Here is a 72,089-nt window from a genome sequence, read left to right as displayed (position 1 = left end):
CGTTCTCATTTTTTTTCAGTCGCTTTTGCTATTCTCATTCTTACTGATCTTCCGATTTTACGAGTTCGTGGTTATTAGAATATTCAGTTTCAATTTCGCGCCTTTTTTGTTATTAAGCGATGCCGCTATGTGGCGCTATAATAGGTTAAGTTTTTTTATTTCTTTTTTTGTGTATGTGCTTCTTTTCTTGTTTGATGGGTTTTGCTGCTCTGCTGAGTTGGAGGTTTTGATATCTGTACGAAATAAAGTTTAATTATCAAACAGTGGTATTAATACATTGTCCATGATAATTATTGCAAACATCACAAATTTTTTAAATAGTGTAAGAATTCGAAACAAGAAATTTGACTTTTTAATAAAACTTTTAATCCCAAACTATTGTTCTATAATAATTATCGTAAATTTTGATTTGTGCTAAGAATCAATTTGATCTGACGATATTGGAATTTTTATGTTTAATGACGTTTTCATGAAAATCACTGACCAGGTCGATTAAGGGGGCAAACCACTGTGATGGCTAAAAATAAAGGTAATTTTCAAGAATATTTTGGGCGTAATTATGAAACTTTTTCTGATAAATGCTTAATGTTTTCGAAAGTACATTTCTTGAACTACTTTTTGTAAAAATTTCGTATAAAAATATTAATTATTATAGCCATAATAGAAACCAGCGTGAGAGGCTTCCAAAAATTTGTTAGAAATGGGTGTACGTGTAATTTTTCACTGCAAGTTGTGGAACAAGGAATCAAGCAATTTTCTTAAACTATAAGACAATAGCTTCAGTTGTACGTACGGATGTAAAAAAAATAATTATTTATTCTAAAATGGTGAAACTTTGAAAGAAAAATCTCAAAAATCTGTGAGAAAATCAACATTTCTTTTAACACCACGTCGAAACTAATTATTCGATCAAAAATTGCGTTCGTACTACTAAAGAGAATAGTATTAAGAACCACCGTACAAAATTTTAAGTAAATCGGATGTAAATTGATTGAGTTACTCAGTCGCCCATTTTGAAAAATGTGGTTTTGAGAAAACCGCGTTTTTAAACTTACTAACATCCACTTCTGGACCCTAAAACGTACCCTCTGTAGAAAGATCATCGTCATCTTCTTCATTTATATCTCCTTTCTCCTTCGATCAAACGTCATGCGTCGCTGTTTTGTGTTTTCGCTCAAGAAAAGCGAAGTGTGTCCTGTTTGTGTTGATATGCGTCTGCCTGTGGTCCAATTTTAATATCGAGAGCTTTCATTGTTTGTAATAATTCTGAATAGCCATCGTTAAGGGGTAAGACCACTGTAAAAACCTGAAATAAAGCGTTTTTTTGCAATTTTTTTTGAATGGATGAAAAAGTAAGAGGATAATAATATTCAAGAATGTTATTAACCATGTCGTTAAGTGTTAAAAAAAATATGTATTCAAAAATAGTGCAAAATGACGAAGCTAAAGCCATTCTCACGAGGCGTATTTTGTCTCCTACGTATTTCTCTAGTTATACTCATGTAGATTAAGAGAAAATGATTTGTTTTTTCCAAATACGAGTCAGTTAGTTACACTGCGTGCCGCAGAGCGCCTCAAATTCAAAACACGCATCGCGAGAATGGCTCCAGCGTCGTCATTTTGCACTATTTTTGAATACATATTTTTTTTAACACTTAACGACATGGTTAATAACATTCTTGAATATTATTATCCTCTTACTTTTTCCATCTATAAAAAAAAAAACGATTTATTTCAGGTTTTTACAGTTGCCTAACCCCTTAAATTGGTAAATAAGTTGTCAGTTGGAGCACTTTAATCGTGTATCGGTACATTTCATTCACACTAGAAAGAATAAAAGAATTTCAAATGAAGTGAAGAGCAGTTAGTTTCAAGCGTTATGCATAATACATTTTCTACATCCAATATATCTTCTGTGACTTTGTCATTTTTGCGAATTTTACTTTAATATTTTAGGGGATCATTTTTAAAACCCTACGCATCGAAAAGAGATAAAAAAAATTCGATTTTTTCAATCCGTCACAGTGGCATCCTTCCTTAATCGCACGTTACAAATCATATTGCAGCAAATAATACAATGTTCAGATTTTACAGGATGTAAAAAATTTATTTCATGAGTCATTCGAACATGTTATGGTTGAAAATTGGAAAGAAATGCGTTGAAGATATTGTTTAAATTATTGAACGCAAATTTTGGCAATTGGACCGTTATATTGTCATTGCTGAATCATTATAATTAATTTAAATTCTGACAGTTCAAATACAAAATCAACATAAGTTCTTGATAGTAATAAATAGATAAATTAAATGTTGAAATATAGCTTTCCATACTTTAATTTGTATTTTCATTTGTCTCCTTATTTATATTACTATGTAGTAATATTAATATTGAGAATGAGTACTTTTTGTTAAAAAAATTAGCTTCTTTTCAACTGTTTAGGGATCTTGTCATTACGTTTCGATCCTGGTGCAATTGTTTATATACCATTTTTGCCAATTCTCGTTGAACAGGGTATAGTTCGATCATTCGAAGAAGTCGAAAAAGACATTATTGACTATGTTGACGTAACACTGCCATTTTTTTTTTTTAAACAGAGTATGTCAGCTGTTTGAGAATTGACAGAAATGTATAGATTTTAATGGAGATTATTTGAATACTTAAAATCTACTTTGACTATTTATTAGTATAAGATTTCCATAAAAAGGCTAAAAATTAATTGGTAGATCTAATACAGATTTCGAAATTTGTTGAGTTCAATTCGGTTAAAACTTCCACTAGTGTTTAAATTCCTAATATTTTCATTATATTTTCAATTCTCTTGCTCTGTTGTAAGTTTCATAACAGGTAAAAAGTTTAAATAAATCGTATAGCAGATATTTGAAGGTATTATTACCATTTTATTACATGAAGTTGCATAAAATAGAATGAGATTTGAAAAAGAAAATCATTGAATGTCTAAAGTATGATTTCACCCAAATAACAAATAACGTACTTTTCAAAAAAATAAATGTAGTTCACCGTTGCACGCAAAAAAAAAAAATTAGACCATAAAAAGATAAAATCTGCACCCTTTTATGTCATTCAATTTTCTCTGCGCAATTTTGTTGGACGTTTTTAATGTTTCAAAATGCAACTAACGCGTATTGTAGTGAAGAGTATGTAGAAATGCTAATAATATTGAAAAAGTTGTTCTTTGACCCCGTAAACTGAGAAAAGCCCCATAAAAATGGTCCAATTTTCAAACGACCATAACTCCTAGAATAGTGAATATATTTCAATAAAATTTTGTTCTCAAATAGAGTTCATGGATACCTACAAAAAAGTATTAGACCAAATTTCCGTACGGCGTCAAACAAATTGATTCAAAATAAAAAGCGAATTTTTAAGAAAAATCGGCAGAGGTGCCTTTTCTCGGCGAAAAAAAAAGTTTCGAATCGTTCTAAAAAAATTATTTCTGGGTTCTGGGGTCAAATACAACCATTTTTCACAAATACACATACCCCCGGATCCTACGCACTATCGAGAAAAAAATTCAGGAAGGGAGGCAAATTTTTCGACGAAAAAAAAATTCAAATCGTTTTGGAAAAATTATTTTCGGATGAAGGTGTTAATTACAATAATTTTTGGTGAATAGACATACCCCCGAAATCCTGCGCATTTTTGAGAAAAAAATTCAGAACTGGCGGAACTTTAAATGTTAATAAAATTATAAAAAAGTCTCCATCAACAAATTGGTATTCTTGATTTTCGTCTTATTTTGGCCTCTAGAATCTTCCATTAAAATTTTTCCCAGAGATGGCCGAACATCCTGTATATTGTAAAATAGATGTGTGATCCTCACAGAATAAACCATTTCTTATTTATTAATATAGAAAGTTTTACTGAAATCATGAAATACCCTAGCGTGCCATTCCAAGGTTAAACAGCACTGTGGGAGCTGGTTGAGGAGATTGACAGTGTTGAGTGTTTCCCAGTCTCCTTAAAACTTCAGGGTTAACAGGGTGTACAGACTTCAGTTCTCCAACCGAACGATGAGGTCGGACCGTCATGCTGACAGTGGTTGCCCGTATCGCGGTGTAGTGCTTCGGCTTGTTGAGTGAATTGCGGTTAATTAACTCGCGTACCGTTCTGCAAAAACACTAGAGGTTTGGAAAGGCTTTGCTGCAACCAATGTGGATATACGAGGTGTATAGCACGATATCGTATTTGAAATTAGTTCTGCGAAAGTGAAATCGCTAATTGTGTGTATCCTAATTTCATTGTGAAAAGAGCAGGATTACGTTAGTATAGACCTCGGGTCTGGGTATAATAGACTCACCTTAGACTCGCCAGAATTGAGTAACTTTTATTCACGAATGATGAATCAAAATTGTAGATTTATTCGTAAACTCATTCGTTTAAAAATTTCATTAATAAATTCTAATTAGTGAATAATAGACGCATAATTGGTGTTGTTTTGAAGCTAGTTTCAGAGTTTTTAACAGAAATTGCATACGTTGATAATGAAGCACATGTATCTATGTGTGTCTTTCAACTGGGCACAATAACTTAATACTTTACTCTAATTGAACCATTAATAATTCATTTCACATTGGATTGATTATGGATTGAACCATATCCAGCTACTGTAATGTAAGTTTACATAATATTGGAATAAACAAACGTTGATCATTTCGCTCACCCTCCGTGTTTCCTACATTCGCCTCACGATGAAGCCTAACGGAGGCAACAATCGACAAATTCATAGTACCTCCCTCGATAATTAACGAGGAAACACTGTACAAGGTGTCTCAAATTTAAATAGCCAGATTTTAAATATGAATATATAATCATAAAATTGCACTTTACTTTGGAAGTATAGTCGCAAACTCCTCGTTTAAAGCGATATTGTTGTCTAGACGGCCATTTTTTCGGTCTTTTTTGTGATTTTGTTTTTAATGATAAGTAGACTGTTTTGTACTAAGATTTTGCGGATATATTTATTCGTCTTATAGGTACGTACAATATTTTTTTTATAAAAAAATATTAAAAATTATGGGAGTTATAACTTGTTGTATAAATGCGTTTTTTTAAACCGGCTTCCATGATATTTCAAGATCCAGTAGACAAAATTTTTCAAATCGTTCTGAAAAAATTATTTTCGGTTGCTGGGGTCGATTACAATAATTTTTGGTCATGACAGACACCCTCGAAATCCTACGCATTTTCGAGAAAAAAATTCTTTTTCGAAAATATAATGTGAGGTTAGAATATAATAGAGGTAGAGTACGCATTTCATGCGTACGTTTAAAATATCATAACTTCTAAACGAGGTGGAGGATTTTAATGTTTCAAAATGCAAACAACGCGTATTTTGGTCAAGAATATTTAAAAATTCCATGAATCTTCGAAAAGTTATCCCATATCTCCGTAAAGTGAAAAAACCCCCATAAAAATAGTTTATTTTTCAAACGACCATATCTCCTACAATAGTGAATATATTTCAATGAAATTTTGGGGGGAAGTAGAGCTCATCGATACCTACAAAAAAGTATTAGACAACATTTCCGTACAGCGTCAAACAAATTTATTGCAAAACCAAAAACGAATTTTTAAGAAAAATCAAGAGGGGTGTCTAAATTCAACGAAAAAAGAAATTTCAAATCATTCCGAAAAAATTATTTTTGGTTGCGGGGGTCAATTACAATTATTTTTGGTGAATACACATACACCCGAAATCCTACGTACTTTCGAGAAAAAAATTCGAGTAGGTAGACAAATTTTATTAATAATTGTTAACAATAATTTTGTGAATAACTTTTTAACGAAGTCTCAATCAACAAATTGGTATTTTCGATTTTCGTTTTATTTTAGCCTCTAGAATCTCTCATTAAAATTTTTCCCAGGTGTGACCGATACCCTGTATACTATAAAGATAAATGTTAAATAAAACTTAAACCTGTAATTATGACGCTACAGTAATTAAATTTCATTGATAATCATTTTCATCATCTGTCCTCTTACTTCTGTCCTCAACTGTATGTACCTCTGTTTTTACAATAACTGGTAGCCCGATACATCTCTGGTCGAATTGAGTCGGATGTCGAGATTGTCAAGATGTAACGGGCTCCGTGTAAATCCGTCGCTTTCTTATCGGTTCGAACTCGAGTTTCGAGCTGTCCGTACCATCAATGGAAGAAGACATTATTAAGATACGTGCAGTTGTATAGAGTTTGCGGTTCGATCACCCGCTGTTCCGGTTATATTTCGTCGACTCAACGGTTTTGGCCGGTCACAAAACAGCACAGGTCACTCTCGTCTTTGCTACTGAACCACACGTTTTTGCTATCACGTTTCTGCTACTGCGCCATATGTTCTTTCTACCGGCGTCACACGTGACTGCAAAAGCCAGTTTTCTATTGTACTTTCGCAAGTCACGTTTTTCGTCACACAATATCGCTTCTTCCGCCCAGAACTTCCGTCATTTGTCACCCTGGGCACAAACATTGTTGGTATTTTCGATGTTTTGAAACGGAAACGTGTTAAAATAGAAGGATTAATTACGAAGCATCCACAATGTTCCCTAGATAACGTTCGCGGACCCTGAGCTAGCAAACGTTAACGGGGGAGACACTATTCTGGGAATTGCTAACTGTTATTTGTATCTGTTTATTCTACAGATTCTAAATTCATCCAGAAATCAAAGTACATACTAATTGCATGATCTTCGTGTGGTAGTTCAATTAAAAAATAGTGAAAGTTGATTTGTTTATAACACAATCACCAGCAATCTATTTTCTATCGCATTTTGAATTGCTTCATGTTTGATAATTATACTTTATTTCGTACAGATATCAAAACCTCCAACTCAGCCGAATAGCAAACCCCATTAAACAGTAAAAGAACCACCCAGAAAAAACAAAAACGAAAGAAGGAAGAAAAAAAACTTAACCTATTACGGCGCCACCTAGCGGCATTACTTAATAACAAAAAGAAAGGCGCGAAATTGAAACTGAATATTCTAACATTTCGCATATTTTTAACGAGTTCAACATTCGGTCTTTATGTATTTCTTCTTATTATTAAATTTCGTTTTTCACGTTTTCAAAGAAGCATGGTTATTTTTATTTATGAACACTTAAGGACTAGGCTTGCAAGGTTCACCTCGTCGATGCAGTTCCAGAAATTGATGAGGACAACTTCGCGAACAATATCGAGGGGAAAAGCAGCGCATTATAACGAGAGGCTACTGTACTATATCTATCGTGATGTTTTTATTGAGACTGAACAGGGATAAAGGCGTGAACAACGACAATAATATACGATATATAGCGTCACGCGCTTTATACCTCTGCAGGAGTTCTCGCTGTTAGGCAGGCGATTATATACCTAACAAGTTTCGATTCGCTATGTGAGTTGTGGTTAATCAACGCGCGTTTAGAAAGGCTTTGCATCAACTAGTGTATACACGACACTGATAATTCGCAACATGTATGAACACGCTGATTAGGCTAACCTCAGTTCCAAAACCATATCTGTCGTACCATCAAGCCGGAAGCAGGATAAGTTAAATAATAAATCTTACTTGAATTGTAAAAGTGTAAAAGTAGCACCCTGGCAATTTAAATAAAAATTTAGCAGGATAAGTTAAATAATAAATCTTATTTGAACTGTAAAAGTATAAAAGTAGAACCTTGGCAATTTAAATAAAAATTTAGCATTTTTTAACTTTCCGTCATATTTATATTTTTAACAATCAGTCATATGGCTAAAATGTCTGAAAGGATTTATAAACATGTATTCAGTAGGGTAGAATACCCCTGACTTTTTTATAAATTAATAGTGTCGTTTTTTATTATACAGAATGATTTGAAAACTAAATCTACTTTTGGTGATACCTTTCATTATCATCAACACAAACGTTTTCAAAATCAAAGATGTATTGCATGTTGATCATCAGACTAACAAACATTTATTTTATATTCATGAAGTTTCTTCTTCAATCGTTTCTTTTCTTTCGATGTTTCAGAAAATAACTACAATTAAAAGTTAATGGAGACAAAACATTTTATATTTTTTATCTCTAGATTAATATATTTTTGAATACTATTTAGTTCAAATAAACGGTTACAAGTTATTTTCTCAAAAACCAATAAAGATATTGACTTTATTTGTTTAAAATTAAATAGTCTAATGGGGCTAAACTTTCCATGTGTAACAAGTTCTTTTGGGACGATTATTAGGTAAGAAGTGGTGGCTTCCCAAATCTTTTTAAATGATACGTAACATCATTCTTTTGTTATTTGTTACAAATCTGAGAACCAGGCTTTTAAACTAAATTAAAGAACTTTACTCGCGGATTACTCTAAAAATATTGGGTTTCTGATCCTATCATATCTTCATAATTAGGAAGATTCAATTTTTCCAATGTACAAAATTTCATTAAAATCAGTGATCTGAAGTTCTTGCGTTCGCTTTGTAAGATTTAAGATTTTTAAATGTTTTGTTAGCCCCTTCTTCAAGCTGTTATAATAAGTATAATATTAGTTTGGCTATTATACAGGGTGTTCGGCCACCCCTAGGAAAAATTGTAATGTGAGACTCTAGAGGCCAAAATAGGACGAAAATCAAGAATGCCAATTTGTTGATGGAGGCTTCGGTAAAAAGTTATTAACGTTTAAACTTTCGCACATACTGAATTTTTTTCTCGAAAATGTGCAGGATTTCGGGGGTATGTCTAGTCACCAAACATGATTGTAATTGAGCCTTGCAGCCGAAAATAATTTTTCCAGAACGATTTGAAATTTTTATTTTCGCCGAAGAATTTAAGCACTCTATTTTTCTTAAAAATTAGTTCTTGATTTTTAATAAATTTGGTTCGCGCTGTACAGAAAAGTTGTTTAATAATTTTTTGTAGGTATCTATGAGCTCTACTGCCCTACTAAATTTCAATGAGATACGTTCACTATTGTAGGAGTTATGGTCGTTTGAAAATTGGACCATTTTTATGAGGTTTTTTTTACATTACGGGGTTAAGGAACAAGTTTTCGAACATCTTTGGAATTGCTACATATTCTTCACCAAAATACGAGTTGTTCGCCTTTTGAAACATTAAAATCCTCCAATCCGTTCAGAAGGTATGATGTTTTAAACATAAGTATGAAATTTCAGGGCAACATTTCTAACCTCACATTATATTTTCGGAAAAGAATTTTTTTCTCGAAAATGCGAAAAATTTCGAGGGTATGTGTATTGACTAAAAATGATTGTAATTGACCCCTGCAACCAAAAATAATTTTTTTATAACGATTTGAAATTTTTTAATTTTGCCGAAGCAGCACCTACTCGAATTTTTTTCTAGAAAGTGGGTAGGATTTTGGGGGTGTGTCTATTTATCAAAAATGATTGTAATTGACCCCCGCAACTGAAAATAATTTTTCCCAGGAGTGGCTGAACATCCTGTATGATTGTGGAATTTAGTAGAATTGTTAGGTACTTGTATCTATTCAAAATGTCAAACCCATATTGTTGTCTGATAGTTAGTACCTTAATTGTCATTCAGAAAAGACATTGTATCGATCGATTGTATAGTTCCTTTTTTGGCGTTGAACAATGGAAATTCAAAACGAGCATTTTCATTATATTTTCTTTTATTATTTCTACAAAGGAAAAAACGCATCGCAAGTTCACAAAAAGTTACTTGCTATGTGTGGTGACGAAGCCTTAATAGAGCGGCAGTGTCAAAATTGGTTCGCTAAATTTCATTCCGGTGATTCTTCACTCAAAGATAAACAACCTTCTGGCCGCCTAGTTGAAGTTGATGACAACCAAATCGAAGCATTAATCGATTCTGATCATCATAGTACAATATGTGAGATTGCAGAGAAGCTCGATGTATCACATACATGCATTAAAAGGCGTTTAAAATAACTTGGCTACATAAAGAAACTCGATGTATAGGTTCATCATGAGCTCAATGAAATTCACTTAACACAACGCATTAACATCTGCGATTTGCTTATGAAACGTAACGAAAATGATCCATTTTTAGACAGATTGATAACTGGAGATGAAAAATGGGTTGTTTGTAACAATGTCGATCGAAAAAGATCGCGAAGCAAGCAGGATGCATTAGCTCAAACAACCAAAGTTGATATTCGTGTGAAGATTATGTTATCAGTTTGGTGGGATTACAAAGGAATCGTCTACTTTGAACTTTTACCACGCAATCAAACGATCAACTCAGATATGTACATTCAACAACTAACCAAACTGAATAATGCAATTCAGGAAAAGCGACCAGAATTGGTAAATCGTAAAGGTATTGTGTTCCATCATGACAATACAAGGCCACACACATCTTTGGCCACTGGGCAAAAATTATTGGAACTTGGTTGGGATGTGTCACATCCACCATAAGTCCTGACCTTGCACCGTCAGATTATCATTTGTTTCGTTCTTTGCAAAACTTCTTGAATGGTAAACATTTCAATAACGATGATGACATCAAATCACACTTGGTTCAGTTTTTCACCGATAAAAACCAGAACTTTTATGAACGTGGAATTATGATGTTGCCTGGAAGATAGCAAAAGTTGTTAAAAATGAAAGAAAATTGTCTTTTATTTTATTAAAAAAATCCGTAATTACATAGTTGACAAACCAATCATTTCTTTGTCATCGTACAGATTATCTCAAATCTTTTGTATACAACCATTTCGATATCCCGAGGAAGCAGATTTTCAAAACTATGGTAATTTCTGCGACACGTCGAAAGCCATCTAAAAAGTAACAGACTGTTAACCTTCTCAAAGATGGCTTCCCGTAGTGTATGGTTGTAAATTGGCCCGTAAATTCGTGCCGCTTCGCAAATGAGGTTTCTTTACGGCGCGTCTTTTGATTGCATGCGATACTTTCCGTTTAAATTCGCATCGATGCACTCCCATGGTGCGCGCCGCTAAAACGTTTCATCGCCCGTAAATTTGATGACTTTTGAAGCACGTTGCCCGATACTACCGTATTTCTGCGCCAATGAATTCTCGTGAAATTTTTATCGCTTATGTCGTGCCCGCATGAACTTTCTACAAACTAGGGAACAAGATTGGTAATGATCAAACATCGAAACTCATTTTTTCATATTGGTTTCATTATTTTGCAGGCTCTGCAAACACCGAATATCAATAATTAATACTTTAATAGTTTATATGAACTGAAGAGTCTTTCTAAAATATACAATACCATGCTATTGGTAACAATCAATTTATTCGCTTCTGAAGAGAGGCTACATTTTGACGGCTTGGACAAAATAATTGGATAAACTATCGAAAACTACATTTCAATAGTTTGTATAAAATAAAGAACCTTTATAAAATATACCTTGATACTTTAATTTTGTTCGAAAAATGGCGACTTGTCTTCTGCGCATCTACCTTGCGCAATTTTCTACTGAAGGTGCTAATGTCTCGCCATCTCGCGGTAACTTCAACAACTGCATGTGCATATGTTTCCTCAAATGTTTTATGAAACACTCTGACACATACACTTTGAATAGAATGTTTCTTTCAGCACTTTGTTATTTTAAAATTTGCATTATCGATTTGGTCTCTATATCATGATGAGTATAAAATTTTTCTAGAAACAGTGTAATAAAATTTTGTGACATATGAACGATGCCTCTTATCGAGCATTTGGACCTTTTCAAGTCGAAATTTCTTTGCCACGTATTTAAGAATCGTAAATAATTAATTAAATTAAGTTCTTAACGTTAATCTCAGTATATTTCGCTGCTGGAATCTGTTCGGAATAGGATAGCGCGTTTTGTTCATGTAGTTTTCAGCATGAAAGCTGACTCGTTGTTTTCACAAAGATGTCTCAAGTATTTGACACTTCCAGCTTTAAGAGAGTTCAATGGAGCGCAGCAGTGAATTTTCTATCGGGTTGGACATAGAAACGATACTTTTGAACGATTGACGGATGGAAAGTAATGTCCTGGAAAAATAGGAACAGGTAACATGACACACGATACATTGTACTATTAAAGCTGTGAAAGTGTAGATGAAACGAATGATTTTTAATTTTTATTTGAAAATATAAAATTGAAACATATTGCCTGTATTTTGAAACAAAAAATATGAATATTAAAAATATGCCATAACTCTGCAATTATAAAAAATAAAAAAAATTATTTAAGCAAATGTTGTTAAGTTTATAAGATGTATATAAGTAATAAAAGAATGATACTGTCTATTATTTTAAAAAATTTGAAAAGCCACCCTTTTTATCTAATAATCGTCCCAAAGGATTTGTGAGTAAAGAATGAATATTAAAAATATGCCATAACTCTGCAATTATAACAAATAAAAAAAATTATTCAAGCAAATGTTGTTAAGTTTATAAGATGTATATAAATAATAAAAGAATGATACTATCTATTATTTTAAAAAATTTAGAAAGCCACCCTTTTTATCTAATAATCGTCCCAAAGGATTTGTGAGTAAAGAATGAATATTAAAAATATGCCATAACTCTACATTTATAACAAATAAAACAAATTATTCAAGCAAATGTTGTTAAGTTTATAAGATGTATATAAGTAATAAAAGAATGATACTGTCTATTATTTTAAAAAATTTTAAAAGCCACCCTTTTTATCTAATAATCGTCCCAAAGGATTTGTGAGTAAAGAATGAATATTAAAAATATGCCATAACTCTGCAATTATAAAAAATAAAATAAAATTATTCAAACAAATGTTGTTTGTGTATAAGTAATTAGTGTATAAGAAATATACAAATAATAAAAAAAGCGATACCATCTATCATTTAGAAAAATTTGGAAAACCACTCTTTTTATCTAATAATTGTCCTAAAAGAATTTGTTGCACGTGGAAAGATTAGCTCCATTGGACCATTTAATTTTAAACAAATGAAGCCAATATCTTTACGGTTTTTGAGAAAATAACTTGTAACCATTTATTTGGACTAAACAGTAGTCAAGAATATACTAATCTAGAATTAAAAAATATAAAATATTTTGTTTTCATTAACCTTTAATTGAAGTTATTTTCTTAAACATCGAAAGAAAAGAATGTTTGTTAGTCTGACGATCAACATGCAATATATTTTTGATTTTGAAAACGTTTGTGTTGATGATAATGAAAGGTATCACCAAAAGTAGATTTAGTTTTCAATTCATTTTGCATAATGAAAAACGACATTATTAATTTAGAGAGAAAATCGCACGTACAGGAAACGTTTCGGAAGTTGTGATCTTATTAAGCGTACGAATCGATTTGATGGGCTGAACGGTTGGCGGGTTCCATTCGGTGAAATTAACGAACCGTTTGGAAAGTTGTATAACAAAGAACGAGGGATGGAAGATGAAATATTCGTATTTCTTATTTTATTCGATTCTTAGAAATTATTAATTTAAGGATTTGTAATATATGGAAATTCTTCTTAAACAGAGAAACTAGAAGAGAAACGTTGCAAAATTTTTTTATTTCCTAATGGAGATTATTTGAATACTTAAAATCTACTTTGACTATTTATTAATATAAGATTTCCATAAAAAGGCTAAATATTAATTCGTAGACCTAATACAGATTTCGAAATTTTTTAGGTTCAATTCGGTTAAAACTTTCACTAGTGTTTAAATTCCTAATATCTCCATTATATTTTCAATTTTTTTACACTGTTGTTAGTTCCATAACAGGTAAAATGTTTAACCTCCTTAGGGACGATTTTTTTTTTTGTGTATTTATTATTGACAGTAACTATAATTATAAAAAAAAAACCAAACGTTCATATATGTGGCCAAGGGTGTGAAGAGGTTAAATGTATTTGAGTAAATCGTATAGCAGATATTTGAAGTTATTACCATTTTATTACATGAAGTTGCATAAAATAGAATGAGGTTTGAAAAAGAAAATCATTGAATGTTTAAAGTATGATTTCACCCAAATAACAAATAACGAACTTTTTCAAACAAAAAAATGTAGTTCATTATTGCACGCAAAAACAATCAGACTGTAAAACGATAAAATTTGCACCTTTTTATGTCATTCAATTTTCTCTTCGCAACTTTGTTGCACCTAGCCATACAAAAGACAAAAACAGGCTCAATTACGAAACTCACACTGTGTAGAAAAATAATTCCTGAGTAACACAAGCTGAATCACTTAACGGAAAAATGTGTGTTCGCTGGATTTGAAGTTTTACATGTAACGCTGTTTCAAATAAAATATCAACATTATCCATCTGCTGAATTATTATATTTTTGTTTCTATCTATTGGTACGTGAACAATCTGTGAACACTCCTTCGGGCGGAGTATACATTCGATTTCAATAACTTTTGTAGCCGTTTTATCGGAGGCTATCCAGCTGAAACCAACCATACGTATAATAATTTAGTCTTGCAGAGTAAATGGTGATGGAATAAAAATAAATTCGATGCACGATTTAAAACTATATTCAATGAATCTATTACCCGCGGGTTCGCCTGCATTGGAATAAATTTACAACATTTTCTTTCTCTTCAATTTATTGAATAGAAATTTACAATCACAATTGTATTTTAATTTTAATAAACCATATTATCCATCTGGAATTCCTGTTAGATTTCAACGGATTTTCATATTAATGTAGATTATTGTTTTACTAAAAAAATATTACTAACTCAGTTCTGGTGTGCTATTTTACTCAACCCATTGCCAGAATAAATGTGTAATTCTTCTGGGCACAGAAAAAAGCAAAACATTGATTGTACGTTGAAAATGGTATTTGGTTGCGAATTTTGAAGCTGGTTGTTCAGATGTAAGTTCAACCGTCGCATTAAATTTTTCCTCTTTTTACTCTGCAAAAAATGTTTTTTATGGAAGTCGTTTTTGCATGGAAGGTGGAGAAATATTGGCTTAATTCCTTACATCACATACTACAGTGAAAACTCGATAAATGTCGCTACTCCGGGTCCGGTCAGCAACACTTACGGAATAGGAGAATCGTCTTTCGAATTTGATTGTAGTTTGCCGACGCTTCGAACGTAGAAAGAGTCAGTAGTTAAAGAAGAAAGAGGGACTGAAACTCGGATTTATCGCCCCAATTTAAATATCCGCGTCAGTGTGACCACACTACTGCACAGAAGAAAGTTTTTTATTTTTTTAGTTTTTGTTAATAAAAATTTCACTATCATGTTGGGGAGATTTCTCTGATTAAAATGAGGCTAAACACGATATAAATCGGTCAATATTTGGTAGCATAATATTGAATTAAATATTGTACTTGCGAGTCTTTCTCTCTTTATTTATCCTTCTTGTGCTGTCCTTTTCTATGTTCGGAAATATCAAAGAACGACGCATCGAGGTGCTGGCTACATTTATCGAACGGGAGGTAGCTATTTTCAAACGGAACGGTTTCACCGTTTCGTAAGTGATCAAAAACTGCAACACTTATGAAATAGGGGGTTTCGTTAGCTACCACTGTTCGATAAATGTACCAATCCACTGACCTTGCGAAGATATGAGTACACAATATTTAATTCAATATTATGGTAACAAATATTGGCCGATTTATATCGTGTTTAGTCTCATTTTAATTAGAAAAATCTTCCCCACATGATAGTAAAATTTTTATTAAAAAAAAGTAAAAAATAAAAAACTTTCTTCTTGTACAGTAGTGTGGTCACACTGACAGGGACATTTAAACTAAGATGACGAAGGCAATAAAGATTTTTAAAGAAAGCCGCTACGTCTCCGGTTACACTTCGCCTCACTGGTTCAAGGGGGATCCCCCTAGTGGTGGGGATAAAAATGTATCATTTATGGAACAGCTCTTGAGGACATTTATCGAGTTTTCACTGTAATGTACATCCTGTTGAGCCGTTCATAATCTCGCGGCAAGAAGCACGCCGTCAAAGTGGCGCCACCTAGGTTGAAGATCGTGCGGGGATTTCCGTGTTTTTTGTTTGTGTCGAGTCGCGTCGTTTCGTTGGAGCTGCATTACTGTATTTTATGTTTAACTATGTAATATCTAATGAATAATTAAAGTGGTTGTGTTTAATATTTAAATATTGTCTATCTACAGTTATTTAATCAATTCCAATGAAAGGGAATCTGATATTTTTCAACACATCCGTATTTTCTCTACTATTAATATTAACAAAGAGGAGAGAAAATCGTGAGATTTATAAATAAATGTATGAAATTGTATATCAATGTTTTAAAAATTAAGATCTTAATTTGCAGTAGAAAATTACACGTTTGCCCGTTTTTAACAAATTTTTAAAGGCCTCTCACGCTGGTTCCTATTATGGCTATACTAATTAATATTTTTATATGAAATTTTTACAAGAAGTAATTCAGGAAATGGACCTTCGAAAGCATTAAATATTTATAAGAAAAAGTTTCATAGTTATGCCTAAAAAATTCTTGCAAATTCCCTTTATTTTTAGCCGTCACAGTGGTTTCCCCCCCTTAAATCATCTAAATTAATGCATCATGCGGGGGTTCTTCTCAGAGGCCGCTAAAAAAACATCCCTGAACAGCGATTTCAGCAGCCAATCATCTGTTGTTATAGCATCTCTCTATCATATCATCTGTGGTTGTAACCCCTCTATTTGTATTTCCTGCCAGTTCTCGTTGAACCGTGTATAGATCCAAGCAGGAAAACGCTTGCCGACGTCTGCTTTAACCGACTCGGTTATTTATCGTTCCGTCGACGTTATGTGCGTGACCAGAGGAAGCATATTAAAATTCAATAATTTGATTCGAAGCCCCGCCAATGGTGTCCTCCCTCGTTCGTTCCTCTTCCCTGTTTGCATTGGCTATAAACGTTCGAATCCTATTAAAATCTGTCGGAACAACGCCGACAAAAAGGTCCTCGGATATTCATGTAGCTAATCGATAGGTCGCGCGCGATTAATCGTCGAACCAAGAGGCGGGGAGCAATTTCCCGAGGTCCTGTTGTATCTAAGGTCGATAAGGAAAAGGATAACGAGGTTAGTGCCGAGGCACTCGAGTGGAGGTTAGGTAGCGAGACGATTGATGAGGTGGCTATGAAAGCCAATAAAATCGCGACGCCGCGGCAACCCAGGGACCAAGGGCATAAATCGGCAAGTAGACCGATTAATTGGCTTCGCTCTGGCGTGTACACCTACATACACGGCCGGCGATCCGTACGTGTGGCTCGTACGAACTTTTGTTTCCGGCGCTGGCCGGTGTGCGGCTAGATTCAGTGCTGGCCGGGGCTTTGGCCAATTTGCAGTAACTCGGCTTTCGGTCAGTGACTGACTAAAACTGGAAATTTGCGGTTGCAGCAAGAAAATATACGGTGATCCGGCGCCGCGGTAGCCTGAATCTCAGATTCAACGGACTTCGCCGTGAGCCTGTTCGAAAGTAGAAATAGAAAGAAAACCGTATGTTGCCGGCGGCAGTTTGCCTGCTCGACTGGATTGCTCGAAACGGAGAAAATAAGATCACTTTGAAGAGCCAGTAGCAAATTTTCCGTCAACGAAATACACGCTGGCGTGGATGAAACCTTCCAAGGTGTCCATCGTACCCTAGCTATTTAACGAAGTGTGTTGTTATCTATTGCATAGGGTCAGTTGCCCTAATATGGAATACGTTCGTAATTTGGAACACCGCAATATTAAAGCAATTATCGCAATATTGCTATTGGCGATGAATGCAATCGATTACGATTGTCATTTGTTGCAATTAGCGTGCATGTGCCCGGATTCCAAAGCAATACATGTTCGTAAAAAAGTATTGAAGAAAATATCGCAGTCTGAGTTTTTGCAAGGTGATATTTTACCTAATATTATACATAATAATGATTCGATTATTTCTTCAAATATAAATATAAATATATGTCGGAGAAACAACTTCATTACTCTTGGACTACTTCTACCAGGTCCTCTCGGGCGACTAAGCCTTTGTCTTGTCACTCTTTTCATTTTGTTTGCAATTTTTAATTAAATAGACGATCAACTAATAACTGGAACACACACTTTATTAAAAAGAAAGAATAATCAACAAAAACTGATGAGTCCTTTGTTAGAATTTTATTCCGGTATCCAGACAACCAACTCGACTATCTTCAAGAGCCACATCCAAACGTCAACGCCAATCAGACGGACGTTTGCGTTTTCGATGACATTCGATTAAATTTAGGTATTGTTTAGGGCCAACATAATTGTATTTATTCAACGTGAAGTAACATGAATTTCGGTAATAAAACTTTCTAATGGATTACAACATATATAAATATAGTATTCCATATTACGAGCACTATGAGCCTAGTATGGAAAATGAGGACCTCACTAAAAAAAGTAAACATTTCCTAAACCATTTTTATATTTTAAATTTGACTCTTACCAGCCAAAAGAGCATACAATTCCCTATAAATTCACAATATTTAAGTTTTTATAAAAGTTCTGCAAGCAAGTGAAACATGTGTATAAAAAAATGTACTCCATATTAGGGGAACTGACTCTATTGTTATATTCCCGATCATATGTTACTTCCTCGAAATTCATATAGAGGGCACAGTTTAAGTTTTGTTGACGAGTCATCTATTGCAAGAATGTAAAGTGCGATTTTTTTAAGTTGAGCTCTGAGAGGCAGGCAGTAGGCAGCGGCGAAATCGGGTGGGGTACCAATCACGTTGCAGAACTGGGCGCGACGTTGCCATATCATGACAAGCAGCGTTGTGTCTCTTTCTATTTATAAACGTCATTATTCTTTCGTCAGTAAAGGCGATTTCGTACTGAAGATATTTATCCTTCGATTTATCCACCGTTTATTTTCAAAGCTATTGGCATTCCTGGTCTTACTTTAATCAAGAAGGAGAATAGAACCAATTCTCTTGCCCCCAAACACCTGACTATCGCGTGATACTCTCGTTTCGTTTTCCATTCCTCCACACCCATGCCCTCAGCAACGAATTATCTCATTGGATTTTTTATTTCAAAGATATCGATATCGTCCGTGTCTATGGGAACTTCTTCTAAAGCTTCCGTTATGATTTATGACACATTACTGCATTAACGCGTTGACTGCCACGTCACCCATATATGGATAACATGATTTTTCACCGAGGAGCTAAAGGACTCTTGAATTTTAACGAGTCTGTAGAAATAAGTTCAACAAGAAATGACGGTTATGCTAGTTTTCAGTTGTCTAAAAGCAAAGTCTTGTTTTCGTGGACAATTTGAAAGGTTTGGTTTGGCAGTCAACGTGTTCATAGAGCGTGTCAGAAACGCAATTATACGTGTACACTAGGGTGATCCTCATTTTTCGACTTTCGATTACTTTTTGACTTACCTCCTCAGCTTGTGACACTTGGTGAAAAAAGTTTTGACCCCTGTAGCTAAGGACCACCCCAATGTACACTCACAACTCTGACAAGTTTCAATAGCTTTGTGACAAAAAGAAATCCAATATCAAAGACATTATCCAATATCGAATGTCTTGGTATCCATCGAAGATCCTTTTTCATGAGCTCGTTGGAGTATTGTACGATAACGTAACGATTGTTTTATGGTATTTTTCAGTACCAGTATTAGACGTGTCGGCGGTGGCTGGCTTCAAAGCTCAAATACCTTGCGACATTGATCCACCAACTAGGACCGAGGTGGTGAGCATGGTTTTTTGGTACAAAGGCGAAAGGAATGGCGAACCGATATACAGCGTGGACGCTCGCGGCAAATCGATAGGTCAGGCAAAGCTCTGGTCAAATACATCCGTATTCGGCGAAAGGGCAACCATGAGGATAAACGTGAAACCTGCAAAATTGGAGATCGATCCCTTGAAAGCGACCGATGCGGGGGTGTACAGATGCAGGGTGGATTACAAAAATAGTCCAACGAGAAATCAGAAGGTTAACCTCACAGTGATAGGTGAGTGCTTTTCTCCTAATGATTAATGATTGTTCACTTTAGATAGTAAGCATTGCTTTCTGTTAAGTTTGTCACTCTACATACAGTGTAGTTACTTGCTAGCGATCAATATTTTAGGGGATGATTCTATGAACGAAAATAAAATAAAAATTAAGAGTGATTAAATTGCAGTCGAAGATTTGTATCTGACTTGTATTGTTTCTTTTAATTTTGTTTTCATTAAAAAAAATACTAAAAATATTTGTTTAAAGTTTCTATATATTTAATTCTCTTTGTTTAATGGTTACAAATAACCAAAATATATTTAAGAAAAAGGAACACGGGGAAACTAAAAATTATCCATAGACTATTAACGTAATATAAAATTTAATTTCACACATTCAATGAATTTTTTTAAATAGGATGTCTCAAAACATTTTATTTTGGCCTATTATAATTCATATAATAAAAGATTAAAATGTTGAAATGAAAAGATTAAAAAGACATTCTTGGCTGACTATAAATACAGTGTATTAACTTCGAGTAATTGTAGGAGCAAATGAAAGCGTAATAGGATTTACAACGTAATAACTCAAATTCACAACTTTGCTACGACCGCATTAACATGATTATAAACTAATTAGTTGGTCATAGTGTAGACTTAATGGGTAGAATTCAGAGTCTGCGTTCTCGTTCCGAATCAAAAGAATTATTTATTATTGTGTATATTTTTCGTAATCTTCGACTTCAGGAAGTGTTACCTCCAGCAGTTTTATCATGCATACAGAAAGCGTTTAATCCTAAACCATTTGCTTGTAATTTAGGGCTGCTTCGTGGCCATAGCGGCCTTTATGGAGTTTAATTACATTAATCTTGCTAATATGAGGTATGGTAGATTCAGTACACACCTTCTAGTTTTCGGAGGAAGATTGCATTTGAAATCGTTAAAACGGTAGAAATAAAACCAAATTAGAAATTGTTAGACGTGTTATAAAGCTTTGAATATTTGGTAAATAAAAATATACGCGGTGTCTAAGTTTAATATTGCAAATTACTCGTGAAGTGCTCACTGTATAAAGAAATGGTTTAAAACTTAAGAAAGATACAAAGAGAGTGTAAATTTTATACAACACATAACAAATCATTGATATATGTTTTTTACTTGATTCATTGAGTACATTAGTAATGTAATTAAATATATATTTTAAACAATACGTACATAAATATAGTAATTCTGAACTCTTTCTTAATTCTTTTTTCTTCATATATTTGGTCTTTTTCTGATAATATGTTCTGCATTGGTCTAACATAACTGTAGCTGGAATTTTGTCTTTTGTGTTTTTTATTTTTCTTTTACCTAAAAATTATATTCTATTCGCTTTTCTTGTTTGACGTTGTCATTTTTGGTTACGTATTATGAACTACTTTTTAAAAATCATGTATATTTATTATTATCACATTATAAGATAAAGTCATTTTTCTGGAAAACCTTTAGACAACAAATATTGTGCACTTGGCTCGATTTATTTTAAGTTTCAAACCCACGTCATTTCCAGCTGTATCGCCAATATTGTTACCCTCCGTACAAACAGTCACGAATTTCTTCATGACTGACGCGGTTGATTTGTGTACAGGCATTTTTTACAATATTAATTTCGTAATATTACAAAAGTATGTTTTTCGTGTCTCCGCGTAGGTTTAGGCTGTAGAAAGAAAATTGTAACACAGAAATCAACGAAGTATAGCGTAATAAAGTAGACGAAAGAAAACTAAATTCTTCGCGAAGAGATATTTGAAAGGGTAATCTTTTGAAAGATTTTGAAAATGTTCAGATAATATATGACTCACATAAATTCGGTTCCGTGACAGTGCCACCGAAGAAGCCGGTGATTTACGCGGGCGCCGGTAGAAGTTTGGCTATGATACTGCAGCCCTTCAACGAAGGCAGCGAGTTGTCTTTATTGTGCGAAGTAATCGGAGGTTCTCCGCCGCCGAAGGTCACGTGGCACTTCATGGAGAAAACGCTGGACAATACGTTCACGCTGGAGCACGGGGACATCACGATAAATCAACTGGATATCTCGCATGTCACGAGGGACTTCCTCAAAGCTAGGCTAATTTGTCAGGCAAACAACACGCATCTCGTGCCTCCATTGACTTCGGAGATCATTTTAGATATTAATCGTAAGTAAGAACCTTGGTTGAAATCGTCAACCTCTATGTTAAAATTTGTATCGTGTAGGGCTCTCCAATCAGAGCAACAGAGCTCTCAATTTTTGTCACCTTTGTTTCCTAACTCCAACTCATAGTGGCCTCTAGCTAATGTTCGCTACTTTTTTTCTCAAAAATAGATTCAATCCCAATTCCTAGAGCTTTTTCGATGTGACGATTACTATATCTATAGTTTATAGATACAGGTTTATGATTGTAGGTTATTAGACGATTATTAGATCTATAATTCATAATTAATAGTGACACAATTATGAACGAATCATCGAAAGAACGAAAATAATATTTCTATATTTTCCAATTTATCTGCACTCACTCTTGATGATTAATTTTTGTATTTTCACCATTTTTGAAGTAGACACGTATACACGACAGCATTCAGACAATTTTTAATTATACATTATTGAGAATTTTTCAAAAATACTTCGAGTAAGTCAAAATTAAAATATTTTTAGATTATATTATTTATTTCATCCCTTTTCCAATGGGATTGCTATAATTCACTACTGAAATCATGATTTAGGAATATTAATTTTTATGTTAATCGTGATCGTCCATTATGTTTTGTAACCATAAAATTTTTTAATAATCGTGAAATTAATTCTTTAAGTCCTTTAAATGTGTTTCGTGAAATGTTAAGTTACATTAATTAAATGTAGCCCCTAATACCATTTTTGTTAACATGCACACATATTTTAAATTTTATTATCAACTTCCTGTAAGAGGCTACACGAGGACGTAATGATAAGGGTGCAAGAAATTTTATTGTATTAAGTAATGTTTACCTATATATTTTATTTTATTTGGCTAGTACTGATAACATAAATCATAACCACCATATTTTTACACTCTTGATGATTTATTTCCATATTTTGACTATTTTTTAAGTAACACGTATTCACGACACCATTCGAACAATTTTTAATTATACATAATTGAGAATTTTTCAAAAATAGTTTGAGTAAGTCTAAATTAAAAGTAGTGTATATCATTATTAGTCTACGCTATAACAAATTTTGCACTCTTAAATAAAGTTTGCCTTTTCATCAATTCTTTTTAGCTTTTTAGTTACTAATAGAATTCTTAAGAAGACTTTGTAATTATCAAATTATGTCGGCATGTAAACATCTATTGATTTGAGTTACCATTTTAAATCGTAACTATGAAGTATACATGTACATAATTCGACGATTACTTATCTATAACTCACAATCAATACTGACACAACTAGGAACGAATCATCGAAAGAACGAAAATAAAGTTTTTATACTTTCCAATTTATAATTATGAATTCTGATCGCATTGCTGAGCGTTTTCCAATGGAAATGAATGAAAAGGAATGCAAGTAAATTCTATACTTTTTACGACAATAATATAAGTGAGGTGAAAAATATCAACAAAAGAAAAAAATAGTACTATAATGCAAATATGAAAACATGATGTATAAAAGATACGTAATATCATTTTCGATAATAATAATCTATCAAAACCTTGAAAGAAACTCTTAAGAACAGGAAATATAGGGAATGAAGTGAAAAGATTCTAGAATCACGGAATGTATACCCTCCCTCGATAATGTTCGTGTGGGGGAAACGAGCCAGTGAACGTTAGCAAGGGATTATTGTAGTTTACAATTTGTCCAGTACAGATTCTTTCTCACTGGTTCAGTTATGGATCAACAAGTGGAGAAAATATTGCCCAGATTTCAAATTTATCGATTCCACGACATTCTTAAGAATTAGACATACATAACTCAAACTTCCATGTAGCGAATTCTGCGTAAAAATTTGGGTTTTCATCTTTGCAAGATCCAATTGACTAAAAAATCGAAAATCGTATGATCCAGAGTTGAGCAAATTTAATCTAAATTCGTTCGTAAATTAGTTTTGTTCATCTGGATATCAGTTTAAAAAATTAATTAACAGATTCTACTTCACAAATGAATATATGAACGTAAATAAAGTGCACCTAACTCTGATACGCGTTTGCTGATTACAATAAAAATCTCGGTGTTATTTTTAATATTTATATCGTCCTGTTACTCTAAATTACGAATTTCCTTAAAATTTTAGTGAAACCATTGGTAGTGAATATTACCAATAAGAAAGTACACTTGTCGGCGTTAAGAACGTACGAAATTGAATGCGTCAGTTCGGGCTCCAGGCCGGAGGCTGTGATCACCTGGTGGAAAGGAAACCACCAAGTAAAACACATGGCCAGAAATGTGAGTGAAACACTTTTGAATTCTACAAGCTGTCGCGTTCAGTTTTTTGAAGGCGTGCTGGAAGTACGCGCAAGCTTAGATTTTGAGTTCTTCGTAGTTTGCAGATAATCCGAACATTACGAGAAGCATGCTGAGTTACGTACCGACCATGGAGGACGACGGAAAGAATCTGACTTGTCGCGCCGAGAATATAGTTGTGCCCAATAGCGCGTTGGAAGACAGGTGGCGTCTACAAGTTCATTGTGAGTTCCATCACATTCGTTGTGTATAAATATGTGCCAATTGTATTAGGCTGGTGCGTACAAAATGTTTTTACAAACGAAACTTCAATCGCGCGTATTTTTGAGAAACATAGGTGTTTTTTCTTGGAAAAAATTTTAATACGAGATTCTAGAGGTCAAAATGAGACGAAAATCAAGAATAATTATTTGTTGATTGAGGCCTCGTTAAAAAGTTATTAACGTCTAAAGTTAAGCTTGTAGAACGTACGCGTGATAGTGGTTCTCACGCAGCTGTTCGCAGATTGCCGTTCTACAAGCTTAACTTTAGACGTTAATAACTTTTTAACGAAGCCTCAATCAACAAATTATTATTCTTGATTTTCGACTCATTTTGACCTCTAGAATCTCGTATTAAAATTTTTCCTGAGGTTGGCCGAACACTCTGTATTTAATCGAAATAATTTCCACACGATTGTACGCATTCTTTTTCGACGATTATAATCGTACATAGTACGGATATTTGCTGTAATTAGTGCGTAGTAAAATATAATTTTTGGAATATTCTTTAAACAATCTGAAATTTTCAAAGCTGTCAATCTGTCACGTATAGAATTTTCGTGACAATAATTTTATTCCAGATTAAATAGTTTTTGTGATACTTACATTTAAATATTTTTCCAAGAACCATCTCATAATATATTGCATATATTTATCGCGTTTCTATATTTGTTTATTGCTCTTATTTTCAGACTCGCCCATAGTGACAATCAATATTGGTTCGAGTCTCAGGGAAAAAACCATAAACGAAGGCGACGACGTCTATTTCGAGTGCGAGGTTCAAGCAAACCCAAAAGCGTACAAGCTGGCGTGGTTTAAAGACGGCAAAGAATTGCATCAGAACGCAGCAGCCAGAATCTTTCTTCACAGCGGACAATCTCTGGTTTTGCAACGAGTGACTAGACATTCCGCCGGTGAATATGCCTGTATGGCAGTCAATATCGAAGGAAAGTCCATCAGCAGACCAATGACTCTCGAGATAATGTGTGAGTGCTCAATACTTAAGTATTTAACAATTTACATATGTACTGGTTATTATGAAAGTGGCTTGAGTCATATATTTCCCGTTTCGAGGTATTTAAACGTTTGCATTTGATCATATTAAAAAATATTTTTCCATTGTAATTTAACGTATCAAAAATTAAATGTTTCTAGTAATTTTTCCCATAACACAAGAAAAAAATTCAAATATTATCCACATATAACTCCTGAAAATTTCAATAAAATATATTAATTACAAAAATACTTAAAAATGTCACATTTTTATGTGATAAGTATTTTTGTAATTAATATATTTTATTGAAATTTTCAGAAGTTATACGCGGATAATATTAGAATTTTAATAACTAAATAAAACTAATAATTAAGTAGGTCGAGAATTATCGTTTCCCGTCGGTAACGTGTCAATTCTCATGACTTCGAATAAAGTCTAGAGCAAAAACTCTCGTCTTATTTAATATCGTGAAACGGAAGTAATCGCGATGAAATTGATTCGAAAGTAAAGGACGCGTTCGATTGACAATTCGAGCCGTTGCTTGTTGTATTTGTAGACGCACCGATCTGCAAGGATGGCTCCTCCACTCAAGTGGTCGGTGCCCTAAAGCACGAGACGATCTCGCTAGTTTGCGGGGTACAATCGAAACCGCCGCCCACTACTTTCCATTGGACCTTCAACAATTCTGGCGAGCTGATGAACGTGCCAGCCAATAGATTCACGCAGGTCAAGCCCCTGAGTCTGATCACGAGCCATTGGCACGGGTCCAGGCTGAATTACACACCAGAAAACGACATGGACTACGGCACGATCGCATGCTGGGCCAAAAACCAGATAGGGGTGCAAAAGACGCCCTGTCTTTTTCAGATCATCGTGGCCGGGAAACCCTATCCCCTGCAGAATTGTACGGCTCTCCAGTCGACCGGACCCTACGCGTATCGAATGGGTAAGTGACACTCGGCCCACACACCCGGGGAAGTCCTCCTTCTGACCTAAATAACGCTAACTATACCATTACGTTCGCCCATCATCGAGGATGACGGCTTACGGTCGATAGCCTTGTTGTGTTCAACAGCTTGTTTCCTGCTGTAACACACGAAAAGAGAAGGTGGTCAGCCGTGCGTGAAATTAGGCGCGTTTTCAGGATCGATTGCAGAACAGTTTAACGGGTCGAAGATCTTTCGTTACGGGAAAGTGACACCGGAGATGGGAATACCTATATCCGAGGTGGCTGGCATTATTTCAGATTCGTTATCTAAAGTGATGTTTAAAATATTTTTAGATTATGTTCGTTTACTTCATCCCTCAGGAAATGGAATTGTTATAGTTTACTACTGAAATCATGATTTAAGAATTTTTAACAATTTTTATTAATGAATATATCTATATCTAAAAAGGATGACATTATTTGAGGTTAAAAATAATTTTTTAATCATATTCGTTTACTTTACCCTTCAGGCAATGGAATTGCTATAATTTACTACTGAAATCCTGATTTAGGACTATTAACTTTTATTAATGAGGATACTTGTATCCTAGGTGAATGGCATTATTCGAAATCGGTTATCTAAAGTGGTGTTTAAAATATTTTTAGATTATATTATTTATTTCATCCCTCTCCCATTGGAATTGCTATAGTTCACAACTAAAATCCTGATTTAATTAATAATAATTACATTCGGCGTACAACATCTTATAATCATTACACTTGTATTAAAAATTTCAATTTATACAATACTCTTTACATACACATTTTGTTGTATCATTGAAATTGATAAAATCTTGTAATGGAATGCACCATTTGTTTTTGCTTGACGTTCGAAATAATATTTTTCAATGCTAAATATTCGTCTTTAACTATGACTTGGAAAATCTGCATTTGTTTTTTCGAATGTTTTACTTAGAGACCGAAATTTCTTTGATCTTCGACCAATTCAATGGGTTAGATAGGCAAGTACTCTAAACAGTTAATTTTAGCTTTTTATATGTATTTTCCAATTTACATACTGGATTTTTTACAAATTCTTACTCTCACTGTAACATAATTATTCTTATTTGAATATGAAACACCAAAAACATACCATTATTGTTAACTCTGCTATCCTAAATAAATATATAGAAACCACCCCACTGATTTCGACCTTGAAATATGTTGTTGAAGTATCTGGGCTTCAATTTTCAAGTTAGAAAAGTGTCTTGACCATTAAAAAGTTATTAACACTAAAACTACCAAAGCAGTCAAAATGATCTATTCATAATTTCTAATAACACTTGTTAAAAATTTATTCGATTGAAGTTTTGAAAATTTATCGTAATTTTCTATAAGAGAATGAATAATCACTTCCTTCTGTTGCATTATACATTTCTTCACGTATCTATCGTTTTAATTTCTTTGGTGCAAATAAACACACTATAACTGTCGGTAGTTCCAGTATTAAAAATGTCGATTTTTACGCCATGTTTAAAAATCATCGATATCGATAAGGACATACGTACCTTTTCGACAAGTTCGCTTCCATTCGTAATACTCTTTACAGAACCAGTTAATGAGATCCAACTGTCAATTTTGTTCGTTTCTTTGTGTGGCACAGGTCACGAGGATTTTAAAGCCACGGATTCGAGGGATGTGGACTGGTTGATCGTCAAATGCTCAGAGGGATTTGACGGCGGTTTGCCCTTGACTAATTACGAAATCGAGGTCTACAGTGAGGAGAACGTTTATCACGTTAATACCATCTACCTGAACCACACAGAGAGATCCAGTTCGTCAGGTCCGATTTTCGAGGTCCCTGGTCTGGAGCCTGGCCGTAACTATCGACTACATCTCTACGCTGTCAATGCCAAGGGACGAAGCGATCCCGTAGTCCTTGAACCGGTCACTCTCAAAGGAGTCGCCATGTACACCACCGGTGAGTTCTTCAAATTCTCTTTCTTCGGAATTAAATGCACCTACGAACACGAGAAATCATTTCACACGACAAATTTTCCACGCTACGCGTCTACACTAAAATTTGTACGGTCAGTTGCCCTACATTTTTTTTTTTATACATATGTTTCATTTGCTTATAGAATTTGGTATAAAAACTTAAATATTACGAATTTATAGGAAATTTTATGCTCCTTTGATTGGTAATAGTCAAATTTAAATTATAATAACGGTTTAGGAAATGTTTACTTTTTTTAGTGAGGTACTCATTTTCCATATTAGGCTCATAGTGCTCGTAATATGAAATATTATACACAGGATGTTCGGCTACCCCTGGGAAAAATTTTAATGGGGTATTCTAGAGATCAAAATAAGGACAAAATCAAGAATACCAATTTGTTGATGGAGGCTTTGTTAAAAAGTTATTAACGTTTAAAGTTCCGCCCGTACTGAATTTTTTTTCTCGAAAATGCGTAGGATTTCGGTGGTATGTCTATTCACCAAAAATGATTGTAATTAACCCCCGCAACCGAAAATAATTTTTCCAGAACGATTTGAAATTTTTTTTCACAGTCGAAAAGTTTCACACCTTCTCAAATTTTTTTCTCGAAAATGCGCAGGATTTCGAGGCTATATCTATTCACCAAAAATGATTGTAATTGACCCCCGCAACCGAAAATAATTTTTCCAGCACGATTTGAAATTTTTTTTTCCCGTCGAAAAGTTTCACACCTCCTCAAATTTTTTTCTAGAAAGTGGGTAGGATTTTGGGGGTATGTCTATTCACAAAAAATGATTGGAATTGACCCCCGCAACTGAAAATAATTTTTCCAGAACGATTTTAAATTTTTTCTTTTTTGTTGAAAAAAATACCTAATTATATTTTCGGTAAGGAATTTTTTTCTCGAAAGTGCGTAGGATTTCAGGGGTATGTCTATTCACCAAAAATGATTGTAATTAACCCCCGCAACCGAAAATAATTTTTCCAGAACGATTTGAAATTATTTTTCCCCGTCGAAAAGTTTCACACATTCTCAAATTTTTTTTCTCGAAAATGCGCAGGATTTCGAGGCTATGTCTATTCACCAAAAATGATTGTAATTGACCCCCGCAACGAAAATAATTTTTCCAGAACGATTTTAAATTTTTTCTTTTTTGTTGAAAAAAGTACCTAATTAGATTTTCAGTAAGGAATTTTTTTCTCGAAAGTTCGTAGGATTTCAGGGGTATATCTATTCACCAAAAATGATTGTAATTGACTCTCGCAACCGAAAACAATTTTTCCAGAACGATTTGAAATTTTTGAATTTTTTTTTGTTAATAACTTTTTAACGAAGCCTCCATCAACAAATTGGTATTCTTGATTTGTGTCTTATTTTGGCCTCCAGAATCTCCCATTAAAATATTTCCCAGGGATGGCTGAACACCCTGTATAAGACTCGATGATGAGTGAGTAGCCTCATGATTGCGTGGTATCAAGAACTTCTAAGAATCAAACTTGGCATTATACGACAGAGGGTTAAATATATCACTATCACCACTTTCGATTATAATCATTTTTTTGATCATCTTTTTACTACTTTATAGTTTATAATTTTGAATTCGTCGCTGTATACTAACCTGTCTGTTAATCGAATTGAAACATCTTAACTGTATGTAGTTAAAGTGTGAAAATATTAAATCGATTGAAAATGGACGCAAATCGTGACTGATATAGCCCTCAATTACCGTATTGGCAAATCAGCAGTTTATGACGTAAAAAGAGGGAAATGTGAAATTATCAACGACATTACGCGAAATGTATAAAACCTGCTAACAATACAATTTTCGACGTGGCTGGGTACAAATGGTTCTATTAAAATGGGGATGCAGAAGAATCTATATCTGAACATATGACACGTCAAATGAACAATTCACATTCTTTCTTTGACATTATTCTTTATCTGCGTTGATAACGGTGTTATTACCTGATATAGTTTCGCGAATTCTGTATTCTAAATCTAAGTTTGGGCCAAAGTAGAATTCAGAGTAGGGGATAGTTACGAAACTTTTTCGATAGGTCTCGTTGAAACGGAACTTTTATAATAAAAGTTATCACATTATAAGTTCCGATGAGACAAGGTAAATAAAAATGTTTGCGAATAAACGTTCTGATTTGGATAGTATTTGTAAGAAATAAGAAGAATCACTCTTACATTCATATACAGGGCGGTCCATTCAGCTGTTTTAAGTCGTAACTCCGTTATTAATGTATCTACCAAAAAATCAATAAAAATATTTCTTGAAAATATCTCGAGAACTAATAATATTTTTGCCATGATAATAATTTTTCACGTAGAATGGACAGGGGAATGGATCTGTGCAATCAAAAATATGCATTTTCATTTAAAGAAAGGATGCAATTCTTAATTACACATGCACTGTTGAATTTGTAAAAAATCTAAAGTCCTACAGATATAGTGCTCTTCGAGCCATTCACCTTTCTCCTTTGGCATTTTTTCGTGAATGCATTAATAACGGAGTTGTGACGTGAGACAGTTGCATGGATCACCCTGTATATTGAAAGTCTTAAATTTCTCATTGGAATTATTATTTGTAATACATTATAAACGTGGAGCTTTATTTATTTTATGAAACTGTTTTAACAAAAACAGTTTTCAAAAATTCATCAAAATTGAGAGTCTCTGGGTTATAAAATGGGGTGCCTCGCAATTCCTACCACTTCCTCTATTTACAAATTTCTAAGGATATCATTTTTGCATATTATTATTCTTTCATTCACGACATCGACATTTAATCTGAAATATGTAACGATTCGCGTTACCAGAGAGACTGTTCTAGTATTAAAAACTACCTTCGTACGAGTTGTCATGTCTCCTTAGAAGCTCGTGCGATGAAAGCTCTATTATATTACGGGCAGCTGCACACACGAATGACAGCAAGAGCATCCAAGACAAGCAAATGACAAACGCTAATGAGTTAGTTCGATCAGAAATACGTTTTTGAGACATCTGTTACGTGTCTTAATTAAACCTCATTGTGTCACGGGTTCAACGACTCCGCGGTATCACGTCGCAATCATCCTTCTTCCGCGTTCTGCGGGGCAATTATACGCATATCCATGCAAACTTCAGGACCTCCTTCACCCAGCCAGCCTCGTTTCATACGATACGTTTCTTCGCATCCTCCTTTCCGCGGACCCTGAATTAAAATCCCATAAAGACCGAGTCCCTTTTCTAGCTGCTGTCTCATTCGAGGCGCATTTATCGCCTTTAATTTCCATCCTCATGGTTTATTCATGCCGGCCTGTGGACGATTCCACTGTGTGTGGAAACGTTTGCTCGCGAGCGTTTCGGTGGTTCCGTGTACGTGTCCGAGCACGTTCGCGACACGAGCTCATCCCGAGCCTTGGCTGTGCGCGTTTCACCATCACCGACGTCACTCCTGGACTATCTACAACCCTCTCCTAACCTTTACAGATCCTTTCAAACCCGTTCCAAACGGCTTTAGTTCATCCGTGTCATTTTCCGCCGTATGAAATCGATTCTACAGCACCGGGCGAATTAATGCGATCGTTGACGATTGTATCGACGGAATTCTTTATTTCTCTTTAACGCATCGACTGCCAGGCCAAACATCTCGAATTGTCCACGAAATCGAGACTTTATTTTTAGACAATTGGAAACTAACCTACAATTTGTCGTGGAACTTATTTTTACAGCCTTATTAAAATTCAAGTGTTCCATTTAGATTTATTTTCTTTAATGTACATATTCAACATAATTTCTTTATTCGATTATGCAGTATTGATTCCCGAGAAAATGAAATTAACACTTTGACGGCCGCTGTCACGTATACGTGACTTTGCGAGCTACCAGACGTTGGCCACTGTCACGTGTGCGTGATCTACTGTATCAGTCACCATTTCATTGTACATTCAACTTATTACGTTTGTTGAGGTTACATTTACAATTTCTTATAATAATATTCCTAGCAGCTTCATGTGTATTTCAAAATATAGCTATAGTCAATTTATAATATCCACTTAAAAATTGAATTTGCTCTATTATTAAATAGGATTTTTGAATCCTGTAAAATAATTTCATAAGAATTTTATTTCTCACTTTGGTCTAAAATATCAGTGGTGACGGACAACGGTCTTCGCGTGATACGTGCGGCCATTAACACTTTGACTGCCACGTCACCCATATATATGTGACAGAACTTTTAACAGTGGAACTAAAACAATTAATTTTCAAGTTGAAATGTTAAAGAAAATAAATTTTAATAGGCTTCATAAATTTTAATGAGGTTACGAAAGTAACTACTAGGACAAATTTTAAGTTGTGTAGTTTACAATTGACTAAAATCAAAGTTTTGGTCTTGTAAACAATTTTAGGATTTTAGACTGGCAGTCAACGTGTTAAAGTGTTAAATTGAAAATTCTATGTTTCATCCCATATCATGACAGTTAGTTGTTAATTTAAAGTTAGGGCAATCGGTCTTTATGTAAACAAGAAGATGCTCTATAATTAATTATTGTGATTCCACATGTGAAATTATTAGTTTTTGAATATTAAAATGAAGCAAATATGACCACGGTGGTGTGGAGGAAGTGTAAAAGCTAAAAGTTTTATAATCTTGAGAATTAATTTGTGTAGCTCCTTAAAAATCATGTCACCCATATGTGGATGACCTGGCAGTTCATGTGACAAACTAGCTTCAAACTAGTTTAAGGGGGGAAACCACTATGACGAATTAAAATATTTTTGTCTCTCTTTTCAATGTTTGGGGTTTTAAGAATTACTTCCTAAAATATTAAAGTAAAATTCGCAAAAATGACAAAGTTGGAGAAGTTTTAGTAGATGTAAACAATGTAATATGCTTGAAACTAACTTTACTTCGGGACATTTATTTGAAACTCCTTTGTTATTTCTGTTGTGGTCAAATTTTCATATGAATGGGAAGTATTTGGATCGAGATAATTATGTGGACCAAAAGCCTAGAGCGATAAGTACTGTGAACGAAGAGCGTTTGTATCAAGCGGATGAAACTTTAATCCTTAAGTGGATTATTGAGGCTAATTTAGTTTAAATTAATAATTACTTAATATATTTCAATGTAATTATTTGAAAATTTATGCAATTCTCCATCTGTTTATTATTTTTTGAAACATTTTTTAAAACATTGATATACAATTTCATACATTTATTTGAAAATCTCATGATTTTCTCTCCTCTTTGATAATATTAATAGCAGAGAAAATACGGATGTGTTGAATAATATCAGGTCCCCTTTCATAGGAACTGATTAAATAACTATATATAGACAATATTTAAATATTAAATACAACCACTTTAATTATTCTTTACATATTACATAGTTAAATAAATCACAGTATGCGATCATGAATCTCGAACAAACGACTCGACTCGACTTGAACAAAAGCCACGGGAATCCCCGCACGATCTTCAACCTTATTGTAGGTGTCGCCACTTTGGCCGCGTGCTTATTGCCGCGAGATTATGAATGGCTCAACAAATTTCCATTTACCAATTTGGTAAAAAACAACATTAAATAAAATAATTCAATTGAGATTGAGAGTCCACTTGAGGGTTAAATGGGTTTTTCTCGAAATCAACTTTTTCAAATTGGGTGGCTCAATAACTCAGTCAATTTTCATCTGATTATTCAAAATTTCGTATGGGGGTTCCTAATGCTATTCTCTTCAGTAGCACTTACGGAATTTTTGATCGAATAATTAGCTTCGTTGTGGTGTTAAAAGAAATATTGATTTTGTCACGGATTTTTTAGATCTTTTCTTCAAAATTCCACTATTTTATAATAAATTATTATTTTTATAAATCTTTATTTGTAATTGAAGCTAGTCTTATAGTCTAAGAAAATTGCATGATGTCTTGTTTTAGAATTTGCAGTAAGAAATGACACATCACAAAAACATTTTTAGAGGTCTCTCATGTCGTTTTCTACTATGCCTATAATAATTAATATTTTGAAACGACATTTTTACAAGAAGTAGCTCAAGAAAAGTACTTTCGAAATAATTCAACATTAATTAGAAAAAGTTTGAAAGTTACCTCTAAAAAATTTTTGAAAATTGCTTTTATTTTCAGTCTGTTACAGTGGTTTCCCCTTTTAAACTAGCTTTAAAGAGAAATACTTGGATGAGATATTAAAAACATTCTAAATACGAGTCACTTGCTCGTCTGAAACGTCAAAGAAAAATAAGCTCTTGAACATTTACTTTAATGAAATTTCGCACTAAAAAGTATGAACTAATTTTACATATAAGAAATTAATTTGTGCACATTTGAAACGATAAACTGAGTTAACAAATAGTCAATTAACATAAAAATTTAAGTACAAATAATTTTTTAAATGTATATTTTATTTTGAATTAATTTCTCACGAACGTTTAACTTTCAATTCCAAAGTCACGTTGAAATTACTACCTGTGTCGATTTTTTTCAGGTGGATACGCTCCATTTTATGTAATCTGGCCTCGTGAATAGATCATAGATTTTCCATGGGAGTTTTCATGTCAGTTTACCAATTTATCTTCTTTTTTTGGGAATATTGCTGTAGAAAATTGCTTCGCCATTGGGACAAACACGTTACAACTCGCTATTCAAATACTGTTGCAGCAACTCTTTATGCAATTGATTGTTCATCATTCCTTCTGTTGGCTCTGTTATAACAAAAACAGCCCTAAAATATTTTTTTGAAGTAAATATTTTCTTCGTAAATGAATAATCGTGCATATTTCATATACATTAATCGGTGCACTTTTCTATTCACTACGAATAAGAAATAGAATATAATATGGAATTAGTAGGTGCAGTTTATTACCGTATTATGTACTGTGCAGAGCTGTAAAGATGACAACCAATAAAAATGTGGGTAGGATTGACTGGTACCTTTTATGGGTATTGTATGTAGAAACAAATTTAATCAAAATAAAGTATTATACATTTAAAAAATTATTTGGACTTAAATTGGATGTAAATTGTCTATTTATTAACACAGTTTATCGTTTCAAACACGCACAAATTAATTTCTTATATGTAGAATTAGTTCATATTGTTCATTGTGACATTTCATTAAAGTAAAAGTTAGTATTTAGAAAATATTTAGAACATTTTCAACAATTTTGTTTTTAATATCTTACGCGAATCACACGTTTTCCATTGTTAAGATGTAACTTTGTCAATTAATTTGTGGAGAATCAACAAGTTTATTGTTCCGTATTTGCTCATTCGTTTTGCAATATAGTATAGAAAACGCAGTATTTTGTTTAATATAATAAACGATTGATATTTAGGGAATTATTGTAATAATTGAACCACTCAGACGTATGGTTCTTTTCAAGGTAATAAAACCTTAAATATGAACATGAATTAACGTAAGACTATCAAGCGATTAACATGAAAAAATATTTAAATTCAAATATCTTATGTAAAAGAAATGAAAATTTACAAATTCACTTCATTTGGGAGATATTTAAAAAATTACCATCCCTTGTTTAAAATTCGAGAAAAACGAAAAAGTTCGTTCGTATTAAATTTTAGTACGTTACAACATATTTTCATAACATTCTTTGAATCACCGAAATAGGTCATACGTAGCTCTAGTAGATCTTACGTACCCTCTGTTTGGAGATCGTGTACTCTAAATGCAACTTCGTTTCAAACGCACACAAATAAATTCGTTTACGTCAGTCGAAACTGCATCGTTCTTCTCTAATTTCATTTAAAGTTAAACTTGAGTATTAGGGACTATTTGCCCTGATCACAAATTGCCTCTAAACGTTACTTGTATGTAAATCAAATTATCTCTGTATATGTTGTCTCGGAATGGATACGTGTATACGTCTGTACACACGTACACACAGAAATCTGTACACGCGAAACATTCGTTGGCTAACGAACCAAGGCGTTTTCTGAATGCCAAAAACCTCGGCTATCGTCGTCGCTGGTCTGGTTTTCTCTTTCTTTCTTAATCTTCACTGCCGGAAGTTCTTTACGTTGTCTCTGTGATCCAATAAATGGAGGGAAAAAGCGAATTTTGTTTACGAGATACGTTTCAAACGCTTTTTTACGAACAGACTATATTGTCAATTTCGATCCTCGTTGTGACGAAGACAATGTTTCAGTTAACGTTTCATTTAAAAAAGAATTTAGAAAACGTGACAGTCTTTCATATTCATATTTTTATTATTTTTTCAAACCCACATTATTTATTTAGTGGTAATTAATTTTAAAGATTTATTTAAATCAGAAATAAGTGTATCAATTAATTTAATTTATAGATTTCCAAATTGTAAATTTATTATTATATCAATTACTTATTTAATTCATTGTTTAAATTTAATTATAAAGATACCTTTAATTAAATTTAAAACATTACGAAAAATTAAAAATTAAAATAAGTTTTTTTAATTGAATTTAATTTTTATTGTTTTATTATATATATTTATGAAAAATAAATATATAAAATTATTTAAAACTAACTTATCACTTAAAATTTTTAATAATTAATTAATTATTCTTCCAACTCCATTAAATGTTAATATTTTATGAAATTTTGGTTCAATATTAGATATATATTTATTAATTCAAATTATTTGAGGATTATTATTATCATTACATTATTGTCTAAATATTAATTATGCTTTTGATAGAGTTATTCATATTGTAAAAGATGTTAATATAGGTTGATTAATTCGTCTTATTCACATAAATGGAGCTTTAATGTATTTTATTTGTATATGTTTACATATTGGACGAAACATTTATTATCATTAATTTAAATCAATTCATGTACTAGTAGTGGCCATTTGTGATATATTGTCAACGAGATAGTAGTGGCCACTAGTAGGCGGCCATTTTTGATATATTGTCAAGGAGATAGTAGTGGCCACTAGTAGGTGGCCATTCTTGATATATCGCCAACGAGATAGTAGTGGCCACTAGTAGGTTTCAGACGAGCAAGTGAGTCGTATTTAGAATGTTTTTAATATCTCATCCAAGTATTTCTCTTTAAGGCTAGTTTAAAAGGGGAAACCACTGTAACAGACTGAAAATAAAAGCAATTTTCAAAAATTTTGTAGAGGTAACTTTCAAACTTTTTCTAATTAATGTTGAATTATTTCGAAAGTACTTTTCTTGAGCTACTTCTTGTAAAAATGTCGTTTCAAAATATTAATTATTATAGACATAGTAGAAAACGACATGAGAGACCTCTAAAAATGTTTTTGTGATGTGTCATTTCTTACTACAAATTCTAAAACAAGACATCGTGCAATTTTCTTAGACTCTACAACAGTAGCTTCAATTGCAAATAGAGATTTATAAAAATAATAATTTATTATAAAATAGTAGAATTTTGTAGAAAAGATCTAAAAGATCTGTGACAAAATCAATATTTCTTTTAACACCACAACGAAGCTAATTATTCGATCAAAAATTCCGTAAGTGCTACTGAAGAGAATAGCATTAGGAACCCCCATACGAAATTTTGAATAATCAGATGAAAATTGACTGAGTTATTGAGCCACCCAATTTGAAAAAGTTGATTTCGAGAAAAACCCATTTAACCCTCAAGTGGACTCTCAATCTCAATTGAATTATTTTATTTAATGTTGTTTTTTACCAAATTGGTAAATGGAAATTTGTTGAGCCATTCATAATCTCGCGGCAATAAGCACGCGGCCAAAGTGGCGACACCTACAATAAGGTTGAAGATCGTGCGGGGATTCCCGTAGCTTTTGTTCGAGTCGAGTCGTGGTAGGTGGCCATTTATGATATATCGCCAACGAGATAGTAGTGGCCACTAGTAGGTGGCCATTTGTGATATATCGTCAACGACGTGTCGAAGAATTAAATTACTTCGAATATTATTAAAATATTAATATCATTCCCATCTGCATTATGTTTACTCATTTCACAATGTAATGTTTCAAGTGTTTCATTATTGCAAGAAATATTCTGTTGATCAATTAATTTAAATTAAAGAACTAACTAGGTGACCTGTTGCTGCTGGATCATCATGATCATTAGACATACAAGATAATATCAATAAGATGTCTCTATTCAATATAAATATTTATTAATCTATATACTATAAATTTATTGTATACCAATTGAGGATTATATATTAATATATAAATTTTATATTCGATAAATCCATTATACATTTAAATACAAAGTTTGTATCAAATTGTAATATGCGTAAATATTTAAAAAAATCGCTAATTCAATGCATTCGTTTTTGATATTTATTTAAACTGTAAATAAAAACGTATAAATTGTTTCAGTATTTAATGTATGACTTTGGAAAAGCTCATCGCAGATTGAATATTTGAAAATAACATGCAGCTGGATATTGCAACGTCACTTTGGCATGCTTTATTCAAATAATTTTAATATGTAAATTTACTTTACATGTTTCCGTTATCCTTCGCAATCTCATTTTTACAGATATTGGATTAAGAAACGATTATGAATTTTACAAAAGACACTCTCCGAAACCTAATTACGCGGCTCTGAAAAGATCACTTTATAGGTAAACTTAATTTATCGTCTATTTGAAAATGCGATAACATTATTCTTTCATTCGATCAATTAAATAAATATATCCGGAAGAATTAAAACTACATTGTTCCAATTTATAACAATGAACTCTCTTATAATACAGTTAATTAAACCTCTGACCACGTACCTGCAAAATCCATCGCGATCAAGCGAACGAGTTCTAATTACATTTCTAATTGGTTGAACATAGCCGGGCGTATCGCAGTGAAATTTCGAAACTGCGGGCTCCTCGATTATGAAATTCAATTATCCGGGAACATTGGCTGTCTTCGAATATAAAATCCATTCCCGATGCCTCGATACACAAGACTCGTTAGCAATTTTCGAACAACAATCGGCAAAAACAAAAAACGCGTTCGAAAACAGTACGCATTAAGCTGGAAACAGACGAGCGACTTTTGCCATTACGACTCCATGTTTTTCCTTGTTGGACGACGACGTGTCACGAAATCGGTACCAAACGTCTTGCCAATATTGTGCAACCATGACAATACTTTGGACATTGAATTATTTATAGAGGAAGTAATATGGGGCATTACATGTAACGAATATTCAAACAAAAATAAAAAAAATGGAGCGTGGCAGAATATATGCCAAACATTTGTACATAATTTCAAAAAGATGCCTGGGAACGAGAGGAACGCCATTAGTAAGATTTTGTTGGGGTGATGAATAATTCCACTTGCACACGTAACTCAATATATATTTGGTTATCACACATAATACAGATATAGTATATAAAAGCATAAAAATACAAACACAAATAAGCATGCGGCTAAGCATGACTACATGGCGCCGGAAAACCATGCGACCACCACTGAGATGGCGCTGCAGTGGGACGAGCAAACCCCCTTTCAGATTTTTGCTTCGTTTCTACTTTTACAACATATTTTTTAATAACATTTACAAGAAATATATGTACATGTACATTTTACATTAATTTTTACATTTTATCGATTTTATTTATGTAATATCCATTAAATGTATTGGTTTTGCCAGGGTACTTTTCCATTGTCACTGATAAAATATTCTACAAAAGTATTTCTTATGTCATTTACGTTTAAATCTTCTTCTCTCGATTCACTGAAATTTTCTGGTATAAACCATTGATGATTAATAGATGTTGGAATTGATATCCGTCTCTGCTTTTAACATAATTGTACAGAACGCAACAATATTTGTAATATCCACAGTAAAAGATAATTTTACATTCAATGATTTATGGAAAATTCTCCATTTGTTAGATAAAATATCAAAGGCATATTCAACGAATCTAAGGCCTCGGGTTAGTCTATAATTAAAAATACGTTTCTTATCGGGTAACATGTTTCCACTATATGGTCTCATTACTCTATGTGAAAGGGTGAAAGCTTCATCCCCTAGAAATACAAATGGAATTTTTGGCGATTCTGTTCTTAGAAGTGGCTGGTTTTTGGGAATATCCATATCATTGTTCATAATTTTGTTACAAAATTCACTTCTCTTAAATATACAGGGTGTTCGGCCACCCTTAGGAAAAATTTTAATGGGAGATTCGAGAGGCTAAAAAAAAATTCAAGAATACCAATTTGTTGACTGAGGCTTCGTTAAAAAGTTATAGAAACATTTTCGGCCACACAGTATATTTTCGGTAAAAAATCTTTTTCTCGAAAGTACGTAGGATTTTGGGGTGTGTCTATTCACCAAAATTGATTGTAATTGACCCCCATAACCGAAAATAATTTTTCTAGAACGATTTGAAATTTTTTTTGTTGAAAAATTTCAGCACCTCTTGTCGATTTTTCTTAAAAATTTGTTTGATGTCCTACGGAAATGGTGTTTGGTACTTCTTGGTAGGTATCCATATGCTCTACTTCTGTACTAAATTTCATTGAGATACGTTCACTATTGTAGAAGTTATGGACGTTTGAAGATTGGGCCATTTTTATGGGGGTTTTCTCATTTTACGGTGTTAAGGAACAAGTTTTCGAATATTCTTGGAATTTCTACATATTCTTCACTAAAATACGCATTGTTTGCCTTTTGAAGGTATGATGTTTTAAACATAAGTATGAAATTTCAGGGCAACATTTCTAACCTCACATTATATTTTCGGAAAAGAATTTTTTTCTCGAAAGTGTGTAAAATTTCGAGAGTATGTGTATTGACCAAAAATGATTGTAATTGACCCCTGCAACCGAAAATAATTTTTCCGTGAATGATTTGTAATTTTTTAATAACCTTTTAACGAAGCCTCAATCAACAAATTGATATTCTTGATTTTCGTCTTATTTTCACTTCTAGAATCTCCCATTAAAATTTTTCCCATAGACTACGATGAAATGTAAAATATGTACTTCGGTTATCCATAATATTGTACATCATCATTTATTATATTTATTAATGTTATTGTTTGTTTTATTTTCAATATAAAGTTTCATATATTATGTTCGAATATGTTCTATGTTGATGTTCTTTTGATACGTATTAATAAACATATATGTAATATACAAAATGTGTGGAAACATAAATAATATAGATAATATGTTTTCATTTACCATAAAGTGACCATTTCCAATGGAGACATGACGCATAACAGTACCTTGTTTTCAGATTTTATTACTTAACTTTGCTGCTAATTCATCAAATGATTTTATTGACATATGAAAGTGATTAAAAAATTTTTTTTCGCCCTCCCTTAATTCTATGAACATTATAGAAAATGTACCTTTGAGAATACGAGCACTCACGAAGGAATGAACCCAGTACTTTCTATCATTCTTTGTTAACAAACATTTATGAACTAAATACGCAACAATTTTTCTTTTCTTAACATACAGTGACTGTTACTTAAAATCGTGCACCTAACGGTTAAGCCGATATTTTTTCAATAAAACATGAAAATTGTACTAAATTATTGAAACTCGTATAGAGGTATATAGTGTAATGTTTCTTTATTTGATACATAACAACAATACAAAAAACTCTTTAGTAGTATTCAGTAAATTAAATAAAATTTGAGGTTACGTATGAAACTTAGCTGTCAGTAAAAGTCGTACACTGTTGGTAACATTGGAAATCCGGTGAATCCCCAATTGTTTTTTGTGTAACAATGCTTCCCAACGATTGAATCTAGCTGATTTAGTAGCAAAAAATCAATAAAAAAGACTTAAAATGCGACAAACTACCAAATAAAATATCACTATAAAAACAAAAAAAGTTATAATGGAATTAGTCAAACTATTAATCGAAGTAGAAGCACAGATCAATGTACAATAAAACAATACAAAGAAGAGGGTCATGTAGTGTATTTTTTAAAATTACTATTTTAGAGGGTGTACGAAGACATTCGTGACTGACTGTATGCATTTCATACATAGAAATATAAATTTTTGTGCGGAGCCGCAACAACTGTTACTGTTGAGGCTCCGTAACGGCAAGAGTTATTGTCTGTCTTCGTCGTTTTAATTGCAAAACAAGGAAAGACATGGAGTCGCGACAGCAAAAGTTGCTCTTCTGTCTCCAGCCTTTTAACGACCGTCTCGTCCGGATTTTTCTCCGACCACATCGAAACCTCCGACTCTGGGGCTCGATAACGATCAAGTTCGCGTGAGTCACGTGTTCCTTTGTCCCCAGGTCTCGAAACCCCGGACGAGAGCACGGACTACAGCCTCCTAGTAGCTTGTTTCGCCGGCGGGATAACGGCCATGTGCATTCTGACCGTCGGGATAACCGTGACCTTGTACCGTCGGAACCACCCGATGCAGACGATGAAGGCGCACACCGAAATCGTGCAGTACGGTAACAAAGAGGACCGGGTAGTGATAGTACCGCTTAACAAGGATTCCAGGAACGAGGCCAAGGGTCAAATATCCACCGATATGCCCGACGACGATCCGGACGTGATTCCAAACAAGGCGGAGAAGAGACCGGACATCTTCGAGCCGAACTGTAGGGCCACGAGACCGGAAAGGACAAATAACTTTGGCCGTATGGAGGATCTCGATTATCCGTCACCCTCGTCGGTTTTACACACCAAAGACTCCTGGATCTATCCAAACGGTTACCTGGATAAAGTGGAGATAAGTCTGAGCCCGATGCGGCCTAGCACGCTCTCTGTCCATCGTACCATGGATATTTACACTAGAAGTTCACGCGTTCAGGAAAGTTGTATATAGACGGTTCGAATCGATAAACCTTCGCGTCCTTCTATCAAACGACTGTGGAACTTGGATCGAACGTACGCGATCTCGATATCGGTAACTGTTGCTTGAAATTCTGTTCGTTTCCAATACGATTGGAAAAGGGCGCTCGTACGAAAAATAAAGAACGTGAAATATCAAGGTGGATAAAGTTATCCGAACGCGATTGATTCAGGCTGGGTTTCCGGATAAATCGAGAGAAACGAAGGATCGACGGCGACACTTTCACGCGAATCCATTTGCATCGACTCATGCCAAAAGCGTCGAACACACTTGCAGACGTTTGTAAATAGACAATAAGTATCCTTAAGATTTCCTCCCGAACTGTCGAAGACTCGATCTTATTTTTCACCTAGGCTAAGTAACCGTAAGTAGATGTAAAAAGGATCAACGGACAAAGAAGAAGACCCTCGTCGTCGCGGACGGCTCGATCCGCGACGTTTGTACATAGACAATAAATTTCCTTCCTTGAATGTTCTTGTACCAGACAGAGGTTTCCCGCACGAAAATCGTTTCGTGAGAATGTTTGATGTACCGTGGAAATAACGCGTTACCATGTCTCGTGGTCAGCCAACTCGTCGAAACTTTTAAACAGCATGTAAACGTTTGTATATATGGATAATAAACCTCGTTATTTAATAACTTGGAATAGAGTTTATGCGGAAAATCCTTTGCCAGCGATTGAACGATACACAGGTAAGCAATAATCTAACTACTTAACTGTTGCCACATTAATATATAAAATATACGTATTTATTTACATATATTGATCAAATTCTTACAATATAGAAAATAAAAATTGTTTAACAGCGGATGATCATCGCAAGGTAAGAGTTAGTTACATTTACTCCAATATTATTTGCGCACAATTATGGTATCTTAACACCCGAACTACCAAATCAGTCAAAATGACCCATTCGTAATTTTTAATATTGTAAAATTTGTAACAAATTTACTCGATCATAAATTTTTGAAAATTTATCATAGTTTTCTATAAGAGAATGAATAAATTATTTCCATTGCATTACACATTTCTTCACGTAGCTTTAATTTACTTTATTTAATTTTAATTTAGCTTTAATTTCATTGGTACAAATAAATACACTATAATTGTTGGTAATTCTAGTGTTAAAATAATGAAACCACTAAGCAGGTATTTCAATACCTTATTCGGTATTCTAGGTACAGTGAATTCTACGAAGTCATTTTGCGTACAAAATGATACAGTAGAACCTCGATTATTGCAAGAAATTGGAACTGAATATTCCTGAAATAAATGGGAGAACCAATCCAATTAGTAGTATTACCCCCACCCTTACTTATTGCTTAGCAACCGCCCCCTCCATTTCTCGACACTATGTGACGAATGCTCGCCAGTCGGTCGCGGGGAATTCCCGTGTTTATCTATTACTATCGAAACAGTTTTATAAAATCTTTTCTTCGCTATCTTTGTAATTTCGCTGTATGGTTTATTAGACCTGAATAAATTACATTTTATATTACTATCGGACCATAAATGAGATGCTCGTGCAATAATCGAGGTAGTACTATACTAATATAGAAGCTGGTAAAAAGAGGGTTTATAACAGTACTCATCGAGAGAAGCAAAACATGTTTTATGAATATAGGTCTTAAAACCAATTCTTTTGATATAAATTCTCAGTATTTATGAACATTTAAATTCGTAAACAAGTCTCTTTGTGATACATTGAATATAAACAAGAATTGATTCATTAGAAGTAGGTATCAGCTAATTATCAACAAAGATATCAAGAAAGATTCATAGACGCAAACTTTGTCACAGTAGACGTTGAATGTGTTTTCTTTCCATTTCAATACAACTTTGCATAAACATCCGCAGTCTAGTTATAAATATTAGAAGAATATTTTAATAGAGAAATTGCAAGAAGATTGGGCAGAAATATGTTTGGAGTTCTAGCAAATATACATAGAAAATATTGAAAATTCTGTAAGATGTAGAATGACAAGAGATCTGATGGTAAGAGATCAAAGATTTATCTTGAAGTAGTTTCCTGTCCAACTTGTAATGTAAAGGATGTCGCTGAATGATTTAAGGTTCCGCAGGAGTTCAATATTACTTCAATCAGACTTCAACTGTAAAAAAGAAATACTTTAACGAGAAGTCTTGTGCAAAGGTAAAACGCAAGGAAGTTAAATTTGATTTTGCGAAATTGCATTTCAGTTCAGTAACTAAATAAGAAATAGTCATTTTCTCTGACAGAACGAAGTATAATTTAAATTATTATACGTACATCTGTCACATCGTGGATTCTTCACAACACTACACACTTCGTGTACAGTAAATTTTGTCAAAATTACAAAGTGATAAACATAAATTAATGTCTCCAAGAACCTGGAAAACGAACCAGCGATTCTTTCGTTCAAATCTTTTCACGCGATTTCCTTAGAAATAAAACAAGAAGAGAGATGATCATAGAACAATTGATGGATTAATGAAAGCAATTAATTATTTAATATTGTAAGATATACAGGTTGTTCGGCCACCCCTGAGAAAAATTTTAATGGGAGATTCTAGAAGCCAAAATAAGACGAAAATCAAGAATATTAATTTCTTGACTGAGGCTTCATTAAAAAGTTATTAAAAAATTAAATTAAAAAATTTCAAATCGTCCTGGAAAAATTGTTTTTGGCTGCGGGGCTCAATTGCAATCATTTTTGGTGAACACATATACCCTTGAAATCCTATCTACTTTCGAGAAAAAAATTCAAGTAAGTCCTGTTTTTAGACGAAATTAAAAAATTTTAAATCATACTAAAAAAATTATATTTAGTTACAGGTGTCAATTGCAAACATTTTTGGTTAACAGACATACCCCAAAATCCTACGCATTTTCGAGAAAAAAATTCATTACCGAAAATCTTATGTGAGGCCAGAAATGTCACTCCAAAATTTCATGCGTATCTTTAAAATGTCATAACTTCTGAACGGATTGAAGGATTTTAATGTTCCAAAATGCAAACAACGCGTAATTTAATGGAGAATACGTGAAAACTCTAACAATATTGAAAAAGTTGTTCCTAGACACCGTAAAGTGAGAAAAATCTCGTAAAACTGGTCCAATTTTCAAACGACCATAACTCCTACAATAGTAAAGGTATCTCATTGAAATTTTTTTTTGAAATAGAGCCCATGGGTACCTACAACAAAGTACTAGACAACTTTTCTGTAGAGAGTCAAACAAAATTACTAAAAATCAAAACGAATTTTTAAGAAAAATCGACAAGGGGTTAATTTCTTCCGAGAAAAAAAATTTCAAATCGTTCTGGAATAATTACTTTCGGTCGCGGTGGTCAATTGCAATAATTTTTGGTGAATGGACCTACCCCCAAAATCCTACACATTTTCTAAAAAAAAATTCAGTCCGGACGGAACTTTAAACGTTAATACCTTTTTAACGAAGCCTCCATCAACAAATTAGTATTCTTGATTTTCGTCTTATTTTGGCCTCTAGAATCTTCCATTAAAGTTTTTCTCAGGGATGGCCGAACACCCTATATAATCGGCAATATCGCGGCAGTTCCCACGCGCGCCACCAGAGGCCACTCAATTGTTCCCCTTTCTCGCAAGTTGTCGATTCGTCTTTGATTTGTATATAGTATTCCTCGACTAAACCATCAAATGTGCAGGCGCCTCGACTCAATAAAACGACCAGAGTATGGAATTCGATTAATTCTCGATCAAACAGCAAACAGACTTAAACAACAACGAAATAACCACGAAATTATATTGGTACATGTTGTCAGTGGTCAGTGTTGTTTTCCCTTTGTTAAAAAATAGTAAAATCTTGTACATTCTTTATATATCTACATTTAAGAGATTATCATTTCGAGGATTTGAACTTTATTAACAAAAACTAGAACAAAGAATTTTGCGATTTTTGTCTATCTAAACTGAAACGAGTCGTTTCCCTGAATATTTAAAGCCATCTATTGTCTTTTTGTTTTACGCAGTCCTATAAAATTGTTGTCTGTGACAATAGTTAAATAGTTATTTCCTTCCATACCTCTGTGATTCGCAATAACACGTTGGATATTAATAACGCGGACCCTCCTGTACATAAAACTATTTTCTCTGATATATTATCCGATTTCTATGAGCAACCAGTAAACTATATCTTGAGAGCATATCAGTAACTTGCTGCAGCATTTTTATCTTGAACTCGGCGCTGATATACCGCTCAGCTCTTTCGTGCTCGTTCCGGAATTTATGACGGACGCCCTAACATTTTGGAGCCTCGTAAATTTTACGTCCTCGCGTTGAACGCGAGACATGTGTTTTCTTTTCGAAAGAACGAATTCTACGATTAGTCGGGCAACTCCGTGACTCTGCCAAAACTCGCCCGAATCTTTCCAACGGCGATGATTATTATCCCCGAGTATAGAATCGCGCGACCGAGTCACGGCCTGGAACGTCCAACATCCGGACAACAAACTGCGTCCGTTCGAATAATGAGCGAAGCTCAGTGATTTGGAAATTTAATAAGAAGAAAGGTAGAAATTATAGAAAAAGCGGCTAAGACTCGAAGCTGTTCTCTCATTTTATCTCCGTTTCCATTTCGTTGCCTCCGCCTTTTTGCCGGATGCGCTCCGGGCGTTCCGCGGGTCGTACACATCGGTCATTGTACCAGAAGACTAATATCCGAATTAAAAATTTAATTATAAACCCGTACGAAGTAATTCGTTTCTGCCATACGCAGACGGACGAGTTAGAGACGCCGACTTGATGAAGTTAATTATGTTATACACACACGGCGAACGAGATTTCGTAACACCGGTATTCTTATAACGCGGTTTCATTTCGTACAATTTAGCAAACTCGAATAATCTTTATACAGGGTATTCCAGAAATACACCTACAAATGCTGAATAATAATGTTTATTAAACAATATTTTTTAAACAAACATGTTACAACATATACATGTTACATGTCCAAAGTCGGTAGAACAATAAAATCGAATAAACAAAAGAAATATTTATATTGTTTATAATTGTTAAAAATATGTGGTAAAAGTTACTTTTGTTTTTGTGTGGTTGGCTACACTGCTGTATGTCCCCTTTCTTATGTTTTTTTTGTGTGTCGGTGGTTGAGTGTGTTTTTTTTCTTTTCTAAATTAATAAACAAATATTGCACAAATTGAGTTTATTTTCTAACAATAATAAATACCAAAAAAAGTGAACAAAATGGCAGAAATGAACGCGTAATAAGTATCCGTAAAATCAAAGGGAAACTCTACTAAATACTAATTATAAATATTCATTTTGCAATTATTTGTTGTTTTTATTACAAATGTTTAAATTACTTGTACACCTGATAATGACAACAGAACTGTACGAATACTTATTATACGTTCATTTCTGTCATTTTGTTCATTTTTCTTGATATTTATGTAAACAATATAAATATTTCTTTTGTTTATTTCATATTGTTTAATAAACATTATTATTAAGCGTTTTAGTCGTAATTAGTCACTGTACGAATATTTTTTACATCCACTGTAAATATTAAAGAGCTGAATCTACAAGCTAAAGTAACTAGAAAATGTTATAGGTACATACTTATTTTTGAGTTATGGGCGAGATAAGAAAATGTTAAAGAACTTGGAAATTACTAATGAAATATATTTAAACAAGTAAAGGTAATCTAGCTTAGTCTAAGTGGTCAAGTTATGCACTATGAAACTGGAACAATTAATTCTCAAGTTGAGACGTTGAAGGAAATAACTTTGGATAGGATTTACGAATTTTAGCAAGGTTACATAAATAAGTATTATGGTAAATGTTAGGTTATGTAGTTTAAAATGTTATAAAACTAAAAATACATTCTTGCAATGTGTTTTATCCTTACATATTCAATATACAATTGGCAATTAATACGAATCATATGTTTGGTCTATAAAATCAATGTTTCTTGGTTTTCGAAAATGGCCAAGTCGATATACTGAATGAAAAGCTTAAATATTCAATATACAATTGACAATTAATACGAGTTACATGTTTGCTTCATAAAATCGATGTTTCTTGGTTTTTTAAAATGGCCAAGTTGTTAATATTATCGAAAATGTTAGATTATGTAGTTTAAAATATTCTAAAACTAAAAATACATTCTTGCAATGTGTTTTATTCTTAAATATTCAATATACAATTGGCAATTAATACGAATCATATGTTTGGTCTATAAAATCGATGTTTCTTGGTTTTCGAAAATGGCCAAGTCGATATACTGAATGAAAAGCTTAAATATTCAATATACAATTGACAATTAATACGAGTTACATGTTTGCTTCATAAAATCGATGTTTCTTGGTTTTTTAAAATGGCCAAGTCGTTAATATTATCGAAAATGTTAGATTATGTAGTTTAAAATATTCTAAAACTAAAAATACATTCTTGCAATGTGTTTTATTCTGAAATATTCAATATACAATTGGCAATTAATACGAATCATATGTTTGGTCTATAAAATCAATGTTTCTTGGTTTTCGAAAATGGCCAAGTCGATATACTGAATGAAAAGCTTAAATATTCAATATACAATTGACAATTAATACGAGTTACATGTTTGCTTCATAAAATCGATGTTTCTTGGTTTTTTAAAATGGCCAAGTCGTTAATATTATCGAAAATGTTAGATTATGTAGTTTAAAATATTCTAAAACTAAAAATACATTCTTGCAATGTGTTTTATTCTGAAATATTCAATATACAATTGGCAATTAATACGAATCATATGTTTGGTCTATAAAATCAATGTTTCTTGGTTTTCGAAAATGGCCAAGTCGATATACTGAATGAAAAGCTTAAATATTCAATATACAATTGACAATTAATACGAGTTACATGTTTGCTTCATAAAATCGATGTTTCTTGGTTTTTTAAAATGGCCAAGTCGTTAATATTATCGAAAATGTTAGATTATGTAGTTTAAAATATTCTAAAACTAAAAATACATTCTTGCAATGTGTTTTATTCTGAAATATTCAATATACAATTGGCAATTAATACGAATCATATGTTTGGTCTATAAAATCAATGTTTCTTGGTTTTCGAAAATGGCCAAGTCGATATACTGAATGAAAAGCTTAAATATTCAATATACAATTGACAATTAATACGAGTTACATGTTTGCTTCATAAAATCGATGTTTCTTGGTTTTTTAAAATGGCCAAGTCGTTAATATTATCGAAAATGTTAGATTATGTAGTTTAAAATATTCTAAAACTAAAAATACATTCTTGCAATGTGTTTTATTCTGAAATATTCAATATACAATTGGCAATTAATACGAATCATATGTTTGGTCTATAAAATCAATGTTTCTTGGTTTTCGAAAATGGCCAAGTCGATATACTGAATGAAAAGCTTAAATATTCAATATACAATTGACAATTAATACGAGTTACATGTTTGCTTCATAAAATCGATGTTTCTTGGTTTTTTAAAATGGCCAAGTCGTTAATATTATCGAAAATGTTAGATTATGTAGTTTAAAATATTCTAAAACTAAAAATACATTCTTGCAATGTGTTTTATTCTGAAATATTCAATATACAATTGGCAATTAATACGAATCATATGTTTGGTCTATAAAATCAATGTTTCTTGGTTTTCGAAAATGGCCAAGTCGATATACTGAATGAAAAGCTTAAATATTCAATATACAATTGACAATTAATACGAGTTACATGTTTGCTTCATAAAATCGATGTTTCTTGGTTTTTTAAAATGGCCAAGTCGTTAATATTATCGAAAATGTTAGATTATGTAGTTTAAAATATTCTAAAACTAAAAATACATTCTTGCAATGTGTTTTATTCTGAAATATTCAATATACAATTGGCAATTAATACGAATCATATGTTTGGTCTATAAAATCAATGTTTCTTGGTTTTCGAAAATGGCCAAGTCGATATACTGAATGAAAAGCTTAAATATTCAATATACAATTGACAATTAATACGAGTTACATGTTTGCTTCATAAAATCGATGTTTCTTGGTTTTTTAAAATGGCCAAGTCGTTAATATTATCGAAAATGTTAGATTATGTAGTTTAAAATATTCTAAAACTAAAAATACATTCTTGCAATGTGTTTTATTCTGAAATATTCAATATACAATTGGCAATTAATACGAATCATATGTTTGGTCTATAAAATCGATGTTTCTTGGTTTTCGAAAATGGCCAAGTCGATATACTGATTGAAAAGCTTAAATATTCAATATACAATTGACAATTAATACGAGTCACAAGTTTGCTTCATAAAATGGATGTTTCTTGGTTTTCGAAAACGGCCAAGTCGTTAATAAGTATTATGGAAAATGTTAGGTTATGTAGTTTAAAATATTCTAAAACTAAAAATACATTCTTGCAATGTGTATATTCTTAAATATTCAATATACAATTTACAATTAATACGAGCCACATGTTTGGTTTATAAAAACGATGTTTCTTGGTTTTCGAAAACGACCAAGTCAATAAATTGAACGAAAAGCTTAAATATTGAATATACAATTGGCAATTAATATGAGTCACATGTTCGGTTCATAAAATCGATGTTTTTTGGTTTTCGAAAATGGCCAAGTGGATAAATTGAATGAAAAGCTTAGTGACTTGATCGTCAAACTGACAATCATGCTTATTAATCAGAGCACGTCAACGCAAGCGAGGCCAGACATCATCGATCATTTCGTGTTTTTACCTGTTTGAACATACTCCCGAGTGTGCGTTTAACTAGCGAATTCACATTGTCCGACCGGGAGGAAAGGGTCTATTAACTGCAGTCCGCGTCCGTGACCATGAAACGGAAGTAACCTCGACAAAAGCCTCGAGGGAATTCTGCATCCGCCGCGTTGTACTCAAACTGCATATATCGGTATATTGTTCCCGGTGCACGGCGAACGGATTTTTACGATCCGTTTTTACAGTACAGGGCGTGTTCGTTACTGTACGAAACGGTATCAAAAATTTTATGAGCAAAATTGGTCTACGCTATTGTACAGGGTGAACTACCTGGAGCAGACCACCCCCATTTATGCTTACCTAATATATTTTTGTGGATAAGAAAGAACATGTTGAATAAAAAACTGTTTTTGAAATAATTTTTCAGGAAACGAAGCCTCGTATAAAAAGCCTATTAATAATAATTAGGTTAAATCTCTATACCTCAAGGTGCATCTGACAGATACATACAACATCTTTCAGATAAATATTTCTAAGAGAATGGTTACGCTACGATATGTATAGCAGTGCTCGGATAACTGTGAGTAATTTTCGATTGGATAAGTGAAAGGTAGTCATCCCTACTACTGAAAGGGGACTCCCTTTGACACACATAGAAGCTCAACGTTGTGCAGACTGAGTAGTATAATTTGATCTAGGCTCGAATATTGATGAGACAGTACATATACACAGTGGCCAAAAAAATTATGTATAGATTCATTATTCACTGTCGTATATTTCCTGTTCATGTCTCTATGAACATTTTTGAAGACATACGACGGTACTTATGCCTCAACAATGGCGCACCACTTAGTTGAGTTGCAATAGCAATTTTTTAAAAAAATAATAAAAAATCATAGTATTATTAAAGCGAAATAATTTTAGGTTCAAAGTGTTATTTTCAAGGAATGCTGTAAATTCTGGAGTTTTTTTCTTGAAGTTGACGTAGAATTGTAATTTTCAAATACTTTGTATTGAATTTTAGGTTAGATTAAACCTCTATAGCATAATCGGCCGCGGGAAATGGCTGATTTTGAAAAGGGTCAGATTATTGTTTTAAAAATTGTGATAAAACTTCAGAGATCTTTGAATGTTATCAATAATTTCGTAAAATTAGGCGACAAATGTGCAGTAAAAAATCTACGTGTCCTTTGAAAAATCTTTCAAGAAGCTCGAAAAAATAAACTCAATGCAAGTTAAATAAGAACTAAATTAGGTTTGAGGGTCTAGAAAAATCCAGTACGAACATATTCTTGTAATCGTAATATTTTTACCTTGGCAGAAAATACTTACGTACTTGTTAGACTTATTAATTTTTCGGATAAACTTTCGAAAAGGACACATCTCCAATTTTGTTTATACTCTGGATTCTTACGTATTTTGACGTGCTGATTACGAGTATAATAGTGAAAATTGGCGAAAATTTTATTTTTTATAACGGAAACCACGAAAAAACCATAAAAATCCAAGAAAAAAATAAAAATGGGAATTTTGAAAAATACTCCAGATAAAAGTTGTAGACCTCATCAAAATACACGTTTTATGCTCTATTGATTTTTGTCATAAAGACAACAGTTTTTGAGAAAAACGATAATAAATGTTCAAAACTTCATATAACTCATCCAATACAAAACAAGTTTTATTGTTAATTTTATTAGTTAAGAAAGGCATGAAGCAAAGCTCCTCCCTCGCCCATGTGTTTTCTGTATCATTGGATTTTTAACTTTCCACGCGTAGCGAGATCCACCCTCTGCGAGAAGCTTCATTCCCAAAAGGAATAACCCAGATTTAAATCTAAACCTAAACTTAAACGTTAAATTAAACGACTGTTATAGAAGAAATGAAACAACCTCATATAAATTAAAAAACAAAACCTGTTTGTTTCAGAAAACGAAAACAAAGCGGATAGAACGATATCATGAAAACTAAGAAATAGTTCTGATAACATATGTAAAGGACATTGCAATCGAGGGTGGCACCGTAGTGAATTACCTATCATTTTTCTCAGAAAGTATTATCTTTACGACAAAAATCAATGGGACATAAAATGTGCATTTTGATAAGGTCTACAACTTTTATTTAAAGTATTTTTGAAAATTCACATTATTTACGGAAGTAAGTAAAAAAAACTATGATTTTGATGGCTTTTTCATGGTTTCCGCCAATTTTCAACAATTTAATCTTTTCAATGCAATTTTTACGTATTACAAAATACATAAGAATCCAGAGCATAAAAAACATCGGGGGTATGTCCTTTTCGGAAGTACACCCAATTTTTTTAAGAAAGCAGCAGCGATTTACATACGCTCGAAGCGATAATTTCTACTTAAATTTAATTTGTAAGCCTCCCGTGTTGCCCCGCTTTACGCGTTCCATTTCCGTCAGCATATATTCCCCCGCTACGTTTCAATCTTATTTCCTAGTCAGAAATTCCACCTTGCATGCTCTTTTTCGGGCGGCCGGGATCCTACGGGGCTGCATCAAAATTTCAAACGGCAACGTTTCCGAACCGTCGCGGCCGTAAATTCCTCCCGCCGCGCGGTTACATTACCCCCGAAAGAGATTTATCTCTTCATTGACACGAACCACTCGAATGTATTCGCAAGAATTTGTATCGTCCTGGGAACGCGGCAGCGGGGGCAGACGGGGAGGAGAACACAGGGAAACGTCGAGCTGTACTTCGACGCGTTGAAAAAGTAAGAGCATCGTGGTTGAAAGCCCCGCGGCGTCGCTTCGCATCCACGACGGGACTCTCAAAATCAAGAATATCGAGATATCGCGCGTGCCACCGTGAAATTTTACGATGCCACGTCCCCGCCGCGAATCCGCGTAGCATTTTCCAGGAAAATCCCCTACACGACACCGCCACGACTGCTTGAAAGCAACTAATTGCTTGTCCACTGAATCGATGTTTTTTTTTTGCGATCACGAGGAAAGGATCCCACCTGTCCGACTTCGATTTTAACGGGCCTTTGCAAGGTGATAACACAGACGAGGTATACGAGTAGACCTTTCATTTAATGTATTTTTTCGGCCCATTTTTCTGGGACTCTAGAGCCCCATTACCATTTCCGTGTCACTCGCAACGTTACCAACAGATTTAGAAATTAACACAAGAGGAAGTGAGACAGAAAATTAAATTACAGAAATTTCATTATTTTTTAATGGAATGAAAGCTGTACGGTCCATCATTAATTTCATTGGAGTAATCAATCGATTAAGATTATTTAAAGTTCCATAAATAAAAAGTTTCTTCTATCTGTCGCATTATGTTTGCTTAATGGGACAATGAAAACTTTATTGAAAATCATCGAAATAAGAATTTCGTACCTAATTTTTTTACATTATTTAGTCATTTTTTTTATCGAATATGATATTTAATAACAACTTTGCTAATCTTATTCAATTAAATGATATTAAATGTTTTAATACCTTTTTGTTGTTGAAAGAAGTCTTATCCTCAATTTTGAAGAAGAAGAGAGAAATAAATGTTCTGGGTGAAAAAATATGAAAGAGATGTATGAAGTTTGTGTAAAAACATTGATGTTAAGTTTCGAAATTAATTTCTTTGTTAATATAATTTTATCTGAAAAAAATGTTTAACTATTAAATGTGATTAAATTAAATAGCTTCCCATTGTTTTTTCATAAAACTGAGATACTATCTCTTGCTTTCCCTATTCCTTTCCTTGTTTTCTAATTACTTTCATGGGCCGTGAAATTAGCTGCGAAGAAATAAACAGTGCGCCATTTGTGTATATACGCAAGAGCATCAAATTTCACAAAGTCTCCAAATTATTCACGTGTGACACATGTTTTGACGAAGAGTAACAGTAGATTTATATCCAAAAGGATGCGTCGAAAGAATCCTAGACGAAACAAGAACAAACGACCAGGAGTGAAAAAAGACACGAGTAAACAACAAAATGCCACTTAACCTACTAATCCTTTTTGAATTATTTATTTTGAAGTAGCCACGTACAATCATAAAACTCAAAAGCATTTTGCCACTATTAACGATAATCATTATTAGACAGAGAGAACCTACTTAAGCTTGTAAAAGTTAAATGATTTTGTGCTCACGAAAATGTTGAAAGGTTAACCAGCATTACCAGAGCTAATAATAAGTACATTTTGCATATATTTTAAGCGTGCTCAATAATTAGATGCAGACGGTAGGCGAGAAAGATAATAATTATATGAAGGAAATAATATGAATAGTCCCGAATATATTTTGATTTGAAATGGTGACTGAGTCGACTGAGATGTTTTGTTCAAATTAAAAGTGTGGAAATCTCATTTTTATAAATCTTCTTTCCCTTTGAATCTTCAAGCATACATTTTTGAGGCCCTATGTCTAATCAGGTTTTAGTAGGTTTTAGTAGGCTTACGAAAATATGCTTCTGGCAATGGAAGCTAGAATCTCGACTGCTTTAACGCCTCTGGAAAATATTTGTTTTGTCGAATATATTTCACGTTATTAAAAATTCGGTTGTGAATAAGTTTTCTTTATAAGCGACTTCGCGAACAATATGGGAGCCAACGCTTACGTAAATTCACGGTCGATGCCCATTCGTTCTTAGCACGCTTTTAGGAACGATGACCTTTCTCATTTCTCCAAAAACTCGTACGGACGTCTCGAGAGATTTAGGCGGACATCGATCGATACGCGAGTCTTAAGAAATTGTTTGGACTAAACTTTAGAGAATTGTCGAGGAAGACAAACATCGAGTTCTTGCTTTGAGAGGTGCAACGTAAATCCAGCCGTCGAGAAAACCGCGGGAAGGTTGTTCGAGGAACTGGTGCAGAAAGCAGGGGAGCTGAAAAACTCGGTGAAAAGAGGCAGAATGGCATAGACGCTGGTAGAAGGGTACCGGTACGAAATGATCCCGTACTTTACAAAATGAAATACACTCGTATCTATTAAAAGGCAGCCACACCTATCCAGAAGTGATATGTCTCGCCCAAGGGTTAAGACCAGCGTCGTAATTATGAGTGAAAATCGTCGACGGCTTTCCGATTCGCACGTAGAAGGGTATCTCCTTTCTCTTTATTTTCTCTGCTGACAATTATTTCGACGCGTGTGCGGGAGAGAGACTGACGATAAACGACTCAAACAAAAATTGCAATCTGTCGTAAAAGGCACGATACAAGTCGTTTCAATTTCCTTAAACGTAAGAACAATTACGACAGGTCGGATGAAATGCAGATTTCCGGAAGGTTTTGTATTTCATTATATTCCGTGAGAATCGATTCAGATTATTTGTGGAAAAAATTAAAATGTATTTGCTATTAGGACTCGACGCCAAATTGTCAATTTAGAGGGAAACAACAGTCTGAATACGACGTAAAATTGATATGGGCATACGGTATATAACTAAGGGATTCTCATGATAAGAAATTATCTATAAATGGCATATTGATACCATATAATTTGAGTCACCGAATATAGAAAACAATATATTTAAAAATATTAGTATTATGATAGAAAATATATTCGTAAATATATTATTTCACAATTTAGGGTCCTTTTATAGCCTCTTCTCCTTGTGCAGAATAAATGTAACCTGAAATTTAGATTTGCCTTTTATTGCAAACGCACAAAGGATAACAGGCTTCGCTGTTTTCTCCGATATGGCTCCATAAAAGCGTCCCGCAGTAGTTTCATAGCAGTGAACGATGCAAAGAAAGCTATGTAATGTGTACTAGAGAAAGACTAAGACATATTTCATAATTTAAAATAAGATTCGCTTCTAGGCATTCAAATGCGTCCACACATTATTTGTCAATTTTCATTGATCCTTGTCTTCATTTTCAATTAAATAAACTATTTATAATCGAGAATTATCGCACACCAGTTTTTTGAGTGTATAGAGTTAAAGGAAATTTCAAAATAACCATGGAAGACAGCATAAATAATAATAGTTTTTATATTCATCAGATAGGGGATGAAATATCCTCTAAAAAGAGTGTCCATTCAAGTCGATCGCGTTATTAGTTCAGGAGATATAAGGGTTCGAAGCGTTTGTTTACTTTTCATTGTTTACGTCGCGAGGTCAATGAACTTCCACTACAGCCTTTGCTCGTGGTAAATAGTAAACATTACGTCACTCAGTCACGTACTCGTGCGAGAGAGAGCGAGAGAGAGGTCCGACGCGTTAGACAGAGACAGAGATAGTGGAATTTAAAAAATTATGCTTTCATTTAAATTACGATATCTTCAAAACGGAAAGTCAGATCAACATAATCCAGAAACCAGTTTAAAGAGGAAGTTTCGTCATTCCTAACAGTCGTTCAATTATTGAGAAAACACTAGTAACTTCGAAACTAATAACGTTTGAAGTTTTAATTATAATACAGTTATCCGCGTGCTAATAGACTTTTGTAACACGAAGAGTGGAATTTGAAAAATTACCGTAACAAAATTACATAAAGTTACATTAAATTATATAAAACGAAAGCTATTTTGAAAGGTAGTCCTGGCCCTTTTTAATACGTGTTGTTAGACTGTTTTAAGATAGTAGAAACTGAAGATTCTCTCCTTTCATCTTTGCTATATATTTCTTATTTACAGCGAAAGCTAACCAAAATTTAATACTAAATATTGTCTGATTTTTTACAAAAAAAAACATAACAATATAACAAAATATCTCTTATAATTGCTTTCACAATATAATATGTGTCAAATTGTATGGAAATTAAATTTGAAAATTTTAATGTTGTATACAGGCTAAACAACAAAACTTGATCAGCTTAGATTATTCTGTTGCTGTCTGTGGACAACTGAAAATTTGTTTGTCGAATATAACATGATTGAAATAAAGCTTTGATGATTATAGTAAATTTGTTGCAACTCATTCAAGGTCGTCGATATCTTCTTAAGTGAGATCACATATTTTTCTCAGTACGGTATTATATCTAATGTTAAAAGAAGTACAATGGTACATGCAACATGGCATTCAAATGTCATTGTGCATAACAAATTCAATACTCGAACTCCCTTGTGTTTGATGATACGTAGATGTTTGATTCGAGGAAGCATATATTGTGATAGAAAAAGAAGTTTTTATAATTATATGCAAATTAGATGATCCACCATGTAGTAATAATGTATAGAAAAATGTTGTTTAAAATAATATTTCTGGCAACATATTTCGTTCTTATCACTATTGTTGATGTAGTCCATTTTCTAAATAATCACCAAAGATTTCAAATAAAAGCGGCACTCTAAGACGAAGTTTAACCTTTGGATTAAGAAATATATAGCAAAGATGAAAGGAGAGAATCTTCAGTTTCTACTATCTTAGAACAGGCTAACAACGCGTATTAAAAACAGTCAAAGTTTATATGCGTAAAGTTTCGAAAGTACTAGTGTTTTCTCCATAACTGAGACACTGTTAGAAGTAACAAGGACTCTCTTTTAAAATGGCTTTCTTTGTCTTACAAAAGTGTATTAGCGCATATTAAAAATAATCAAACTTTAGCTACTAGTCTTTTTTCTATAATTGAACCACTGTTAGAAACGACGCAGCTCCCTCTTTGAAATGGTTTTTGGTCTATGTCGATCCGACTTTCCGTTTTGAAGATATCGTAATTTAAATGTAAGCATAATTTTTAAAATTCCACTATCTCTGTCTCCGTCTTACGCGTCGACCTTGTGAAGGTCGTAGTGGAAGTTCATTGACCTCGCAACGTAAACAATGAAAAGTAAATAAACATTTCGAACTTTCATATCTTCTGAACTAACAACGCGATCGACTTGAATGAACACTCGTTTTAAAGGGTATTTCATCCCCTATCTGATGAGTATAAAAACTATTATTATTTATGCCGTCTTCTATGTTTATTTCGAAGTTTCCTTTGACTCTATGCACTCAAAGAACTGATGTGCGATAAAACTGGAATATAAATTGTCTGTTTAATTGAAAATGAGGACAGGGATCCTTCTTTAATTATTTTCCTTGGCTATCCTCAACGTCTAGGACCGGCGTACGTAATATCAAAAAAGGCGCGGACCATTCTTTCGACGGTTGTAGCAGACATTCTCGAGGAGTCATTGGAGGATGCAAGAAACTTGGCGGTGAACACTGGCAAGAGCAGCGTGACCCGCAAGGAAATGGAAAAATCGCTGCGAAATCTTTGTCTGCGATTGAGCACCGTGCCCGCGTACAACGAACGAATCAACTCCCGGAACAACTCCGACAACGAAGACGGCAATAATCGCAAAAGCGTGTCCTCGTCCAAGGTTGGTCGAACGAGGAGTGAAAGACAATAAAAATTCCGCGTCCGCTCGAAAAACGGAGAGATTGGACTACCTCTCGTCGATAAACAAAACAGGTTGTTTCAGGAGGCTCGGACCGACGCTGCAGTATCTCATCGCGTTGTCACGGGGACTACAGTCATAAAATAATAACAATCTATCGCAATCTACGTTTTCTACGGTAAACATGACCTACGCGCGTTTTTCCCATCGGCTAAAAAAAAATGGTCAGCGTGTCGATGGTCGGCGACACACGAATTTGGACTTTTGTTAAACGACTTTTTATGGTATCCATGTTCTGTATTTGCGGAGGGTGAAATGTACTTAAAATTAATTTAGATTACCTTTTAATTCGTATGGGTTTTGAGATCCCAATTCGAACTATTATATCGGTTCCTAATACATAGGTGTACAATCGTTTTGATGAATAAAAATATTGCATTTGAATGTCTTTCCGATCATATAATACTTAAACATTGAATTTTTATTTTGTTATTTGTGGGTCCTGTCTTAAGAGTCTACGGTAATTGAATTTTTGTTATATAAGCAATAAGTTAGATTACGTTAATAACTAATTGCAAATTACGTTTTCATAGATACATTTTTGAATCTATTATCACAAAATATGATTCATGCCTTATTATAATACTGTTTGGCGATACATTCATAAAATAATTTTATCATAGAATGTATCATATATTTCATAGAGTGTGGAAATAATTGTCGCCGAATATACGGATTCAATAAAATTTATTAAGGCTCTTTCTCTATGGTGTCTCGTTGACACTCGCGTGTTATTACATACTATGTTGATGGTGGCGAGGCGAAAGACGAGAACCCTTCATTTCTGTGGGAGGCTCATTAACCCAGATGATGACCTTTTTGGTAAACACAGCTGACTGGCAAAAAAATAACGCAGTAACTGTTTTTTTCGCTACCGTCGCTGTATGTCGCTGCTTTTAACAATTGTTATTTAAGCATCAGCACGTTTGGCTGTTTGTTTGTTCAATGAGAGAATGAAGACCTATTTATACACTGTAGATGACGTGGGGAATCAAAACTAAACTCTCAATGTATAATTGGGTGGTAGGAGATGCACGACACATCAATAACGCTAATACACGCTTGCTTCTCTATAGCAATTTCAATATCTGAAATCGAGAATTGTTGACCAATCGACCATCGGTAAACAGAAATGATAAATACTGGACGCCTGGAATTGATGAGATACGGTAAGTCTTGAAATTTTGTTGCTTATGAAGAAAATAAATAAACTTTTAATTTAAACGGGTTTCTACAGATGGTTGCAAAATTTTCTCGGTTAATATCAAATGAATCAGGTTTTAAATTTGTGTGCTTAATTTGCATAAAAGTTCTTCAATCAAGCGTAAAAAACTTGAATAAAAATAATATTTACTATCCTTGTCATGAAATATATTTATCTTTCACTGAAACTTTAGAATTTTTTATTTCAAAATTTGCCATTTTTTCATCAACTATTTTAAAATTTTGCGTTACGAACACTTCCAAGTTTTGCTACGATTTATTTAGGTATTTTTTCGGTGACGTAGCAACAAATAGACAGCCATAATTGAGTTTTATTTATTCGAGTTTTAGAGCAGATGTAGGAATCTATTTGATGGAATTTCCTTCAATTTTTATGTGAGCAATTACAAAATAAAATATTATTTATAATTTCTAGCATTTCATTTGTGGCATTTATTAGTTATTATACTGGGTGTTCGGCCACTCTTGGAAAAAATTATAATGGGGGTTTCTAGAGGCCAAAATAAGACGAAAATCAAGAATACTAATTTTTCGTTTGAGGCTTCGTTAAAAAGTTATTAACAATTAAATTCAAAAATTTCAAATCGTTCTGGAAAAATTATTTTCGGTTGCGGGGTCAATTACAATCATATTTGGTGAATAGACATACCCCCGAAATTCTACCCATTTTCTAGAAAAAAATTCGAGAAGGTGTGAAATTTTTCGATGAAAAAAAAAAATTTCAAATCGTTCTGGATATAAGCGAAATATTATACATTTTATCGTCATAGAGTTGACAATTTGTTGGGAGACCGTTCGATGCTCTCAGTAGATTAATTAGCTTGATTATTACAGGAATTTTCAGAGGGCAGTCTCATGTGCGACCTCAAAAAAATCAATCTCTTTTTATTTTATTTTTTTACAGTATATACATATATTTAAGAATGCACTGTTAATTTTTGAGAGATATAAATTATTGAAAAATTTATTTTGTATTCTCAAAGGATAGTTAAGTAAATTGCGAAAATAAATTATTGCGTTACATGTAACATTTAGTTAACAAAAATGAATAAAGATGGTTAAATTTTGCAACGTACATATGAAACTGCCCCCTTAAGTCTCCATTTTTTGCAATAATCGAGATTTCGCTGTACCAGTTATTTATCGACGAGAAAATTGAAAGAGATAAGAACACTTCGTGCGTTGAAATTATTTCAAATTCACGGAGAAGATTGTTATTTATCGAACAGTGTCTTTACCATACAGGAGAAATTTAACAAACGAAACGATTAAATCTACGCTCGTAGCTCTTGCGAAGCCAGTGAGAAGGTCTGCGTGACACTTTATTCAATAGAGAACGACGGGTCTTCCAACAAGATACTATATCTGCACACAAAGCGAAAACAACTGAGCTTTGGAAACCAACATTTCGGCATTCGTTAAAACTGAAAATTGGATTTCTGAGAGCCCAGATTTAAATCCGTTGGACTATAAGCCCTGAAACATTCTCGAGCAGAAAGCATGTAAAAAAAGCGTGCCAATTTGGAGTTCCTGGAAAAAAAGCACCATCCAAGCAACCAACAGAAATTTCGTTAGACATGATCCGTGTAACAATCGACGATCGGGCTAACTCGTTCTCAACTTTGTTATATAAACTCAAACGATTAATATTAATAAATTATATCTGGTTAGAAAGCTTCCTTTTCTATTCTCAAAACGTATATGGTTTAAATAGATTAGATTACATTGTTTTTTTTAGTACAAGCATTCAAATTACTGACAGCACTTGTGACAAAACTATATACAATATAAAATTAATTTTAACAGAAACCAAAAGTGAAGTTTAGTTTTAGAAAACTACAATATAGAGGTTTTCGAAGTTACTCGTCATGAATCTGAAATCAAAATGGATTTCCAAATGAAAAATACTATTTAATTTGTATTTTCATTGTGTACATTTTTATTCTGAATCCAACGAACTATTTTGTGTCATCAAAGTTAATATTGTTGCCATACATCGGACAACATTTTCAAAATTTCAGAAGGAATTGTTTTTTTTTTCTTTTCCAACATCATTCCATGTGATAATGAAGTATACATATAATAGGCCAGAGTGCAGTAATAGTCTCTGGAGGATATCCTGATTTGTTTGTATCTATGATGTTTTCAAAGTAAAATCTTTTCTGCATAATTTGTGAAGTTAATGGCATGGGAGATTTGTATCTTTTTTGATACAAGATCTTACGATTCAAATTTTTTTTGTAATAGATGGCTTGTGAATACAAATTTTGTGTAATGTTGATGACATACAATCATTTATTACAGTACTGTGCATGACTATAGTACTGTAGTAGTCCTTGGCTTAGCTTAGAATGGTCGGTCAAAGAGTGTAACAGGGTGTTCGGCCATCCCTGGGAAAAATTTTAATGTGAGATTCTGGAGGCCAAAATAAGAAGAACAATCAAGAATATCAATTTCTTGACTGAGGCTTCGTTAAAAAGTTATTAAAAAATTAAATTAGAAAATTTCAAATCATTCTGAAAAAATTATTTTCGGTTGCAGCGGTCGAGTACAATTATTTTTGGTCATTACACATACCCCCGAAATTCTACGCATTATCCAGAAAAAAATTCGGATAGGTGCTGAAATATTTTGGCGAAAAAAAAATTTTGAAATCGTTCTATAAAAATTATTTTCGGTTGCAGAGGTCGATTACAATCATTTTTTGTCACTACACATATCCCCGAAATTCTACGCATAATCGAGAAAAAAATTCTTTACTGAAAATATAATCTGAGGCCTGAAATGGTTCCCCAAAACTTGTGAATACTTGAAACATCATAATTCCTGAATGGATTGGACGATTTTAATGTTTCAAAATGCAAACAACGCGTATTGTGGTGAAGAATATGTAGAAATTCTAACAATGTTGGAAAAGTTGTTTCTTGACTCCGTAAAATGAGGAAAACCTCAGAAAAATGATTCAATTTTCAAGCGACCATAACTCCTACATTAGTGAACGTATCTGATTGAAATTTTAGGAGGAAGTAGAACTCATGGCTACCTACAAAAAAGTACTAAACAACTTTTCCGTAATAAGTCAAACAAATTTGTTGAAAATGAAAAACGAATTTTTAAGAAAATTCGACAAGGGGTAGCGACTAAAAAAAAAAAATTTCGAATCGTTCTGGAAAAATTATTTTCGGTTGCAGGGGTCAATTACAATCATTTTTGGTCATTAAACATACCACCAAAATTCTGCGCATTTTCGAGAAAAAAATTCAGTACGGGCGGAATTTTAAACGTTAATAACTTCTTAACCAAGCCTCCGTCAACAAATTGGTATTCTTAATTTTCGTCCTATTTTGGCCTCTAGAATCTCTCATTGCAATTTCTCCCAGGAATGGCCAAACACCCTGTTTATACGAATAGGAAGACGGTCGAGTAGTTGTGAGAGAGAAAGGTTGAGCGCAGCCCTCTACTGGCGAGTTTGGGAAGTGTCGCCACAGTACTAAGGGCACACGAACACATATAATTTTGCTATATCAATGCAGTATTTTTTAAAGTAAAATAATCAATAGACTAACTACAAGAAAAAATAATTAAAATTTAAATAAAAAATATTAAAAACTATATACATACTTAAAAAATTGCATTTTGATCAGGTCTTTCGCGATTTCAACCAATGCCAAATACTTAAGCGATCTTTCTAACAGAAATTCCATTCCACCAACGGCGCAAACTTCCAATCTACAAAGTGTCAAAGACGTTTTGTAACGTAAACCATCGAAACGCGTACGAATTATTTTTCCATAAAATCGGGAACGCGGTATCCCGTGTGATTTTTCCCCCTTGTGTGCAGCTTTTGTTGAAACGCGAACAGGACACGGCTATTCGTTACAATATTTTTATCCGGTTTTATTCAAAGCCGAAAATTCGACGTTTTCTATAACGAGATAGGAGATACCGTGTCGGCTGGTTCGACGATCTATCGCGAAACGTTTTTTTGTCGACGTTTAGTCGGAGGGAAAAGTCGGGGAAAAGACCAGACACGGATAATCTAATCGAAAAATGATTTCGGACAGTTAAATGGATCGGCCGTCCCGTTGATAAATCTTTAAAACTAGCGATTAAGCAGATACGTCGCGACGCCGAAACGAATTACCACAATTTTCGGAATTCCGCCTATAGGGCGGCAAAATATATTACGTTTATGTATCGAAGCGTCGAACCAAATTTCGATCGTTCGATCTGATTTCGTTCGCTCGCGCCGCGGCCTTTACCCCCCACCACCTAGATATCAAGCCGATAACGCCGCTTTTTCACGAACATTTACCTCTGCGAAAATGTTTCCCCGAGTATTTCCGTGACGACTTTTGGCGCCAGATGCTGGCGCGGTTGTTGCATATGAATAAATCACGATCTTCTCCCACACGCGTCGTATTTATCTTGCGACAGATTTACAGCGAAATCAATGGTAAAGCTATGATTAGAGGTAGGAGATACGTTAACTGTTAGTCGCGCAAACTCAATGAAAACGGGTGTCAAAGGACACGAGAATTCGATCGACCAATTTAATCATGGCCGTGTCGATTCCTGCTTCAATTTCGCGAGATAGAAATACATTTCGTTATTTTTCTTTATTGTTTGTTTTCTTTTACAAAATTGTACGAATGCATATCACGCGTATCCAAACATTTTTTGTTTCATCTAATTTTCTTCGAACATCAAGATAGAAATACATTTTGTTATTTTTCTTCATATTTGTTTTCTTTGACAAAATTGTAGGAATGCATATCACGCGTATTTAAAGATTTTTTGCGTATAACCGATATCTAATTTTCTTCGAACATCGAGATAAAATACATTTTGTTGGCGCAGTGATGAAAAACAAGCTGATTAGGAGTAATAAATGATTATATATTTAGTAATAACACATAGTAGGAATAATATATATGTTAGTAATTATTAATATTAATGAGATCAAAGTATTTTCACATTTTTAACACACGCGCCGCATACAGCGAGCAAGCCGAGAGAACAAGAGCGCCGCCCAACGGTGGGCCTCAATAACACGCGTTTTTCGTCTGCTTGACGCGCGCGATTTATAACTAGTCTACACATTTCGTTATTTTTCTTTATTTTTCGTTTTCTTTTACAAAATTGTAGGAATGCATATCACTCGTATTCAAAGAATTTTTGCGTTCAACCGATATCTAATTTTCGTTGAACATCGAGATAGAAATACATTTTGTTATTTTTCTTCATTTTTTGTTTTCTTTGACAAAATCGTAGGAATGCATATCACGCGTATCTAAAAATTTTTTGCGTTTAACCGATATCTAATTTCCTTCGAACATCGAGATAGAAATACATTTCGTTATTTTTCTTTATTTTTTGTTTTCTTTTACAAAATCGTAGGAATGCATATCACGCGAATCCAAAGACTTTTTGCGTTTAACCGATATCTAATTTTCTTCGAACATATTCAAAAGGTGGACAGATTGAGTCGTGGTAAGGTTTAATTAAATACCGTTACATTTTTCTCCACGATCTCCCACGGCGTGATAAATTGAAACGATCCACTTAACCTCCACTGATTCATAATTAGTTGTAATAGTATTCTAATTAATGGGCGCTTTGCACGAACGGCGATTTATCTGAAACAGTGTATAGAACGCTGTCACACTAAACAATCTTCAAAGTAATCAAGGTGGTCCGACTAAACCTGAAATTAACTGAAAATAAATTAATTTTAGTCTCACGCCGACCTTCCCGGGAACCCTTTCATACCTGAGGATTATGTGAAACCTTGTAACCATGCCTCAAAGGTTTCTCGGAAATAATTATACTAACTTGATCAGATCCTAATTAAATAGCGAACCCATAGCATGCATTTATCAAATATTGATCTTATATAGAAAAATAGTTTTGTATTCTAGAACGTGAAAAATATTCTATGCCAAATTTTTTTTATTGCATTTTGGTAATATTTGTATTAAAAACCGCTATTTTTGCAATTTTTCGTATCTACATACTATCATTTACAATTTCTTCTGATTGTAAAAATTATTTTATCTCGGATGATTCTTTTTATATTTTATATTTTTCTGTCTTTATGGAAATATTAAATTTTTATTAGTTTTTTTATTATGCGGTATGCGTATCGTTCGGTATAAAAGAGAAAAATGAAATTTGGGTTTGCTCATTTGCACACGTATAATTAAACGTAATCTAAATAAGGTCGTGTTTGAATTTATTTTTATTTGTAAGATTTACCAATATATTAGTGATACTGACATGAGAATGTAAAGAATATATTGATTTCAAAGAGACACCAGGCGCGTATCGATGCGCCGAGTAATGAAAACGGTTCTACATGATTCGTTATAAAAATATTATCGTTGGACCGCCGAGGTTTTTCCACTGAAGATAAGTGTAAACAAGACCTACTTCGAAAGCCCACGTATTCAGATTTGATTCGATTTATACTGGAGTATAATTAAATGAAAACCATTGTTCACGAATAAAATATTCTCAATGAATTTCTGTAAAACCTTTTGAATACACCAAAGTTTGAAGTTTACTAAGTTTTTAATAGCGAAATAACTAAAAGAAGTATTATTTATTGCGAAGTTAAATAATAAACTTTGCAACTGCGGAGATTTGGACAATTTGATATAAAAACTAATCCATTACTCGTTGAATAAAAATAAAAATTTAAATTATAGAGTGAGATATCTCGCAACCAAATGAAAATTCACCTCTTCGTTCAAATAAACATCGCCAATGAATTGCTATATGTTCTTTTTATCTATTATTCGAATTAAATAATGCTTTAAATAACAAATCTATGTGTTTCACATTATTACAACACTCTCACTGACGCACAGTGTGTCCAGCAATGGACAAAAGTCAAAAAACTAAAGTCTATGTTCTATAAATTCTTATATCCCAAAATGTTAATAAAGGAACGTAGATTTTTACACTATCCATAACATTTACTGAAGTTACCAATTTGTTATTGAAAATGCCAGAAATTTATTGCAATTTTCGGTGCATTTTCTTAAACATGTGCCATTTACCGAAAGTTTGTGTTATTAAAATGCTAAACAATCTTTTTACAATATTAACAATTGGTCCCAATTTTTTATGTTAAATGTTTATCAACTTTGTTTATCAACTCGATAATTTTTCGTATATTAGTTTAGGGCACGTTAAACTTTAATTTAACGCCAATTTTAGCTGCTCGAATTTGCTCGAAACAGAGAAAATAATCAAAATCATTATTGCATTACTGCAAATTAATCTAATAAAAAATGTTCCTTTATTTATTTACAAGACAAGAAATTGTTTCTATATCTATTTTATATTTTGATTAAAAAAAAATAAAGGAAAAACATTATACAGATGCAAAGTTATACTCGAAATGATCGCCACGATATTTCAGACACTTCCTCTAAATCAATCAAAAAACTTTTTAAATAAAAGTTACACAGCAATCACTTGATAAGAAATAGAAATAGTAGAAATTAGCAAAACAATTTTTATTCAACAAAAAATCAAGGTCGCTTTAATTTTTTGGACAAAAATGTATAATTTTTGTGGAACAATCGAAGCATCTTTGTATTCTCTTTAAAAAAGTGTAAGAGGTCTTAGGTCGAAAATTGAGTAGTTTGGAAGCTATGATTTTTGTTCCGAATTCCCATTTACGCAACACACTGTGCGACGCGATGGCTCCAATTTACTTTCTCACGACTCATTAATACACAGAATCGTTGATCGCCTAGAAATTCGTTGAAAGGTGAACGTTCATCATCGCCAGAATGCGACCGGCAGTCTTTTGAAATCGACCCGGTCACGATTCCCCCGCATTTCCAACGAGCCAGCCGCGTCGAGTGAACTGGAAACAAATTAATTTCAATTTTACGCGCGCCTCATCCGAAATGAGTTTCAGGTGGGCCCCGCCTTCGTCGGGGCTTCATAAAATAATAACTTTATGGAGTCGGGGCACGGGCGCGAAGCCCTCAATGAGACGCTCTCGGGGTGAAAAAAGAGCCGCGCGGAGAAACAGCTGGGCGAAACAGAGAGGGAAGTACGTGTCGCGACGCGAAAGAATAGGAACTAAAATAGTCTTCTTAGCGCCAAACGGAGAAAAACTCATTCCGCCTGCTCCTCCGCAGCCCGGAGCTGCTCCATTGTGAGACGGCCAACTATTATGTAGTTCGCGGTATCCGTGGACCACTGTCGTTCGCGGTTTCTCTCTCTTCTCTTGCGCATTTCGTTTCTTCCTCGCGGCACACTCTCTTTTCTCGCCACGCCATCGCTCCTTCGCTGGGGATTTTCAGTTTTCCATGCGTCCGCCGTCGTCGTCGTTTCTTTTTCATCGCGGTTCGAACGATTTTCGAGAATCGTTGACGGTTTGACTGACCGTTAACCGAAAAAGTTTGCAGCCACGTGTGTGTGGTGGTTTGTTGTTGTAGGAAGAAATGAGCAAGATAGCAGGAGGATGGGAAAGGACAGGAGGGGGATATTTAGTGGTTGGTTGAGGAGTGTATATTATATAGGAATAGACGGACACACGAGCGCTTGTGAGAGAGCGTAGCCCTCTGCTGGCGAGCGCGGGAAGTGTCGCCATATTGGTACTCGTGAATAAGGAATTTAACTGACTAGATCGTCTACCTGAAAACAAATATACATTGATTATTTGTTAACCTAAAGGTCTCTGTTACAGAACTTAATTAAAGAACCGTGCGAGTTGTACATTTTTCCAAGTATACAGGAATCATTTCAATTGTTTCTTCCATTCCAAAATTTCTACGTACATTGTTATTGTCGTGGACGAGCACTTTGATTTTTGTTTTAAATATTTTATTTTCAAATGTAGGATTGTATTCTTGTGATTGTATATCTTTTTTAATGGAGACTCAATCAACGAATTACTATTCTTGATTTTTGTCTTATTTTGGCCTCTAGAATCTCCCATTAAAATTTTTCCCAGAGGTGGCCGAACACCCTGTATAGGAATAGACGGACACGTGAGTACTTGTGAGAGAACGTAGTCCTCTAGTGGCGAGCGCGGGAAGTGTGACCACACTGTTACTCGTGAAAAAGAAACGTTTTCTGGGTTAGATCGAGATGTTACAGGCCGAGATATTGAGTGTTAGCATTTCATAAGTCTTTGTTTACGTTTGTTTAAGTATTCGAAGGAATATATATGCATAAAAAAATACTACTTAATCCATAGAGTGATCATATTCTTGTATGATCTTTCTTCTGTTGTTACATTCACTTGTCGATGTTTCTTAAAAATTAATATACATGGTGATCCACGCAATTTGTGTACCTCTATGTTTTCTAAAATATGCATTGCACGAAAACGTTTTGTGTACAAAAGTTGGATGGTTTAAAGGGATACATTATGTAGTGCATTTACTTTTTTCATAGGTGGTAGCGTTTCGGAGATTTGAAACTCAACTTTGTTTTTTCATATAGAATACTATACTTTTTGTATCAAAATATGGAAGGAGAAAGAATTCTGACAAATGAATAAAAAAGTATTAATCTTTATTAGCCCAAAATCTAATAGCTAACGAGTAATTTCACTTTACTTCTTGACAATTTTCTTCACGTAAAACCAAATTGTAATGAGTAATAATAACTAATGAGTAATTTCACTTTATTTCTTGATAATTTTCACTGTTCTACAGAAATCTGTGATAAGAGTGAGTCTTCAATTTGATATTACGTGAAGAAAATTGTCAAGATATAAAGTGAAATTACTCGTTAGCTATTAGGTTTAGGGTTAATAAAGATCAATACTTTTTTACTCAGAATTCGATATTCTTCCATATTTTGATACAAAATATATAGTATTCTATTTTAGTATTATAAAAAAAGTACACTACATAATGTACTATTTTAAACCATGGAATTTTTGTATACAAAATTTTTTCCTGCAACTCATATTTTGGAAGTTATAGAGCTGTACATATTTGCGTGGACCACCTTATTTTAAGAAACTTGATAAATGTCAATTTCTATACACTTAAGCAATTAAAAATTTCGATTTTTAATAAATTATCTCAAGTTTGAAATAAACGCTACCATAAATTTTGTTCATACTCGCAATAAGTGTTGAAATTTCTGTTCTTCTTCATCAAATTCAAAAAGCAGAATATACCTAATACGTGTCAGATTTATTTCATAATTTTAATTTTGTTTCTTTTTGCATTTAGTAGTATCCAGTAATTTATATGCTTATGAACCAATTAATTTCAATAAAACCTATTTACAACGATGTGTATTAAGAGGATATTCTAGTGTAAATCTTTAAAAAAATCAATTTCGTTCTTTTTTGCATTTTCTTAAAGAATATTTACTAAAATTAACGAAGTTATGGCTGTTTAAAGGGCATGATAAAACTTTAAAAGCGTTTTTCTCGAAATTATCAAAATCCAAGGTGGAAACAATTAGAAACTGTTTTCAGCTTTTTTCGATTATGA

General features: G+C 33.4%; 1 protein-coding gene across 1 annotated transcript; it reads left to right on the top strand.

Annotated features, from left to right (window-relative positions):
• The first annotated feature begins 17,589 nt into the window (after window positions 1-17,589).
• On the top strand, window positions 17,590-43,274 carry LOC122400563 (hemicentin-2-like). The gene is made up of 9 exons (XM_043402086.1): window positions 17,590-17,776; window positions 19,530-19,874; window positions 21,723-22,037; window positions 24,155-24,306; window positions 24,404-24,548; window positions 25,277-25,570; window positions 26,135-26,524; window positions 28,170-28,487; window positions 42,733-43,274. The coding sequence occupies exons 1-9, from the start codon at window positions 17,590-17,592 to the stop codon at window positions 43,272-43,274; spliced, it is 2,688 nt and encodes an 895-aa protein (XP_043258021.1).
• The last annotated feature ends 28,815 nt before the right edge of the window (window positions 43,275-72,089 follow it).

This window comes from Colletes gigas, unplaced genomic scaffold, assembly GCF_013123115.1.
Source record: "Colletes gigas isolate AHSC1104 unplaced genomic scaffold, ASM1312311v1 Colletes_gigas_Sc00019, whole genome shotgun sequence".
NCBI classification, from domain to species: Eukaryota; Metazoa; Arthropoda; class Insecta; order Hymenoptera; family Colletidae; genus Colletes; species Colletes gigas.
Note: the sequence above shows the minus strand (reverse complement) of the source record. Positions and strands in the feature narration are given on the sequence as shown.

Coding starts and splice junctions, on each gene's coding strand:
- LOC122400563 (XM_043402086.1), top strand. CDS start 17,590: ATGGAATACGTTCGTAATTTGGAACACCGCAATATTAAAGCAATTATC. Junction 19,875..21,722: donor GGTTAACCTCACAGTGATAG/GTGAGTGCTTTT, acceptor GTTCCGTGACAG/TGCCACCGAAGAAGCCGGTG. Junction 24,307..24,403: donor TAAAACACATGGCCAGAAAT/GTGAGTGAAACA, acceptor AGTTCTTCGTAG/TTTGCAGATAATCCGAACAT.